The sequence below is a fragment of the Phoca vitulina genome, unplaced genomic scaffold (genome assembly GCF_004348235.1).
Source record: "Phoca vitulina isolate PV1807 unplaced genomic scaffold, GSC_HSeal_1.0 scaffold40, whole genome shotgun sequence".
In the NCBI taxonomy this organism is placed as follows: Eukaryota; Metazoa; Chordata; class Mammalia; order Carnivora; family Phocidae; genus Phoca; species Phoca vitulina.
This window is the reverse complement of record NW_022589743.1, coordinates 16,398,979-16,468,062: the sequence shown is the minus strand read 5'-3', so window position 1 is coordinate 16,468,062 and position 69,084 is coordinate 16,398,979. Positions and strand designations below refer to the sequence as shown.

General features: G+C 50.0%; 4 protein-coding genes across 6 annotated transcripts in view; 2 read left to right on the top strand and 2 right to left on the bottom strand.

Moving 5' to 3' along the window:
• Window positions 1-723, bottom strand: part of RAD51D (RAD51 paralog D) — a 20,168-nt gene extending 19,445 nt beyond the window's left edge. The window contains exons 1-2 of one of the 2 annotated variants that reach the window (XM_032429001.1): window positions 476-723; window positions 47-141 (exon numbers count right to left, since the gene is read on the bottom strand). In XM_032429001.1, coding sequence (XP_032284892.1) covers window positions 47-141; window positions 476-557 — 177 coding nt within the window. In that variant the 5' untranslated portion in view covers window positions 558-723. The remainder of the gene's footprint in view (window positions 1-46; window positions 142-475) is intronic. The other variant, XM_032429002.1, reaches the window with a different exon arrangement.
• A 1,463-nt stretch (window positions 724-2,186) lies between these two features.
• Window positions 2,187-10,481, top strand: FNDC8 (fibronectin type III domain containing 8). Its single transcript, XM_032429314.1, has 4 exons — window positions 2,187-2,395; window positions 7,695-8,064; window positions 9,507-9,743; window positions 10,329-10,481. Exons 1-4 carry the CDS (start codon window positions 2,187-2,189, stop codon window positions 10,479-10,481), a joined length of 969 nt encoding a protein of 322 aa, XP_032285205.1.
• A 1,604-nt stretch (window positions 10,482-12,085) lies between these two features.
• NLE1 (notchless homolog 1) lies at window positions 12,086-20,938 on the bottom strand. Of its 2 annotated transcripts, none has more exons than XM_032428766.1 (13): window positions 20,905-20,938; window positions 20,637-20,786; window positions 19,229-19,446; window positions 18,569-18,648; window positions 17,681-17,757; window positions 17,411-17,508; window positions 16,904-17,096; window positions 16,293-16,428; window positions 16,095-16,141; window positions 14,642-14,844; window positions 13,244-13,403; window positions 13,060-13,130; window positions 12,086-12,435 (listed from the first exon to the last, which is right to left on the bottom strand). In XM_032428766.1, the coding sequence occupies exons 1-13, from the start codon at window positions 20,920-20,922 to the stop codon at window positions 12,423-12,425; spliced, it is 1,464 nt and encodes a 487-aa protein (XP_032284657.1). In that variant the 5' UTR covers window positions 20,923-20,938; the 3' UTR covers window positions 12,086-12,422. The 2 variants fall into 2 exon arrangements, 1 of the variants encoding a protein (XP_032284657.1); XR_004302333.1 differs by having other exon boundaries at window positions 12,093-12,435; window positions 14,646-14,844.
• A 3,476-nt stretch (window positions 20,939-24,414) lies between these two features.
• Window positions 24,415-54,434, top strand: UNC45B (unc-45 myosin chaperone B). Its single transcript, XM_032429011.1, has 20 exons — window positions 24,415-24,501; window positions 25,116-25,283; window positions 25,833-25,869; window positions 27,039-27,214; window positions 28,748-28,837; window positions 31,732-31,899; window positions 32,439-32,607; window positions 35,196-35,366; window positions 37,823-37,994; window positions 40,377-40,677; window positions 41,826-41,920; window positions 42,090-42,231; window positions 43,004-43,144; window positions 45,676-45,803; window positions 46,681-46,747; window positions 47,496-47,609; window positions 47,987-48,102; window positions 48,967-49,084; window positions 51,309-51,464; window positions 54,174-54,434. The coding sequence occupies exons 1-20, from the start codon at window positions 24,472-24,474 to the stop codon at window positions 54,432-54,434; spliced, it is 2,820 nt and encodes a 939-aa protein (XP_032284902.1). The 5' UTR covers window positions 24,415-24,471.
• The last annotated feature ends 14,650 nt before the right edge of the window (window positions 54,435-69,084 follow it).

Genomic DNA, 69,084 nt, shown 5'->3' with positions numbered 1-69,084 from the left:
GGGAACCCTCTGCTCCGTTGGCTCAGGGGTGAGCATTCAGACTCACCCAGGTTTGGAGCGTGGAGATGGGGCGGCTCACCTTGTAAGACAAGCCACATTTCTGGGCCACGTCCTCCAGGTCTGCGGAAACCAGGTCCACCACTGAAAACAAAACCCACGTGGTTGATTAGTAGGGAGGGAGGCCCGGGCTTTCCACACTTGGCTTCTCCTCTACCTAAAGCGGGGTGACGGTTCTACCTCGGGGCAGGCAGTCTCAGGCGGCCCAGGTAAAAGCACAGAGCCGCAGGGCCTGGCGAGGCGCCATGGCGCCCGGCGCCCGGTAGGGGTTCTGCCCTCCCCGCGGGGCTCGGCGGGCCCCACTCCCGCCTTCCCGAGCCTCTACAGAGCGCGGAAGGGACGGCCCCTCCGGGGTCCGCCGGTGCGGGGGGGCGCCGAGTGCGCGCTGTGCCCAGCTGGGTGGCGCGCACGCGGTCACCTGTCTTGATCCCGCGGCTCCTCAGTTGCCCGACCGTGTCGTGGGTGAGGCCCGGGCACAGCCCGGCCCTGAGCACGCCCATGTTCCCCGGGAGCCGCGGGGGCGCCGGCCTCCGGACTGCTCATCTCGCGGGCATCCGCCGGGCTCTCCGCTCACGCCCGGCGGCACCCCTTTCCGGAAGGGACGCAGGCGGCGGCGCGGAGGGCGTGGCCCCCGCCGGGTCCCTGCGCCGCGGCCCAGCCGCTCGCGCCTCGCCGCGCTTCCGCCTTCCAGGCGCCAGGGACGGGCCTGCAGCGCCATCTGCTGGCCGCGCGGCGACAGGGAGGTTGGGGCGGAGCCGCGCGCGCGCGGGCCGGAGCCACGCCACGCCCCCGCGCCCTTTCGGGCGGGCGCCCCCAGCGCTCGGCTCCCGGCCCAGCACGGCCGGCACGCGGCGCCCGCACCCGCCTCCACCCGCCTCCCCGGGCGCGCGCGGAGACCGTGCTGCGCCCGCTTCTGTTCTAGACGCTGGGCGGCGGAGTTCGACCAGACGGAGCGTCCGTGAGCTCAGGCGCCTACCCGTTAGTGACGAGGATAGCGAAGAGGAATCAAAGATACCGGGTAATTACAGTTTGGATGGCAGGTGTTAAGAAGCAGCAGAGCGCAGAGAGGGCATCTGCGTCTCTATTTTTGAAGGAAAAAAAAACATTATTTTTTTGGATGAATAGCAACAACAAAAGCCCTGCTGATGTGGAACATAAAAAATATGATTTGGCATTTTTAGATGTCCCTTTGCTTTGCCTCGTCCTCTGGAAGACATAGCACAACTTTACAGGGATACCTCCTCACAATCCAGTGAGACCGGTGCTGGTTTTGTCCCCATTTCACAGAGGCGAAAACTGAGGCTCGGCCAGGTGAAGTCACTTGCCAGAGGTTACACAACCTGTAGGTGCAGAGCCGGACAAATCCACATCTGAGTGCAAAGTCAGTGCTGTTTCAATAGCCTCTCTTCCTCCTGTCCGAGTTGTGTGTAGGTTTTCCTCTGGTAAGATGGTTTCCTTGCGAACAGAAAAATGTCTGGCCCATATTTGTATTCCTCTGTGGCACCCACCATTGTCACTCAACACATGAAGACACTTGTGGTGAGGATGTGGCACATTTAGAGTTCTAGCCATAAAACCTGGCTATATGTGGGCTGTGAGCCCCATGAGCCATCTGGACTTTCCCTGTGCCTACCGACATAGTGGGGATTTGCTGCCTAGGATTTCTGGGTATAGAGCCTCAGCATCCTAGAGACAAAGTCGCCCATTCCCAGAGACCCATTTCAGTCCCGCTTGTTTCCCAGGGACCCTGCCACCTCCCACCGCACCCAGGAGCCTTCTCTCACCACCCTGCTCCTCCTTCCCAGAGCAGCTCCGAAAGGAACAGGTGGTAAGCATTTTGAGATCTTCAGAGAGAGGCAGGGCTGTTGTAACCACAGAGCATTAGAACTGGAAGGGGCCCAAGGGGTGATGTAGTCTGTGCCTTGTACCCCACTCCTGCCATTGGCCCTGGGTAGCAGCAGCTTCAGATCAAGGGGGAGGCTGGCCCCTAATTGTTACACTCAGTGATGATTATGAAGTCAGCCCATTGCACCCCCATCCCACGCTAACTAAGGGTGGGTCCACCGCCCCCAGTTTCTCTCTGCTTCCTGTCAGCTGCGTAGTGACGGCTGTGGTCCCAAACAAACGAGATGGCATCAGAGACACTATGTAAAGTGGGAGATGGGGAGGAGGCCATGCTGCAGAAGGAAACCCTCAACGTTCTGAATGCACTTGATCAAATGTCGAAGCCCTTTCCAAACCCCAAGTCTATGAACAGGACCGTCACTACCAAAGGACTCCCACTTTCCGCAAGGGGCAGTTTGGTTAACTTCTTGCAGGAAGATACCATCAATCTACTGTAAGACACAGTCTGGTCCTTTCCTCCTTTCTAAGGCCAGAGTGGAGGGGCGGGGAGAGGGGCTTGAAGAAGCAATGAGGCTTCCTTGGCCTGTCACAACCCATCCCTGGACTCCCCGGGAAGAGCACGTGTGTAGGTTGCACTACGGCATCCTGATCCCAAATCAGTTCTTGGAGGCTTGGAGGCCTTCTGCTCCAGAAGGCCTGGTTTTCGTCAGAGCTTTGTGGACAGTACTTCTCCTCCTGCTTAGTCCAGCTGTGGTCCTCACCAGTCCCACACACCCCCATTCAGACACCCCATTCCACTCCCCGATGGTGCCTCTTCCTCATTCCTCCCTTTCGCTGTCTTTACTGCCTGATTAGGTCCCCCCAATAGTCTGCCTGCCTTCAGCCTGAAGTTTACTGTTCTTCCTTATGATTTTGGGTTCTCTTTAGCTCATTCCACAAAACTCTGAGCACCTGCCGAGTGTCTGGCCCAATGTCAAGTTCTGGGAATGCAGAGCTGAAAAACAAACCCCCTGCCTTCACATAACTCTCTGCCTGGGGTGTGTGTGTGTGTGTGTGTGTGTGTGTGTGTGTGTGTGTGTGTGTGTGTTGGGGGATGTTAGGTGAGAAGCAAGAATAATACGACATGGTCTGTACTACGACAAGACACCTTGAGGAACCAGAGGGGGCTGTCAATGTCTTGAAATTCTTAATAATTTTGAAGAAGGGGCCCCCACAAACTATGTAGCTGGTCTTGATTACTTGAAAGGGATATGGCGTCCAGTTCCTAAGGGACCTGTAAGTAAGCAGGGATGGCTGAAGTGACAGATGCTTGTAGGAAATGTCATGGTAGGAAAATATTGGGCTAGGAGGCCAAGTTCAAATCCAAGTTCTACCACTTAGAGATATGACTGTAGACAAGTTAATTAAGATCAGGGACCTTCAGTACCTCATTTGCGAAATGGGGCTAACACCCATCCAGCAGGGCTGTCAGGAAGATCATAAAAAATTTTTGTCAAACATATAGCTCAATGCTTAGCTGCTTTCTGTGCCCATTTCAGCACTCCTGTTTTGTGGGGGGTTTTTTGTGTGTGTTTTTTAAAATATTTATTTATTTATTTGTTATTTATTTATTTATTTTAGAGAGAGGACACACATGAGTTGGGGAGGGGTAGAGGGAGAAAGAGAATCTCAAGCAGACTCCCCACTGAGCAGGGAGACCGACCCAGGGCTCGGCTCGATCCCACGACCACGAAATCATGACCTGAGCTGAAATCAAGAGTTGGGTGATGGACATTAAGGAGGCCACGTAATGTAACGAGCACTGGGTATTATACAAGACTGACAAATCACTGAACTCTACCTCTGAAACTAATAATATGCTATATGTTAATTAATTGAATTTAAATTAAAAAAAAAAGAGTCAGATGCTTAACTGACTGAGCCACCCAGCCGCCCCAGCACTGCTGTTCTGAATAAGTGAATGTAAAATAGATTCATGGGACGCCTGCCTGGCTCAGTCAGTAGAGCATGAGACTCTTGATCTTGGGTTGTGAGTTCAAGCCTCACATTGGGTGTAGAGATTGGTTTAAATTTTTTTTTTTAATCTTCAAAAAAATAAATAAAATAGAAATTCATTAGGACAACCTGAAGTATAAATGATGTTAATACTCAGACTCTTCAGCCTACAAAAGACCCTTGATGAGGGAGTCATCTATGCCATGTTTACCAAAGGCTAGCCTAGGAGCTTTGGGCTGATCAGGATTTCTCAGGGGGCAGTCTTTGGGGCTGGAGCTCAAGAAAAATTTGGCCCATCCATCAGCCATGAAGCCCATCCATCAACCATGAAGCAGGCCTGGAGTGAGGGATCCGGGGTTGTGTATTGGTTGTTGGATCTGGCCAGAGCAGCCGGGGGTTGGGGGGGCAGAATGGGGTAGGAAGCAGAGGAGAGGAGCCAGAATGTTCCAGAGGCAGGTGGGAGCTGTGTAGCATGGGACCCAGGAGATCTGGGTTCTAGTTCCAACTCTGCCTTCAATTCACCATGTGACCTTGGTCAAGGTGCTTGGTCCCTAAAGGCCCAGTGACTGTTCTTGCTATACCACTACTCTTCAAACTATGGGTTGTGATCCATTAATGCCTTAGGAACTCATTCTAGTTAATGGAGACCAGCGTTATAAAAATGAAATAAAAGAATAGAAAATCCAGGGGTGCCTGGCTGGCTCAGTCAGAAGAGTATGTGACTCTCTGATCTTGGGGTTGTGAGTTCGAGCCCCACATTGGGTGTAGAGATTATTTAAATAAATAAAACTTTAAAAAAATTCCAGAGCACATCACACATAGAGTAAGTACTGGTTTGTGAAATGTGTTTTAGGTTTTTTTTTTTTTTAAGATTTTATTTATTTATTTTAGAGCTAGAGATAGGGATAGAGAGAGAGATCGCACATGAGTGGGGGGAGGAGTGGAAGGAGAGGGACAAGCAGACTCCACTCTGAGCACAGAGCCCAATGTGGGGCTCGATCCCATGACCCTGAGATCATGATCTGAGCTGAAATCAAGAGTCAGCCACTTAACCGACTGAGCCACCCAGGCGTCCCGTGTTTTAGTTTTATGTGTATGTTTCAGTATACTAGGTAATATGTGTTTATTTTGGGTCAAGGTAAAAAAAAGATTTGAAAGCCAAACTTTTTAGATTCTGTACTTTATCAGTAAATAAAATAAAATAAATAAATAAAATAAGGAAACACATACAAGGTTTTTCTTTGTAATAGCCAAGAATTGGTAAAAATACAAATATCCATGTAATGAAAAATGTACAACAGTTAAAATGACTGAACCAAAGCTACATGTGTCAGTACAAACAGTGTTGGAGCACATGGCTGGCTCAGTCGGCAGAGTGTGCGACTCTTGGTCTCAGGGTTGTGGGTTCGAGCCCCATGTTGAGTGCAGAGATTACTTAAAAATAAAGTCTTTTTAAAAAATAAAAGTAAATAAACCAATGGGGAATAAAACAAAACAAAACAAAACAAAACGAGCTGCTGGTGAATATGTATTGGATGATACCATTTATTTATGTGAAGTTTTAAAATATGCAAAATAATAGTCGATGTTGCTTAAGGATAGCAGACATCGCTCACAAATCTATAAAGACGCATGTATAATGATACACACAAAATCTGAAATGTGCTGTACTGGTTACCTTGGAGTAGGAGGATGCGAAGTGAGATGGGGGACAGAAGTGTCCAGCGGGCTTTAGCTATACTGGTGAGGCTGCAGTTCTGAAATTGGATGGTGGCTAAGTGGAAGCTTAATATATCATTCTTTATTTTCTCACTTTATCATATATTCATTTCATTTTTTTTCCAGTTTTATTGAGATACACTTGGCATATAACATCATATCAGTGTAAGGTGTACAACATGATTTGGTAGGTGTGTAGTGAAGTGGTTGCCCCAATAAGTTCTGTTTCCATCCGTCACCACACATGGTTACAGATTTGCCTCTTGCGATAAGAACTTTTAAGATTCGCTCTCTTAGCAAGTTTCAAATAGACAATATAGTATTTTTTTTTGAAGATTTTATTTATTTGACAGAGAGAGAGCGAGCACAAGCAGGGGGAGCGACAGGCAGAGGGAGAGGGAGAAGCAGACCCCCCGCTGAGCAGGGAGCCCGATGCGGGGCTCAATCCCAGGACCCTGAGATCATGACCTGAGCCGAAGGCAGACACTTATCTGGCTGAGCCACCCAGGCGCCGGACAGTATAGTTATCATACTGTATAGTATGTCCCCGCTAATGTATTATTCTTTTTTTTATAAGGTTTTTTTTTTTTTTTAAGATTTTTATTTATTTGACAGAGACACAGCGAGAGAGGGAACACAAGCAGGGGGAGTGGGAGAGGGAGAAGCAGGCTTCCCGCTGAGCAGGGAGCCTGATGTGGGGCTGGATCCCAGGACGCTGGGATCATGACCTGAGCCGAAGGCAGACGCTTAACGACTGAGCCACCCAGTCGCCCCTAATGTATTATTCTTTTTTTTTTTTTTAATATTTTATTTATTTATTTGAGAGAAAGAGAGAGAGACAGAGAAACAGCATGAGAGGGGAGAGGGTCAGAGAGAGAAGCGGGCTCCCCGCTGATGTGGGACTCGATCCCAGGACTCCGGGATCATGACCTGAGCCGAAGGCAGTTGCTTAACCAACTGAGCCACCCAGGCACCCATGTATTATTCTTGATTATCTTGTGTATGTCTAAAATATCTCATAGTTTAACAAAATTTGGATGGAAGGAAAAGTTTTTATTTTTATTTTTTTTAAAGATTTTATTTATTTATTTGACAGAGAGAGACACAGCGAGAGCAGGAGCACAAGCAGAGGGAGTGGGAGAGGGAGAAGCAGGCTTCCTGCCGAGCAGGAAGCCCGATGCGGGGCTCGATCCCAGGACCCTGGGACCACGACCCAAGTCGAAGGCAGACGCCTAACCATCTGAGCCACCCAGGCGCCCCTGAAGGAAAAGTTTTTAAGCATGTACCCCAATATGTGTAAATCTATGTGTATTATTGGTAATTTTACATGATACATATTAATATTGTTAAATGTTAGAAAATCTAAGTAAATTAGTAATTACTGTTAAACAGTAGAAGTAAATATGAGTAAAGCTTAATTATTTTTCTTTTAGATACTTTTAGATATTTTTCCATACCTTGCTAGACTGGCTGGGCATTCCCCCAAGAGTATTTGCACCCCACTTTGGAAGGAGGATTTAAGCTGTGAGCAGTGTTTCTCAAATTGTGGTTCTCCGAATACATGCCTCTGAATTGTCTAAAGATCTTTTTTTTTTTTTTTTTTTTGACATGTCTAAAGATCTTATTAAAGATTCTTTAGCAGCGGTGCCTGGGTGGCTCAGATGGTTAAACGTCTGCCTTCGGCTCAGGTCATGATCTCCACGTCCTGGGATCCAGCCCCATGTCAGGCTCCCTGCTCAGTAGGGAGTCTGCTTCTCCCTCTCCCTCTGCCTCTCCCCCTGCTTCTGCTCTCTTTCTCTCTCTCAAATGAATACATAATATTAATTAAAAAAAAAAGATACTTTAGCAGCTTTCCCAGTCCCATCCCAAAGTAGGGCAGGGACCAGGAATCTGCATTTTTCAGTAAGTGCCCTGGTGGGTTTGATGCCCTGCTACAGGGTGCTAAGGATGTTCTGAGCTCTTCAGAAGCAGCTGGGGATTCTGGCGAGTCAGGCACAAGGCCTGCCTTCGGAGAGCTTCCCGGCTGTGCGGGCCGGGTGGTCTCCCTCAGCAGGCTCCCCTGTCTCCCTCCCACTCAGGAAGCCGATGCCAGTGGAGGACTCTGAATGCAGTTCTGACGACACCAGCATCTCCCCCATCTCATCCACCTTGCTGAATCCCATCAAACTGGCTGTGACCCAGCCGAACAGCAGCTTCTTCGCAGGGATGCTGGAGAGCGAGCTGAATAAACTCAGCTTCTCCTCGGTGGGCAAGGATACAGAAAAGAGGGACCTGGCCCTCTGCCCCCACCAGTCGAAGTCCCAAATCACCCCTGGGGGCCTGCTGGACCTTGACAACCCTGAGCTGGACACAGACACCTCCTCGACCCCCTCAGAGTCCTCTGTGGTCATGGACGTGCCGGAGGCACCCTTCATCTGTGAACACACCGTCAGCGATTCCACGGCTGTGGTACGTTTCCCTCTTGGTGCATTCAGCGCAGGCTCCCTGGCCGCCCCCGTGTGCCAGGCACTGAGCTGAGCTCCATAGGGAGTGTGAAGACACCTACCACCTGCATCCTGACCTCAAGCTCCTGGCTCAGGAGAGAGGCCCTGTCTGTAAGGAACTCCAGTGCTAGCTGGAAATGGGTGTGGTGCTGTAGGAAGAGTTCAGACCGAGTGCCACGGGGATCTCAGAGGGAAAGAAACATTACTTCCAGGTGCAGGAGTAAGCTTGGTGGCTTTGGTTAACATTTGAGCTGGGATACAGAGGTAGGATGTAAACATCCAGGGATGGGAGAACGGCATTCCAGGGAGGGGCTGATATGAGCAACGTGTGGGAAAATGTGGGAGCAAACAGCCAGGTCCCAATCCAGGGCTTCTTGAACTTTTCTGTGCCTATGGATCCAATCATCTTGTTAAAAATGAGATTCCTGGGCCTCATCCCTAGAGATTCTGATTCAGTAGGTCTGGGTGGGGCCTGAGAATTTGCACTGCTAACGTTCCCAGATGGTGCCGATGGCCCGTGGACCCCATGTTGAATAGCACTTGTCTAGAGTCCAGGACAGGGAAGAGAGGGGCGAAGTTAGTCCAGAGGCATTTTTCAGAGGTCCTACAACGTTAGGCTACTATACAGATTTTTCCGTAAGCGGTAGAGAACAGCTTTTGCAAAGCTTTATATCCAACGGTGGATGCAACTTGAGCTGTATTTTAGGAAGATAAATCTGGAAGTCTCAGATGAGCAGTGTCTCTCAAAGTGTGGTTCTCAGACCACCAACAGCATCAGCATCATATGGCAGCATGTTTGCAATTTAAATTCTTGTCCCCTCCACCTCGGGCCTACTGAATCAGAAACTGTGGGGGCCAGCAATCTATTTTATCAAGTCCTCTAGGGTATTCTGATACACACCCAAGTTTGAGAACCACTGGCCTAGAAGGAGGGGAAACTGGGAATGGAGACCAGACAGGAGGCAGCAGGGCCAAGAATCTGCAGTGTTGTAAAAACTCCCTGAGCTCCTTAGCCAGGCTCGGCAACCACCATCGTAGCCCGAAGTGTGTGGGCTCTGGAGCTACTGTTTTGAACTTTGGCTCTGGCACTCTGTGTGACCCCAGGCCAGCCACTCGCCCTCTCTGAACCTGTACCCTCATCTGCAATGAGCAAGGTGGACAAGATGATCTCTAAGGGCCCTCTCAACTAGTCTAGAAGAAATACGGGATGGGGGTACACTCTGAGGTGGGTGGGCTGCCCAGGGAACCTTATACCTTGGAAGCCTTACACCTTCCATCAGCCCTGCCTCAACCCCGGGAGGAGCAGGGGATGGGAGTGGGGCCCTCAGACCCACGGCTGGGGGTGGGAGGGAGGGGAGGACAGCCTGGAGCAGGTCTGAGGAAGCCTGGGGGGCTCTCTTCCTCTAGATTTCCTGGACTTATGCCCTGGGCAAGCAGCAGGTCAGTTTCTACCAGGTCCTGTTGCAGGAGGTGGCCAAGACAAATGACAATGAGCCACCCAAGGCAAAGAATCGCCCATGGATCTTCAACAAGATCTTGGGCACCACCGTCAAGCTGATGGAACTGAAGCCTAACATGACTTACTGCCTCACCGTCCGTGCAGCCAACACAGCTGGGGTGGGGAAGTGGTGCAAGCCCTACAAAGTGAGCCCTGGGAGAGGAGAGCCCGTGGGGGCGGGGGGTGGTTGGGGAGCGGCAGGGAGAGAGGTCTGAGCCAGGGGTTTTGGAGGCTGGGGACACCCTGATGCCCCCACGGCTCTTCTTCCTGCTGGCTGTCTTTCTGCCTGGGAGCATGAGCATGAATTCCAGGATGCTTTCTTCTGGGAGTTGAAGGATTAAGCCCCTGTGGGGCCCACTGGGGAATGCAAACTCATCTATTCACCAGCATCTCTGTAATGTCCAGCTTCCAATGCCGTTAGCTTTGGGATTCTTCAACTCAGTACTAAGAATTGTGAGCAGGCCAGGGAGTGAAGGGCATTGAGGGAACACAGGGAAGAGGCAAAAGGGGGACAAAGAAGGGAAGGGAGGTGGGCAGGGGCGTGGGGGGAGGCCTGAGGACAGATAGCTCTGGGGTTGGAAACCTCACACAACAGGGAAGGCATGGGTTCGTACCTGTTTCGGGTGCCCATGAGTAGGTGGTAAGGCTATCCAAGACCCCACCTGACCAACAAAGAGCTGAGCTAGGGTCAGGTCTGGGAAGGAATTCTGAGGGGTTGTGTTTTATTTCAGTTTGCAACCGTGGCCGCTGACTTGAACAGCTTCCCTGAGAACAACCCCATCCAGATCACTGTGCAGCGCAAGGAACCCCAGAGGAAAACCGTGTCCCTAGGGCTGGAGGACATGCGGAAGCTCGAAGATCTGGAATACCTATTTCCCTACTAAGGAGGGCCCCAGGAAGCCCCTCACCTACCTTCAGCTTTAGCCCAGGGCTCTCAGGAACCAGAATCATGAGATGGGACCACCAGCACCATGCCAGGAACTGCTGACTAGCCCGCCCAGGGGCTGGTGGTGGTGGTCCCCAAACTCCACCCCTGGGTTGGGGCCAAGGCTAGGAGCTCTACTCACCTGGAGATGCCAGAGTCCAGGTCAGGTCTGCCACTGCCCACAGCTGCTAGGCATCCCCCTCCCCAGATTTGGGCTGGGTCCAGATCCCTCATTAAAGCACTGCAGGTCACCTAGCACCCCGACTTCTGTTTCATGCCAACAGCGGGGCGGGCTGCCATCCACCTTCCTAGCTTCTGCCGGGGCGGGGAGTCCAGGTTGGGGGGTAGGGGCCATGAAACACAAGTGTGGCCGGGCAATGGGATCCTATCCCCACCTACTGCTGGGCTCTGCCAACATCATCGCTGTCTCCATGCGAGGAAGAAATGTTACTCAAAGACCAGGAAAGACAGCAATGCTGGACAGAGGTGGTGGCAGCCTGTAGCTTGTCAACATGATTCGAGCTCTGGAAGGACAGGGTGCGAAGTGCACAGGTTGGGGGTGCGGTCTGATTTCCTCCTGGTTTTTCCTGGATGTGAGGGCACGGACAAACCGTTTAAGCTCCCCGGGCTGGTTCAGGGATGCGAGAACCCTACAAGCATGACTGCAGGGTTACCGTGAGGCTCACGGGAGTGCACGGCAGAACAAGTACCCGTGCAGGGTAGGCACTCGGCAGTCGGCGCACCCCCTTTGCCCTTCGTGCAGCCTCAGTGCAGAGACGTGCGAGGTGGAGACTGAGAAGCGGAGCGTGAGTGCAGGGTGGGGGGAGGGACAAGAGGTTAGAAACGCCATGGCCCTGGGCGGTCCGTACAAGGACAGTTTAGAATCCACCCTGAGCAGATCACCTGAGCATTGAAACAGGAGAAAGTGTTGGCAGGATGCTTGGAAGGCAAGATCTTGGTCGAGGGTCTGAGGACATCCGGTAGAGATTCCCTTCATTCCATGAAAGCCGTCCTGGGCCAAAGAACCATTTTCCCCTGTCACGCCACACCCCCTGCTGCTGCAGCTCTCACCCTTGCACGCTCCGGGACAGCCAGGACAGCTGTCGCCTTCCGCTCTGTACCCCGAGAGCGCAGCACAGTGCTCGCCGCACCGCGGGACCTCGGGAGATGTGCCATGTGGGAGAGGCGCGGAGGAGAGCAGCCCTCGAGCAGCCCTGGCCCACACAGCTCCCTGCCGTGACGGAGGTGGTCTGATCCGTGCTGTCCTAGCCGTACGCTAGCGTCGCAGGACCGCATTCCTAGCCGTCCAGGGAAACAGAGACAGCGCACGTGGCTGGCGTCCACCACACTGGACAGCGCAGGCTCAGGTTTTCCTCTGGCCACTCTCCTGGGCTTCAGCCGGTCTCCCCGGCCTCTCCCTCGTAGGCACGGGGGAAAGAGATAAAAGGCAACTTCGGGGTCAGCAGGGTTTTGGTGCAGTCCAGAGGGAAGGGTTAGACAAACTGACTTAGCATAGTCCTCCAGTGAGCCTTGGGATTCTAGGACAAGGAACAACAACCCGAACACACAAAACAGAAGTGATTTATTTGGTCACAGAATCTCGGGTCTGACGCTGAGTAAAAAGAACACTTAGGAAAGGAGAAGGGGCGGCAGCAGGGCTCCAGTCATTGCCTGGCCCCCCACCACCAGCGAGGTACAGAGTGATGGCCAATGGCTGAGCTCACTGGTAGTCCCCTGTGACCTCTGCTCTCCTGCTCTGGGGAGGGACCCCACTGGGGGCTGTCCAAGGGCAGCAGGCCATGCTCATTTGCAGGGTCACCACCCTGGCCTTGGGTCTGTGTCAGGGCAGGCGGCTGGCAGCGGCAGGTCCAGGTGGGGGTCCCAAAGAACTTGGGGTTTCTCATCTCCTCCATCTGTGCAGAAGGGGAGGGAACAGCATGGGGATCCCATCTTGGGAAAGGGAGGCTGCCATATCATCCCAGGAGCCCACGACGGGGGAGAGCTTGTGGTTCACTCAGTCATCAAGAGCCTGGCTACCATCTCTGCTCTAACTACCCAAACTCAGGCGAGACGCCTGCTGCCTGCCCCAGCCAAGACCTCATCCCAGGGCCTGGCTGCTCGGATGCCCACCGGGGGCATCTAATGGCAAACAACGACTATTCTTTACAAGTACACACGCTTCAGCTTCCCAAGTGTGTTCACCTCCTATCTTGGAACGTCCCGTCTACCGAGGCTTGGTAACCCCCAGGAGGCAGGTGAAGCACGCTCTCTAAGACTGCGCAGTGAAAGCCAGAGCCAGGACTGGAACGGAGAACCATACTGCCTCTTGCTGGAGGGCCCCTGGGCTCGCCCCCTGGAGAGCACCGTCAGGGTCTCCCATATTCCCTGTAATTCCACAGCCCTCCCTTTTAACTACTGAGAGAACCTGACACCACACACTGTCTTCGGCCCCTGGAGAGCGCTTGGAATTCTCCACCCGAAGGGAAAGGTGCAAAGAGTGACCGACTTAACGGCAGGGGAGCCAAGCACACACTCACATCCGGAGGCATTTGTCCTTGCCACCACTTGCCACCCTCTGGCCATCTGGACTCCAGTCGACAGCATACACCTAACCCGAGGTGGGGGTTGGGGGAGGCAGGTCAGTGAGGAGGGTGGAGGGCGGGAGGGCCAGGCTTCAAGCCCACCACCCGCCCACCTCTGCTCACAAGGGTCCAGCCATACCTCATCTGCGTGGCCTGGCAGGTCCGCGGCCAGCTTCTGGGCCTTCACATCCCACACCTTCAGTGTGCTGTCGCTGCTGCCGCTGACCAGAAGCCGGCTATCGGCTGACCACGCGATCTGGTACACAGCAGCCACATGGCCACGCAGGGAAGCCAGGTACCTGAGCCAGGAAAAGGTGATGATGGGTATTAGATCTTCAAACATGTCTGAAGGGGGCCCCTACGCCCATAGCAGTGGTTCTCAACCTTAGCTGCCCATGAGAATTACCAGGGAACGTTTACAAAATCTCACTGCCTAGCCCCTACCCCAGTGTGATCATTACCAAGGTCATAACGATTTTATAAAACTTTTCCAAATGATGGGGCGCCTGGGTGGCTCAGTCGTTAAGCGTCTGCCTTCAGCTCGGGTCATGATCCCGGGGTCCTGGGATCGAGCCCCACATCGGGCTCCCTGCTCGGTGGGAAGCCTGCTTCTTCCTCTCCCACTCCCCCTGCTTGTGTTCCCTCTCTCGCTGTCTCTCTCTCTGTCAAATAAATAAATAAAATCTTTTAAAGAAAAAAAAAAAAACTTTTCCAAATGAGCTGCTTCTAGGGTGCCTCTTGCCAGGCCTCTGTACCTGGACAACTTTGTATGACTTAGAATCCAACGGAGCCATCTGCTTAGCCCATCTGTCTGATACCCCCCTAGCACAAGGTGCCTGCTGGCAGGTGGCATGGAGTAAGAGGGGGCCAGGCCCACCTGGAACTTTCAGAGCAATACAGATCAGCTACGTCTTTTGGACAAGATTAGGCCTCTCTGGGACTCTGTTTCCTATCTTGAAAAAGAAGGGCTGCCATGTGGCCCCAGCAAGGGTCTCCCTCATCCCTGTTCTCTTCTTTCCCGTGCCTCTGCCTCTCCTGTGACCTCATTAACCTCAAGGCCACGGTGCCTCATTACACCAGTGCTTCTCAGACTTTAACGGGAGCAGAATCACCTGGTGACCTTATGCAAATGCAGATTCTGAGATTCACAAGGTCAGGGTGGGGCCCGAGGTTCTGCATTGCTATCGAGCTCCCAGATGCTGCTGCAGCTGCCGGTGTGTAGACCACACTTTGAGGAGGGCCAGGAAATAATTACACCTCAAACCTATACTTCTGCCACATGCCTGGCCATCTTAAGATCATTTCTCTCCTTTGATATGAAAGGAGCTAGCATTTCAGTGCCCAAATATTGCCAGTCCTAAATATACCGTCTCACTTAACCCTGGTAATGAAGCTGAGAGGTAAGGTCTGCATATTACAAAAGAGGAAACAAAGCCTCAGAAAGTCTAGATGCTTGTGAAGGCCACACAGCCAGGAAGTGGCAGAGCCAAGCTCCTTCCAGAGGACTAGGGCCCTTCCTCTCCACGCCCTCACTCACCTACCCGTCCTGCCGTCCCACAGTTTGACGGACTTGTCGAAGGAGGCACTGGCGACAATGCGGGAGTCAGGGGAGAAGAGCACCTGGTTGATGAGGGCCTGGTGTCCCGTCATCCGTGCAAGGGGCTTCTTGTCCTCTGCTGGGGACCACAGGAATAAGGTGAAGTCGTCTGAGCCAGACACCAGCCTCTCTGGGCCCTGGCCCTAGGAGAGGCAGAAAGCACACCGTGTTGGACGTGGCCTCAGACAGGAGAGCCCGACCTCGGCAGCAAACACACCACTGATTACCCCACACCAGCACAGAGGCCAGCACTAGGAGAAATGAGGCCTGGCCAGCTACCAACTCACATGGGGTCTCTGGCAAGTCACTGCCCCCAAAAGGAAGCTTTATGCACATGGAATGGTTTCTAATCATTGTACACAATTACAAGAAAAAGCAAGGTACAGAATAGTGTGTTAAAAAAGGGAAGCACTGGGGCGCCTGGATGGTTCAGTTGGTTAAGCGTTCGACTCTTGATTTCGGCTCAGGTCATGATCTCAGGGTCGTAGAATCGAGCCCTGGGATGGGTCTGTGCTGGGCGTGGAGCCTGCTTAAGATTCTCTCTCTCCTCTGCAAACCACCCCCTTCCCTCTCTCTCTCAAAAGAAAAAAGGATTTTATATGTGGGTTTGTATGCATGTGTATGTATGAAGTCTCTGGAAGGAAACACAGGATACTAGTAGCACAGGGTGCTTCCAGAAGGAATGGAAGGGCAACAGGGATGCGAGACTTTTTCACTATCTACCTTTTTGTGTTCTTTGATCCTTGGACCACATAAATGTGTTACTTTTTTTTTTTTTTTTTTAAGATTTATTCATTTATTTATGAGAGAGCACAAGAGGGGGGAAGGTCAGAGGGAGAAGCAGGCTTCCTGCTGAGCAGGGAGCCCGATGAGGGACTCGATCCCGGGACTCCGGGATCATGACCTGAACCGAAGGCAGTTGCTTAACTGACTGAGCCACCCAGGTGCCCTTAAATGTGTTACTTTAAATAAAATAAAAAAGAGGGGCAGTGGGCTGAGTTGGTTGAGCGTCCAACTCTCGGTTTCAGCTCAGGTCATGACCTCGGGGTTATGAGATCAAGCCCCGTGTCAGGCTCCATGTTCAGCAAGACTACCTGAGATTCTCTCTCTCTCCCTCTCCACTCCTCCCCCTGCTCATGCTTGCACTCTCTCTCTCAAATAAATCTTAAAAAAAAAAATAAAGAGAAAATGCAATAAATAGATAAGCAAATAAATGAAACAAAATGATTAAAATGATCCCTATGTGTTAAGATTTTAGGAGTGTAAACTAGGATTATCACAAAGAACTTTCTGGAAAAGGAAAGGGGGGAGGGGCCTGGGTATCTGCAGTGTTTCAGGGACCAGTGGGGGACGAGTACAGAGCTGGGCATGCTGGCGGCTGGCATATACTCACCCGCACCAGATTGTATCGCCTCAGAGCCCCGTCCTTCAGCTCCTGCACTGTGGCCGGGTACCGGAGGGGAGAGGGGGAGATGAGGAGGCCGATTAGAAAATCCCACGCCAACAGCAAACACCCCGGCCCAGGTCCGAATCTCGCACATTAAGCCAGAGAAGCGGCTCCTTCCCAGGCAGCCCTCTCCCGCCCACTCACAGGCCCCTTGGAGGTCTTGGGCGTTAACCGAGGCCTCGGCTGGCTCAAAGGCGCCTGTACGCAGGGCGTAGTCCGTGCTGAGTGCCATGGTATTCACCCAGTGGCCGTGGCCTTGCAGAGTCCGGCACAGCACACCCTAGGGCAGAGGGAGTCAGGTGAGACACACTCCCACCCCACTCTCCACCCTAGGGAACCAGTACCCCCAGGTTAGCCCCAGAGGACAGTGATGCGGGACTCGGAATCAGGACCCTCGTTCATTGTGATCTTAATCGAATCACCCCTCTGGGCTCAAGTCTCTCCTCATGTCTAAAATGAGCATGTTTCATGGGAAGGAAGTGAAGTCTGTGGGAATACATGGGCTCCAGTCAAGTAACTCTGGGGTACAGCAGGTTCCATAAAGCTAACAGGCTTCCTAGAGTAGGAACGTCCGGCCTGTGCTAATGAACACTGCAACCTCCACTATCATGCAGCACCAACCACGGGACCCACCGTTCCCGAAGCGCCTCCCCGACCTGGATCCCAGGACCTACTGGCCAACCTGCCTTCCAGCCCCAGCATCCCGTGGCCTGAGATTCCCCCAGGCTTGGGTTCTGGACCCTCCCGGCTCTTACATCATGAGCCCTCCAGACTTTGATGGTGCGGTCCTGGGAGGCAGAGTAGAGAAGCCCGTCCCCTCCCCACCGGAGACAGGTGACTGACTGCGTGTGCCCGGTGAGGATGCGCTCACAGCGGCCCGCAGTCGTATCCCAGACCCGCACGCTGCCATCCTTGGAGCTGCTGGCCACATAGCGGCACGCCGGGTTCCTGGAGAGGGGGAGATGTGACCTCACTTCCGACCTGGCAATGCCCACAGCACGTCCCCATGCTCAGCTCAAGGGCCAGGGACAATGACACGAAGGCTTCCTGACCCCAAGATCAAGCTGCATTGCAAGGCAGCTCTCAGGCCCCATGATGAGCAGCCCCCTCTCAAGCAGCAACACACACTTGGAAGACTTGCCCCACTGCCTGCCATACCATGCCTGTTGGTCAGGCTGGCCATCTCGCCCCCTCAGCAGGGGAGAGGACAGTTTTGAGCCCCTAGCTCCTCATTCCCCCGCAGCTCCGTCAGTGTCACTTACGCATGGAGGGGCTCCCAGCTCAGGCCTGTGATCCACTTGCTGTGGCCAGCCAGGGCCCTGCCCACCTGCTTCCCTGTGCCTGGGTCCCACAGGAGAATCTGAAGGACAGAAGCTTACTCAATAACCCTCCCCGAACTGTCCCTGGGCCACCACAGGTCCCCGCCCACTGGCCCCAACCCATCCTTCCCTAAAGACCCCAGAACCTGATCTGACCCAACTCCTAGGAAGGGAGCCCAGAGTCCCTGCCTAGTTACCCTGACCACCACCTACCTGGCCATTCTTGCAGCCTGAGGCCAGCTTCTTGCCGTCTGGGGACCAGGATATGCTAAGCACCCAGTGTCTGTGTCCTAGAAAAGCAGGGGAGGGAGAAAGGAGGGAGCACATCTGTCTTTATTCCCAGTGCCTAGCAGTGCCTGGCACTTCTCAACTAGTCCCTGAATAAATGAGCAGTCGAACCAAAGGAGAGATGAGGCTTTCTAGGCAAAGGGACACTCTACCCCAAGTGCTAAAGCCATGCATCCTGCTGCACAGATAATACTTCTACTTTCTAATAATTCCTTACACGATACATGGTATAAAGCGTTTGCACACGTCCCTTATAATTCTCATAATAGCTCTAAAGTATGGAGCAAGAACGATTCCCAATTTTTCAGATGATAAAACTGAAGCTTGGGGAGCACGCCCTACATACACGAGATCACCCGGCCGGAAGCATCAGCACCAGCTGGGAACTTGACATGCACATTCTCAGGCCGCATCTCAGAACTAAGGAGGTCAAAACTCTAGGGGTGAGGCCCAGCAATCTGTATGTTAACAAGCCTCCCAGGTGATTCTGATGCATGGTCAAGTGCTCAAGTTTGAGAACCACTGTGGTCGAGGCTGGATTTAAGTCAGGTTCTCCTTGCTACCAGCCATCAAAATCCAGATTCTCCTTGCTATCAGCCGTCAGCACAACCCACAACCCCACACTGAACTCTCTGGTCCAGTTTGTATGTAGCCTGCTCAAAGGTGCGGTCTCTACCTAGAAACAGGCCGCTGCTAACTGGCCATGAAGGGGCTGAATCGGCTCTGGACCTCCTCAGGAACTAAAGGGCTGAGTAAATGACTGCACAACCGCCACTGGGTTAAGTTCCCCTACAGAGCTAAGTGCATACTGACCCTGGCATGTGAAATGTGGTGTCTCGGTGCTGAGATCCCAGAAGCGCACAGTGGTGTCTCCGGATCCACTGGCCAGGTACCTGGGGAAGAAGAGAGGCCACCTGACCTCTGCAGTGGGGCCAAGGGGTCGGGCCTACACCAGAACACTGCACATGTGCGTTTCTGCCACCTATTCAATTGTCTTCTGGGCATAGAATCTGGGGCTGGGCTTTTCTCTCTCCTCTGAGGAGAAATGTAACACTGATCCCATCTGGGAGAAGACCCCAGGCAGCCATTTCTCTCCTCTTCCTTTTCTAAAAGGAATGGCCACAGCTATTACCAGGATTGAAGCTGCTCATTATCCTCGTACGATTGCAAAACGCAAAGAAACTCCGTTTCACAGATGATGAATTAAGTCAGAAAGTGACTTGTCAGGGTCACACAGCTAGGGAGCTCGCAGCTCAGCTCTCCTGAGATCAAGTCCAGGAAGGATTCTTCCAAGGTGGGTGTCCTTCAAGACCAAACCCCACCAGGGAAGTCCCTAACCTGCAATTTGTGCCCAGAGCTCAGGTCTATGATAGGCAGCCTGAGGTCCTTTGATTGTAACTTGGGGTACCCTCCCCACCCCAGCAAGAGGCTGTACTCCCACACTCCACTCCACAATTCTGCAGTTGTCCTTACTTTCCTGTGGGGCTGAAAGCCACAGAAATGACCGCCTCGCTGTGACCTTCCAAAGAGCTGGTGCAGCGGGTCACAGCACGGACCCTGAAGATGGCCTGTGGCTGGTAGATGATGTCAAGGACCTTCTCTGTCTCCACTGCCTGTGACTCCAGCGTCTTCCCCAGTGACGAGATGATCTCGGCATCGTGGACATAGAAAGCCAGTGGCAAGGGATCCTCCTGGAGGGCAATGGCAAAGGGCAACTCCTCCATCAAAGGATAGGCAGGAGCACTCCCCACTGAGCTGTGGGCAGGTGAAGCTTTATTCTTTTCAGCCACTGTTTGGGATACCCCCCACCATGCCCACTGAGCAAGACCTTTTTTATCCTCAAAGAGTAACTGCAGGACACTTACATAGTACTTTAAAATCCTTTATCTGCATCTCACAACAACCCTGGGAGGTAGGCATCAATACTCCCACTTGACAGATGAGAAAACTGAGGCTCAGAGCAGCTACAAGTAATTAGCCCAATGTCCTATTGCTAATGACTAAGTGCTTCAGAAAGAAAATTAAAGTCCTGAATTAGTGTTCATATACAGAATTATGCAGTGTTTTCTAAACCACCACACCATGCCCTACAATGTATAAGCAGCATCCAAAAAACTGGTTGAAAATGCAGACTCTGGGGGCACCTGGGTGGCTCAGTCGGTGAAGCGTCTGCCTTCGGCTCAGGTCATGATCCCGGGGTCCTGGGATGGAGCCCCACCTCAGGCTCCCTGCTCAGCGGGGAGCCTGCTTCTCCCTCTGCCCCTCTCCCTGCTTGTGCGCTCTTTCTCTCAAATAAATATAAATAAAATCTTAAAAAAAAAAAAAGAAAGAAAGAAAGAAAGAAAAGAAAATGCAGACTCTGTTTCACTCCCAGAGTCTTGGTGTAGTAAATCTGGGGTGGGGTCCAGGTACTGTGTTTTTAAGCCCAGGTACTGTGTTTTTAAGCCCCTAGGCCCACCAGAGGGCAGCATTTTGATAAACCTGGCTTAGAAGAGCAAGGGTTTTTAATCTGACATTTGAGTTCCAATTCCAAATCTACCACCTACTGCGTAGCACCGTACAAATCACTGAATAGGCTCTGGGCCGCCCTGTAAGATGGGGATATTAACGCGGAGCTGTGTCGAGGAATTTGACGATGCACCCAATGCGTTCAAAATGCGGTCTCTCTCCCCAGATGGACCCTGAAGGCGCGCAAAGCGCGGTCACGCTGATTAGATCTCCTGACTCTTCCCCCGAAGTAGGTGGCCCTACCACGGACAAGCCGCCAGGGTGGTTCACCCACTGTCGCTGAGCAGTGGGACCCCCGAACCCCAGACCTCGGGTCTCCCGATCCCCTGCGGGCCGGACCAGGGCAGGGCCGCCCGCCCGGGCCGCCGCTCACCTGGGCCAGCAGCGCGTTGCACACGAGCTGCAGCTTGTCCGGGGTGATGTCCACGGGCACGTCGAACGGGGAGCCCAGCAGCTGCCCGCCCTCATCCTGGAACTGCACTAGCAGCCGTTGCACGTCGCGCGCCGCCGCCTCGTCCTGCGCCTACAAGCGCGTCGGGGGCTCAGCCACGCCGCCCGACCGGAAAGTCCCCACTGCCGCCTCCCTCTGGCCTCGGGGACCCGGGACCCGAGCGCCCCCGCCCGCACTCACGCACACCCACCGCCGCCGCCGCCGCCATCCCGCGTCCCCACGTGGAGGAGAAAGACTCCGGCGGGACGGAGCGCCGCCCCCGGGGTCGGGCAGCGCGGCAGGCCGCGACATCGCCCTCTGGTGTGGCGGAGGGGAAGTGTCACGTCGTGCGCGGTCCGGCGTGGCGGTGGGCGCCTGTGGTACCCCCCTCCTTGAACAGGTGGCCGTCGCCCCATTCAGTCCCTTCCAGTGCCGTGCAGGATACGAACGGCCTTTTGTCTCTGTAAAACAGGGATTCTTGTCCCACTTCATAGATGGGGAAATCGAGGCTCTGAGCGGTTTATTGATTTTCCCCAAACTCAAGAGACAGGAAATGGCGGAAGACTGAATTGGCTTGGTTCTGGGCAGCAGCAGCCTTGCAGGGGCGGCTTACAAAACCAGAGCTTGTTGGCTTGAAGGCGGAAATTATTATTTTTTTAAATGGATCAAATCAATTCATAATTCTTGAGTGCAAAAGCAAAACGTGTCTACAGTTTTCAACACTGTAAAGCAATAGCAACTATGATGGGAATGATAGCAACGTGTTAGGCGTTGTTCCGAGTGCTTTACCCATGTAACTCATTTAATCCTCACAAAAACCCTTCTGGCCCCACATTACAGATGAGGAGCTGAGGCAGAGACTGGCTAACATGAGGGCTTTTACCAGAAACCTGGGATCTTCCTTGGAGCTCTGCCCACACCCCGGGGGTCTCAAGCTCTGTCAGTATGGCCACCTTAACCTGTCCCGAATCTGTCTCCCCATCTCCTCTCTCACACTCTGGCCTGAGTCACCGTGATTGCATACAACAGCCTCTTCACTCGCCTCCCTGTTTCCACTCTTGCATCTTCCTGAGCATCCTCCACACTGCAACCAGGGTGATGTTTTCAAACAAAAGATCAGGTGTGTCACTGTCCACCCTAAAACCCTACAGTGGCTCCCATTATAAGCAGGACAAAGGTCAAACTCCTTATGATGCTCCACTCAACCTTTCTTACCTGTCCAGCCACTCCTCTCTCTTTAAGATCGAATTCTTCTGGCTTTTTCTTAGTTCTTCCAAGGCATGAACCTTCTTGCATCAGTGCCTTTGTACTTGCAGATTTCTTTGTCTGGAACTCTTATGGATTGAATTGTATCCCCCCCTCCCCAAATTCGTAGGTTGAAGCCCTAACCCCAGGGTCGCTGTATTTGGAGATAGAGCCTATATGGGAGTAATAAAGACTAAATGAGGTCATAAGAGTGCAGCCCTAGTCCGATAGGATTGGTGTCCCTATAAGAGATATCTCTTACATCTCTCCCGCTCTGTCTCTTTTCCCCTCTCTCTCTGCCCCACGCCTCCTCCTCACACAGAAAAGAGGCCATGTGAAGACAGTGAAAATGTGGCCATCTACAAGCCAGGAAGAGAAGCCTCACCAGAAACTAATGTTGATGGCACCTTTATCTTAAACTTCTAGACTCCAGAACTGTGAAAAAATACGCTTATTTTTCAAAAATTTCACTTATTCCAGCCATTCCGCCTGTGGTGTTTTCTTACAGCAGCCCAAGCAGACGAAGACAGGAACAATTCCTCATTCTTCAGGTCTTGCCTGAAATATGCATGCATTCGTTCAGCAAATGTCTCTGCCAGACATTGTTCTAGGAACTCTACATGTATTAACTCATGTAATCATTTACTCAGGAAACCTTCTCTGAAACAATTCTGTTTCCCCATTATGTGTTTTTTCAAAATATCCTGGTATTCTTTGTATTTAGAAATCACAGATCCATGGAATGATTTCATCCATTCATTCAATAGATATTGTTGAGCCCTTGTGTACACACTTTGATAGCCACTTGAAATATGTAAGTGAACAAAATAGACACAAATTCTTGTCCTCACAAGTGGTCTTGGCTTCCACTGTCATTCACACTTCCTGGTACATAGTAGATGCTTAAGAATTGGTTGGGGTGTGAATTACTGAATCAGGATTTTTTTTTTTTTGTATTGTTTTGTTTTCTAAGATTTTATTTATTTATTTGACACAGAGAGAAAGAGAGAGAGAGCGCACAAGCAGGAGGAGTGGCAGGCAGAGGGGGAGGGAGAAGCAGGCTCCCCGCTGAGCAGGGAACCCGAAGTGGGGCTTGATCCCAGGACCCCAGGATCATGACCCGAGCCAAAGGCAGATGCTTAACCAACTGAGCCACCCAGGTGCCCCTGAATCAGGATTTGAATCTAAGATCCCTTGGACCTAAAGTCAGAGAACTTGAGTTTTCTGCCAGTGGCAGGATCCTTTATCACATGACTTCAATGCTACAGAGAGCTTGCCCCATAAAGGGGCTCAAGGTTTAGGACACCATGATGGCAGGGAATCCCTCTCTACATTCATTCATGTATTTATTCAGTCAATAAACATGCATCAGACAAATATGCATCAGGGTTGAGCCTTGGGTCCAGAGGCGTAGTAGAAATCTCCTAGGTCATAGCTGTGTCCAAGGTTACAGAGCGAGGAGCAGAATCCAGTGTGGGTGACCCACCTATGTTTTTCTTCAGTGCACTTCTCTGCCCTGGTCAGGTAGGTTTGAGGATATATGCGGGGAGGGGCCAAAATGGCGGTAAGTGAAGCAAAGCATCAGCATGGAGACACTATTCATTCATCCATTCATTCATTGAGGAGACCCGCATTGGGCACTGACTCTGACAGGCTCTGTGCCAGGCTGAGGGGTTGGGGGGGTGACAGCCAAACTGCATGAGATGCTGTCCTTTGTTCTTGCCCCCTGGGAGGGAGCTCACGACCCAGGTTTGGAGACACTGGAAGGCGAGAGAGTTCTGAGTCCAAGTAGGACTGACTCAAATTCGTCTCAGGAACCCTCAGTCAGGTGGGGAGAAACAAGTCCTGCCCCAGGGGAGACCTGCTCTGGTGGTGAAAACAGTTTTTGTCCCAGGAAGATCCCCTTCCGAGACTCAGCTTTCCAGGAGAGTTCTGAGGTGGATTGGGGGTGGGGGTACAGTCCTTGGGCTCAGGGAATTCCTAGACTGACCCAGCTCCATTCAAGGAGAAGACTGTAGTCTAGTGCGGGATATGCAGAGCCCATCGTCCGGGAGCTCCCAGTCTTCTGGGAGAGGTAGACTGAATGCCTCCACTCCATACAGATGGTGGATGCAGGAGAAGGCGTGCACACTGAAACGAAGCACCCACTTGCACTTAACCGAGTTTGCAAGCCTCTCTGTCTTTCTGAAAAGGAAGGACCTTTTCAGCAATGAGTGCCGGAGGGGTTAAGGGACTTGTGGGCAAGTGGAAGAGGGGAAGGAACTCTCCTCCCCCCTTCCATCCCTCCTCCCTCCAGAAGGGCATTTCTGGAAGTGTCCAGTTGGTCCTGGACCTGGGCAGCTGCTCTGTCTAAGTCTGCCAGGCCCTCAGCTGTCACTCCGCTCCCAAAATAGCAGTGGTTGGGGGAGGGAGAGGAGGTTGTTTATCTGGGATGGACGGGGACAAGGGGCATTATAGCTGTGCGTAGGGAGGGGGTCTCTCTCCTTTCTGGATCTTTCTCTCACTCTTTGTGGTATGAGTGCCTGAGTCCAGGATGGCCCCTGAACAGGACGCTGGGGCAGAGGTTAGTCAGTGCTCCCACATGGTAATGACTGTCCAGTCTGGGGAGGGGAGGGCCCTGAGTATCAATGACAGACTCCAGGGGCACCTGCCCCTGTGGCCAAATATGGTCTGGAGCCCCTGGCAGGGGTGATAAAGCCTCTTGGGTGGGGGAGGGGACAGACTAAGGCTTGGTGTCCGGGGGTTCACGAGGGAGCTCAGCAGAGCAGCATCACAGGACGACAGACCAGGAGCACTGTCCTCTAAGCAAGTGAGCCCCCCTGGGGGGTGCCCCAGACTGGGGAGGGAGAAGGGGGACAGAGAAGAACTTGTAAGGCTTGCAGTGAGAATTCAGGCCTTTGGTGCGTGGGGTGGCTTCACCTGTCCTGCTGGGAGGGACGGAGAGGGAGGCACAGGGACTCTGAGACTCCCTCAACCATGCTATTCTCCAAGCAAATGCTATCAAGTCCTCCCAGGGGGGATGGATTCGGGGGTGATGGGGGTGGGTCTTTTCCAGGCAGAACCCTCACCTTCCATCCTGGTCGGAGGAGACCCTGGGGCTCCAGACCTCAGGCCAGGAGTCCAGCTCCGGGTCTGGAGTGAGGGGCCGGCCAGACGGAGCTGCTCCTGTCCCGACAGATGGCGGAGGCCGAAGCAGTGCAGCTGAAGGAGGAAGGGAACAGGCATTTCCAGCTCCAGGACTACAAGGCTGCAACGAAAAGCTATAGCCAGGCCCTGAAGCTGACCAAGGATAAGGCGCTGCTGGCCACGCTCTATCGGAACCGGGCAGCCTGTGGCCTAAAAACGGTCTGGAGCGGGCAGGGCGGGAGGCTGAGGGCCAGGGCTGGGAGGCAGGGGTATGGAGGCAGCCCCCCAGCCTGATGGGCATTGTCCATTGTTCCAGCCCTCTCTCCCGGACCCCTCAGGTTGGAGCAGGGCACCTCCCACTGCTTTCCTGGACCCACTGCCTGACCCACTCCTCCCGGAGACAGAAATTCCTCCAGTTGGCAGTCAACCTAATGGGCACTGGCATCACGCCAGGGGTTTTTAAATGTTATTTCGAGGCATCTTACTAACAGCCCAGTTAGCTACTGTTACGTGCCCATATCGCAGATGACAAACTCAGGGCTCAGAGGGCTCCATAACCTGCCAAGATCTCCCAGGTAATTAGCAGCAGAGCCCAGATTCAGACCCAAGATTGCTTAATGCCAGAGCTCATCCACTCCTCCATGCCCAGCGAATGAGGGGCCCGCCCTTGGGCCCCCGACAGCCAGCAACTCCCCAGCAAACCCTCTCTGGCTGCCTCCGCGTTGGGCCCACCTTAACCCTGGTTCCTTCTTCTTCCCCCTTTCTCAGGAGAGCTACGTTCAGGCGGCTTCAGATGCCTCTAGAGGTGAGCGCCCCTCCCCCAAACTCCACCCCCACCCCCAGCATCCCTGTTTTGTCTAAGAAGCTCTTTATCAATTGAAGGAATTACAGATCGTGTAAATGTCATCCTAGGCATTGTAGGCGGGCTTCAGATGTCCAGAGAGGCCATCCCTAAATTTTTGCATTTTTGCAACTCGCATTATATGTTAAATCATAGGTCAAGGGAGATACTTTTGTTAAAAGATGTTTCCGAAAATCCTTATGTCATGGTAATGCACAACCTCCTCTGTTGTAAATTAGGGTATGGTCCTCCTGCGGCCCCAGGACCAGGGCATCATCCAGTTCACTCTGTGGGATCGGGCTCCCTGAGGGGAGGAGGGAGGCAATAGCCCAGTCCACAGGGACCAGGGAGAAATGAACATTAAAATCAACAACAACAACAACAACAACAAAAACCTTTAAACTTAACTTTAGCTTCAACTTAGGCTTAAACTTCAGTCATGCCGGCTTAAGTGCATCATCAAAATGGGAAGACTTCTCTTGGCTGCAGGTGTTGTGTTCTGATCTGATTACTATTCTTTTAGGAGGAAGAGAGATAGTCTGAAGTGAGTTCAGAAGGGAGGGAAGCAGCTGGAGAGGGGCCTGGAAATACAACCTCTGACGAGCAGTTGAGGGATGTGGCAATATTTAGCTCAGGGAAGGCAATTCCCAGGTGGGATGGAGAGCTGCCTTCAAATACCTAAAAGGCTGTCACAAGGAGGAAGGATTGGATTTCAACTCAGGGGTTCCAGGGCTGAACTTAGGACAAAAGGACAAATTCACAGGGAGATGTATTTCAGGTAGGAAGAGGGAAGGGCTTTCTTGATGGAGCTGCTTGGCTGCCTTGAGAAGGAGGGAGCTCCCCATTGCTGGAGGTATGCAAGTACCCGTTGGATGAGCACTTGGCTGGGATCATGACGTAGAAGAGACTGAAGCATCAGGGGCTAGATGAGATGGCCCTTAAGCTCCCTTCTGACCTTGAGACTATGATTCTTACTGCGTCCCTGACAAAGGGGAGCCTTGGGCCAGATAGTCCACATGGGTGGATAATCTCCACTGAAGACACAGAAGCCCTGCAACTGGGGACAGTGGCAGGGAAGGGAGGATGGTGGTCTGCAGCCCAGGCCCCTGAGGCGGCCCTGTCTCCTTCGTTAGCTATTGACATCAACTCCTCGGACATCAAGGCTCTATATCGGCGATGCCAGGCACTGGAGCACCTGGGGAAGCTGGACCAGGCCTTCAAGGACGTGCAGCGCTGTGCCACCCTCGAGCCACGAAACCAAAACTTCCAGGACACGCTGAGGAGGCTCAACACCAGCATCCAAGAGAAGGTGAGCTGGACTCCTTCCCGCAAGCCTTGGCCGGCCTCCCCCCACTCCTAGTAGGGACAAGTTAGGGAAGCAGGCCATCAGGGGAGGTTTAACCCTATCTCTCCACTCTTGGTTGGAGTGAACACCTGGCACAGGCAGGTGTCATAGAAGAGCCAAGCAGATGCACGCATCCACCCATCTTTGAATGATCAGAGATGCTTGTTTGAGGGAGCAAGCCAGCCAGGACCAGAACATGGCTCTCTTAAATTTCAGGTGGAGATTTTTTTTTTTTTAATTTTATTATGTTATGTTAGTCACCATACAATACATCATTAGTTTCTGATGTAGTGATCCACTATCCATTGTTTTCGTATAACACCCAGTGCTCCATGCAGTACGTGCCCTCCTTAATACCCATCACCGGGCTAACCAATCCCCCCTCCCCCCTCCCCTCTGAAACCCTGTTTGTTTCTCGGGTCCATAGTCTCTCATGGTTCATCTCTCCCTCCAATTCCGCCCCCCCCCGCCATTTTTCCCTTCCTCAGGTGAAGATTTAAAAAAAAAAATTGTAACTTAATATATATGTAACATGATCTTCCTCTCTTTCTAGGAGGACAAAGACAGTATTGAGGAGAGGGTATTGCTGAATGATAGAGAGTCAGGAGCCAGGAGGAACAGGAAATCTTTTCTAGGAAAATGGAGTGGGGTGGGGAGAACTTGGATCAGAGGTGAGGACTCCTGCATCCTAGTCCTGGCTTAGGTACTAATTTTCTCAGGGATCCCTTGGGGTGTCAGCTCCTCCTCTGTAAGCGCAGGAGGGTAACAGATCACTAAGTTCCTTGCTCCGAGACTCAGTAACTCCTCTGTGCCTAGGGCAGCCCATGCCACCAGCACACTGTCCGGAGTGCAGACTCGGGGGCTGTGTAAACAAACCAAGGAGTGACCCAAGACGAGGTGGCCAACGAGAGACCCCCCCTAGGAGGAAATGAGCCTGGGATGGAAATAGGCAGGGCTGTGGACCAGCAGAACAAAAGAGTAGGAAGTACAGAAGGAGCTGACAAATGGGGGGTGATGCTCAGTTGGGTCATTTTATGGTAGATTCAGAGCACAGGATTTGGGGCTGGGGGTGTGAGGGATGAGACATTCAAACATAACGGTTTTAATTTGTGTGAAGAGATGCTTCAAAACTGCTTCAGATTTATGATCCTAGACACCTAGTTCTGTTTTAGCCCATGTGTAAGTATATAATAGCTAATTATTAACTAGACTGCAAAATTGGGGTGATGATCTGTAGCCTTCCAAGACTTGTGATGACCCAGTGGGATAGCGAACTTAACTAGACTGTCAGCCTTGTGGGGCAAGGACTTGATTTTGTTCACCACTCTACTCCCAGCATCTGCAACAGTGTCTGGCACGTAAGAGTTGTTCAGCAAATGTTTGTTGAATGAATGAGTGACAGCGTAGGGGCCCCGAGGAGATACCCTAATATTTACTGAGCCACCTGGAATGTGGACCCCTGCCTGCCTCCTTCCCCACTCCCTCCTCTCTCCTCAGCTCCGTGTGCAGTTCTCCACGGACTCCAGGGTACAGAAGATGTTCGAGATCCTCCTGGACGAAAACAGTGAAGCTGACAAGCTGGAGAAGGTGCGTGCTGGGCAACCGGCCGGCCAGCAGAGGGCGCACGCGGGGCACCCACCCCCATAACTGCTTCCGCTGCAGGCCTGGCCCCTATCTCTGGACAGTGACTCCCGGACTGCTTGGGGGGGGGGGGGGGGAGGAGGGCGTCCTCTCGGAAGAAGTGAACAAAAATAGGCCAAAGTTTAAGCACTTTGGAAAATTCCCTAATTCTGGCTATAAAGTCCAGGACTAGAGTGAGACTGAGGAGGAGTCATGTGGCAGGGTTGGAGTCTTTATTTAAATTTTTGATATTTTGTTCACCATGGATTTTTTTTTTTTGCGTTGCATTGCATTGATTTTGATATTTTAAAATATTGCATTAGATATTATTTATCTTGATTGCTGAGGTTTTTTATGTCCCTGTAAATTTTGCACCCAAGGCAAGTGCCTCACTTGCCATACCGTGGTTTCCACCCTGAGAACGTTAAAAATGGCATGTTAAAATAATGTTCTATTTCATTATAAATTATTGCAAAAATTCATCCTGAACATGAAAATATTTGCTCATGATACCATCCTCTTAGCCAAATTTGTTGCCTTTTTTTTTTTTAATGTTCCCTTCTGGTCTTTCTTCAGAGGAAACAAATTGAACATCTGAATGTTTTGTTTTGTTTTGTTTAAAGATTTTATTTATTCATTTGACAGAGAGAGACACAGCAAGAAAGGGAACACAAGCAGGGGGAGTGGAAGAGGGAGAAGCAGGCCTCCCGCAGAACAGGGAGCCCGATGCAGGGCTCGATCCCAGGACCCTGGGATCATGACCTGAGCCGAAGGCAGCTGCTTATCGACTGAGCCACCCAGGCGCCCTGAACATCTGAATGTTTTGTATTTATAAGAATTTGACAGACAATGCCTGAGGAATTTTTGTTAGTCAATAAGTCTATATAATATGCAAATACCTTTTATAACAAACTGTTGTGAGGACTTAGTGAGTTGTTATTGATAAATGTACCTGGACAAGTACAAAGCCCTTGACTGGTAGAGTGATGATGGTTCTGGTGGCGCTTGTCTGGGATTCTCTCACCCATCTCCTCCCCAGCATTCCACTCCTCTGTTTGCTTACCTTCTCCTGCCTCATGAGTTCTTCCCCCAACCCCAGCTTCTCAGGTCCTGCTGAGGCCTCCTCTCCTGATCTGGGGCCCTTTAAGGTATATGTATCCTCAAGGCTTTAGAGTGGGAAGACATTGGGGAACTTTCTAGCTCAACTGCCTAATTTTGGAATCTGGGATCCAGAGAGGTGCCATGACTTGCCCAAGTTCACACAGCTAGCACATCGCAGAATCAGTACTCACACAGAACTTTCAAGACCCATCTCCTGCTCTCTCTGCCCACCACCTTCCACCTTCCTGAGAACCCCTGTAACTTCAGATTGTCCTGAACAGATAAACAAACAAACCCCAAATGCCAAAACCATATTCAAGGGAAAATTTTAAAGGAAAAGAATTCTCCATGTGCAAACACTTCACTTCTGTTAAAAGATAAACCAAGGCATATTAATAATTTTGAGTTTATTTGGACAAAATCTATTCAAATGGGGTAGCAACCAAACAGGAAGTGGTTAGGAGCTCTCCACCCACAAGAGCTGGGGGAAAGACTTATAGAAAAGAGGTAGAAACGAAGCAACCAGATTATTTGATTGGCTATAGCTTAAGCAGTTACATTACTTGGGGGGCGTCTGGGTGGCTCAGTCGTTAAGCGTCTGCCTTCGGCTCAGGTCATGATTCCAGGTCCTGGGATCGAGCCCCACATCAGGCTCCCTGCTCGGCGGGAAGCCTGCTTCTCCCTCTCCCACTCCCCCTGCTGTATTCCCTCTCTCGCTGTGTCTCTCTCTGTCAAATAAATAAATAAAATCTTAAAAAAAAAAAAAAAAGCAGTTACGTTACTTGGAAAAGCCTAGTTGGCTGTAATAGTTGTTCTTACGTTTAGACTTTTTTTAATTTTTAAATTTTTAAAAAAGGTTTTATTTATTTATTTGAGAGAGAGAGAGTGAGAATGAGCAGGGGGAGGGAGAAGCAGGCTCCCCGCTGAGCAGGGAGCCGGACATGGGGCTTAATTCCAGGACCCTGGGATCATGACCGTGCAGAAGGCAGACACCGACTGAGCCACCCAGGCGCCCTTAAGTTTTGATTTCTTAATTCTGAGACATTATAGGCTTAGGTTTGTGTTTGCTTACATTAGCTGCTAGGGCATTAAAGCCACTCGCTCTAAGGGCCTCCTTGTTTAATTAATTTAACACTTCAATACATTTTTTTAGTCCTTATCCATAAGCATATATACACAGTTTTGTTTTAATGTAAGTGCAATCAGAGTGAACCTACTATTTGGATTCTGCTTACCAGTGCTTTTCTTTTTCTTTTTTTCCAATTTGCTGGGTCATCTTTTTATTTATGACTTCAGTGGCTATACACTATTTTGTCCAGTTTGCCTTTATGCAAGTTACTTTGTTTCTTCTTTTGAATCATATTCTTAGGCTACATCTCCAGGGGTTTGATTACAGGGAAAGAATCCAGTATAAAGATGTTTTGAAAATCCAGTCCTGGTGCCTGGGTGGCTCAGTCAGTTGAGCATCTGCCTTCAGCTCCGGTCATGATCCTGGGGTCCTGGGATAGAGCCCCACAGTCATCCGTCTCCCTGCTCATCGGGGAGCCTGCTTCTCTCTCTGCCCCTCTGCTCCTGCTTGCGCTCTCTCTCTTTCTCTCTCTCTCTCTTGCTGGCTCTCTCTCAAATAAATAAATAAATAAAATCTTAAAAAAACAAAGAAAAGAAAATCCAGTCCTTACACCAGCCCCTGCATCGGCCCCTGGCCAAGACTTTGGGACCCCCACCTCCTCCATGACCCTCATTGTGTCCTCCCCCCTCAGGCTGCCAACAACCTCATCGTCCTAGGGCGTGAAGAAGCAGGGGCTGAGATGATCTTCCAAAACAACGGAGTGGGCCTGCTGCTGCAGCTCATGGACACCAAGAGGCCCGAGCTGGTGCTGGCCGCCGTGCGGACCCTGTCGGGCTTGTGCAGTGGCCACCGAGCGAGGGTGAGGGTGACATGTGGGCGGGGAGCGGCCAGCATAAATAGACCCTGATACAAAGTCTAAGGTGTCCCCCCCCATCCTTGATTGTATGGTTCTGGATTCAACGGAGATTGATCCTCTGCATTTCCCTTTGAGCTGGAAATGCCTTTATGCAAAGATAAGGTTATTGAAAGTGGTTTATGAGGCAGAGCTGAATGCAAAGGCTATGGTGGTTGGCATTTATCATACTAAATCTCCCAAACCCAGTGTGTATCGTACACTTGGAGCACATCTCAATGCGGACTCACCACATTGCACGTGCTCAATGGCTCCCAGGTGGCAGGTGGCTCCCATGTCGGACAGCCCAGCTTTCAGCTTCTGGAAAGAGCCATGGCTTGTGTCACAGGTCTTCCCAGACCTTGGGCCCCACGAGGCACTGGCTGCCTGGGCTTATTTCCCTCCTGCACGGGCAGGGTGGGGATGGTCGTCCCCTACTTCCTCACCTGCACGGCAGCTGGAAGAGAGGGGCAGGCAGCTGATGGTGGGTCTTGCTGGGGGTTTAGGCCACGGTGATTCTCCATGCAGTCCGGATAGACAGAATCTGTGGCCTCATGGCCGTGGAGAACGAGGAGATGTCTCTGGCCGTCTGCAACCTGCTCCAGGCCATCATTGACTCTCTGTCAGGGGAGGACAAACGAGAACATCGAGGCAAGGACGAAGCCCTGGTTCTAGGTAGGAGGCGGTCTTCCGTGTTTGTCAAAGGGGTGGGGGCCAGGGAGAGTCAGTTTCCTCCTCTGATGGCTCAGTCCCTGTATGTGGAGGTGGCCTGGTTTTATTTTTATATTTATTTTCTAATAATAAAAGTAATAGAGTCATAGCAGCATCATTTTCAATAACTTAAAAGTGGAGGTGGGGCGCCCGGGTCACTCAGTCAGTTAGGCATCTGTCTTCAGCTCGGGTCATGATCCCAGGGTCCTGGGATCAAGCCCCAAGTCGGGTTCCCTTGCTCCGAGGGGAGCCTGCTTCTTCCTCTCCCTCTGCCTGCCGCTCCCCCTGCTTGTGCGCTCTCTCTCTCTCTGTCAAATAAATAAATAAAAATCTTTAAAAAAATAAAAATAAAAGTGGAGACAACTCAAGTGTCCACGCCGGGGTGAATGGATAGATAAAATGTGGTCTATACACACAATGGAATAATATTCCGCCTTCAAGAGGAAGGATATTCTGACACAGGCTACAACGTGAATGAACCTTGAGGACATTATGTGGAATGCAGTAAGCCAGTGATAAAAAGATCAGTGCTGCTTGATTCTACTTATATGAGGTATCTAGAGTAGTCCAAATCATGGAGACAGAAAGTAGGATGGTGGTCACTGAGGCTAGGAGAAGAGGAAATGAGTGGTTTAGTTTTGGTTTTTACAGGATAACAAAGTTCTGGAGATGGATGGTGATGATGGCAGCAAACAATGTGAATGTTCTTAATGCCACTCAGCTAGACACTTACAAATGTTTAAAATGAGGGGCGCCTGGGTGGCTCAGTTGGGCTCCCTGCTCAGCGGGGAGTCTGCTTCTCCCTCTCCCTCTGCCCCTCACTCCCACACCTCCTTGTGTTCTCTCTCTGTCAAATAAATAAATAAAATCTTTAAAAAAATGGTTAAAATGATAAATTTTATTCATGTATGTTTTAGCACAACTAGAAAAAAGTAACAGAGACTTCTTGGAAAAATTTGGAATATTTTAGAAATATGTAAAGATGAAAAAAAAAAACCTTACCTGTAACCCCCCCTCCAGATAATTATTATCACTGCCATATGTGTCTTTCCAGTCTTTTTTTTTTTTTTTTAAGATTTTATTTATTTCCTTAACAGAGAGAGAGAGAGCACAAGCAGGGAGAACGGCAGGCAGAGGGAGAGGGAGAAGCAGGCTCCCTGCAGAGCAGAGAGCCCCGCTAGGGGCTGGATCCCAGGGCTCTGAGATCATGACTTGAGCGAAGGCTGACACTTGACCGGCTGAGCCACCCAGCTGCCCCCTAGGTTCTTGATGTGGTTTTGACTTACTGTCGTAATGGTCAGCGAGTCATTCTTCTCCTGCCTGAACCACTGGGGGGTCCGACACGGCCTCACTCCTACAGCTGGTGGTGAACAGGACATGTCGGCCAGGACACCCTGGGTTTTCTCTCTGTGGCCTCTCTAGAGGGCAGCTTGGGTGTCTGTCAAGCATGGTGGCTGCATTCTCAATGGACCAGCCCCAACGTGCAAGTGCTTTTAAGCTCCTGGGAGTGCTGTAAGTCCCATGACCAACCTGGGGCCAGAGTGGAAGGGCGGACCCTGAAAGGGGTGGTTCTGCTGGCAGCCACAGCGTCCTTGGGAAGTAGAGAGCTGCTGGACATCTCTGCTAAAGAATTCTTCTAAATACTGATTTCAAATCCATCTCTTTGTAGCTTCCATCCCCCTCTGAGCCCAGTTCTGCCGTCTGGAGCCTCACAGAATAAGTCAGTTCTCTCACCCTTGTGACCCACCCTTATCCGGAAACAAACTATCAAGTCCACGGATGACTTTCCTTGTCCAGTTAGAGATAGCCTCAACCTTCATCCTTCATTTATATGACATTTTTGGGAGATCTTTCCTTTTCCGCCTGCCTGCCTGCCTCCCTCCCTCATTGCCTACCTGCTTGCTTCCCTGCCTCTCTGCTTCCCTCCTTGCCTGCCTCCCTGCCTGACTCCCTGCCTCTCCCCATGCCCACCTGCCTCCCTGCCTGCCTTTGGCTCCAACCTTAGAATGAGAGCAAAATTACCTAAGATGTAGAGAAGTCAGACAGGGCAGAAGCAGGAAAAAGCATTTACCTTTTAATCCCTCAGTGGGCAGGGAAGATGTGGCATCCCATCTGAGGCTTGAATTCAGGCCCCCGGCATGCCTGGATCTTCAGGGAGTAAGATATCTGTAAGGAGTATGAATTTCTTTTCTGGAAAACATTTTGTTAAATCAGTTTATTAAAAGCTACATGAAGTGCCTGTGGCTCCCTGCCAGTCATGCCTAGGAATAAGGAACTTTCTAAGAACCAGAGCTGTTCAAGTACGCGTGAGCTGTGGTAGAAGTCAGGGCGCAGTGCAGAGTGGCTGGAGGGCCACTTGGGGGTATTGTCTAGGGATTTCTCTCCCCTTTTGGGGGGTGAGATGGGCAATACTATACCTCCTGGGAAATTCCAACATCCAGGAAGCAGTGGATTCCGTATTTCCAGAGTCGTTCTGGAAGCCTCTGCCATTGCTGGTCCTATAGATCTGAGACTCCCTCCTCTCTCTTTACCCCTGTCGTCTCCTTCCTCAGACACCAAGAAGGACCTGAAGCAGATCACCAGCCACCTGCTCGACATGCTGGTCAGTAAGAAGGTGTCTGGCCAGGGCAGGGATCAGGCCCTGAACCTGCTCAATAAGAATGTCCCTAGGAAGGACCTCGCCATTCACGACAACTCACGTACCATCTATGTGGTGGATAACGGTGAGGAGGCGGGAGGGTCGGGGGCTCACTCCAGCCTTTTGAGTGGGCACCGGGGTCTCTGGCGCTGAGCAGAAAACAGAAGAGGTGTGGCCCTTGCCTGGGACAAGGCATTAGCAGTTAGGAACCACCAGGGGCTGGTGAAGATACAGATCAAGGCGCAGCTCTGAATTCAGGGCCTGAACACACCCAGAAAATGTCCAAACACACTGAAAAACACCTGGGCAGAGCTACCTCACCATGGGGGGCCATGCCAAAGACAAACAGGACTCCCCCAGCCATGGGGTAATGTTCCTGAAGTCTTGGTGTTGGCAAAATACTCCACGGCCTTCTAGAAGGGAGAAACGGCATTAAGTGTCCTATATATAAAGCACAGGAATGAGGTTCTAGCAGATAGTCCCTATCTATCTGGTCAGCTCCAGGGTGTTACACCTCTCCCAAATCAACTTTAATTGTTCGGGAGTCATATCCATGGCTTTATAATCTACTGTGATGAACTCCACAGGTTTAATAGCGCATAGATCATCCTTTGTTCTAAAGGCTCAGATTAGCTTTACCCCTTTGAAATGGATCTTCTTTTGATATTGCACTTCCTTGTTTGGTTTTCACAGGTCTCAGCAAAGTGTACAGTAACAGATTACTCTAGCTTATAAACCTCCTCCCTCAGCACCTCCCCTCCCCTCCCCAGTCCTGGTCTTCTCTGCATGTATTTCAAAGGGGGAACCACAGAACTCTTTCTCTCTTCACTAGGACTGAGGTCCAACCACACAGTTAAGGGCAAGGGCAGGTGGGGAGCAATATTTGTTACTCGAGGCACCAAAATAAAGAGCTCTTGGGTAAAAATAATGTGGACTCACGAATCCTGTTACACTAGTAAAAAGCTGCCTTTTTACTAGTGTAAAAAGTACATTGGGAGTACATTGTATGAGCTGGTCTGGGAGACTTGCACTGGGGAGCCATCAGAACACCAGCGTCAGGTGAGCTTTTGGGTTCAGGGAGGGGCGGTGATGGATGAGGACAAGGGCCAGAGTGTTCTAGCAGAAGAGGAATGAGATGCTCAAGGCAAGGGTGGGAATGGAAGGGCAGCGTGGGGGCTGAGGTTGGGGAGGTGGTGGCTGGTAGAGCAGGTGCATTCAGTGGCTCTCTCTGAGAGCTAGGCTGGGGAGTTTGGGTTGGTTCATCAACCCCCTTCCATGACTCCCCAGCCCTGCCAGTGCTTCTGTGGGGTGGTAAAGTATGCATGACAGAAAACATACTGCTGAGCACTTTTAATTGCCTCCTAGCGTCCAGAGTTTCATGCCTCCCAGCATCTACCTTGAGTGCTCTTCCTCCCCACTTACCTGCGCCAGCTAAGGTCAGACCAACTCGTAGCCACTCCTAAAACCTGGCTCTGAAGTCAAGCTTTCAGTTGTCCCAGAGGCAGCATGACATAACGGTTAATATCATGGGCTTTGAAGTCAGGCATGGCTGGGACGGTGTCCTTGCTGTGTCACTTACCAGCTGCGTGATCTTGGGCAACTTACTTGACTTCTCCGTGTCTTGGTTTTTCTGCTCTGAAAAAAAAACGGGAATAATGATTTTTAACCAGGGGTTTTTTGTTAGGATTAAACGAGGTAACGTGTATAAAGCTCTTGGCACATAGTAAGTGCTCAGAATCACTTACAGCTCTTAACTTTGTTGGAGCAAATTACCCCATCTGTGGTGTCATAACTCTGTCCTTATCACACCTTCTGTCCTTATCATAGGTTATTGTAATCTTTATATGACTGTTCCTTATTGCATTGTGAGCATTTTGAGGAGAGGATTACATCCTTAATTTCAGTATTTGCTACCTAAAAGGTGCTAATTTATTTATTCACGTATTCGTTCATTTATTCAACAGGTATGTAATGATTGGATTAGCCTAATGGGTAATAGGAAGTCAGTGAAGATTCTTCAATAGAAGAGAGGAGAAGCGGTAGTAATAACAAATAGCAAATGTAGCGTTTACTAAATAAATAATAAATGTTCATTGAGTGATGATGACATGTCTAGATTGGCCCCAGGTGGCTTCCATACATGATCTCATTGAGTCCTCAAACGCTCTGCTGTAGGTAGAATATGGTTCCCATTTTACAGAAATGAGGCCTGAGGAAGAGAGAATATCAGATAGTATTTGAGGAAGGTTATACATCAACCCACAGAATGTCAGCACTTGTACAGCCCCCTGAGATCAACTTGTCTTAATTTTGTAAATGTGAAAATAGAAGCCCAGCCACAGTGGGAGGTGAATTGCTCACCTAGGGGCAGAGTCAGGTGTAGAATGTGGGTCTCCTGGTCCCATGCCAGTGTCCTTCACTCTGGATAAGCCGTGTGCTGCCTAAAGGCACACTGGAGAGAAGCTGGTGTTAAGACAACCGAACAAGATGGTGTGTTTGTGAGGACAGACCCCAGCAGATCTGCCATCATCTGTCCTGCAGGCCTGAGGAAGATCCTGAAGGTGGTGGGGCAGGTTCCAGATTTGCCATCCTGCCTGCCTCTGACCGACAACACCCGCATGCTGGCCTCTATCCTCATCAACAAGCTCTACGATGACCTTCGCTGTGACCCAGAGCGCGACCACTTCCGCAAGATCTGTGAGGAGTACATCACGTGAGTCTCATGGGATCACTCTCTGTGTTAGTTATCGATGTCACCCCCAAATTTAGCAGCTTGAAGTAATAGTAACCATTCATTCTTTCACAATACGACAGCAGTTTGGGAGTGGCTAGGCTGCCTGGATCTGGCTTTGGGGCTCTCAGGAACTTACAGGCACATGTCGGCCTGGGCTGCCGTCATCTGAAGGCTTGACTGGGGCTGGAAGTTCTGCTTCCAAGATGGCGCGCTCTACTGGCTGGTTGTTGACAGGAGGGCTCCGTTCCTCCTGGTGTGGACCCGTCCATGGTTGCTTGAGTATCATTACCGTGTGGTAGCTGGCTTCCCCAGAGTGAGCGGATCAGAGAGAACGAGGCAGAAGTGGCAATGTCTTCTATAACCTAGCTCCGGAAGTCACACAGATCACTTCCACCACATTCTCTTTGTGAGAGGTGAGCCACGAGCATGGTCTACATTTCAGAGGAGAGAGTTAGGCTCTACCTTTTGCACGGAGGAGCGTCAAAATATTTTTGGACTTATTTTAAACCTATCACAAGCGCCTGCAGTTGAAAGAACAAATTTCAGCTTATCCAAGACGGAGACCTGGCGCTGTCGAGATTTTAAGCACTCTGCGGCCTCGCAGAGCCTAGACAGCAGACTGGGACCCTCAACAGTGGCCTTCTGGTCTCTGCACTGCCACTGTGCCATCGCTGTGACTCAGATGCTCCGAGTCTCTTTTTTCTTTATGTGTCCCCTTCCTTCTCCTCTCACTGCTACACCATCTTTTAACCCTTTATTCCAATGATCCTCATGCTTGTCAATTATTCAGACTTCTGGGACCCCCCCCCCCTTGACTCAGTAGTCTGGGCTGTGGCTCAGGAAGCTACAAGTTTAAAAAGTATCCCAGGTGAGTCTTGGGAGGGTGGAGACACTCTGCTTTTCCTTTCTCCCTTCCAGGAGTTGGCAAACTTTTCCTCTAAAGGACCAGAGTAAATATTTTACATTTGGTGGGATGTGCAGCCCTCTGTTGCATATTAAACAAAACAAAACAAAACAAAAAACAAACAAAAAAACCCTTTAAACTGTAAAAACCATTCTCAGCCTCCCAAATTTGGCCAAGCAGCCAAAGTTTGTCAGCTCCTGTTCCAACCCGTAGCTTCCGTCCCTGCCTGGATCAGTCACTGAGCCTGAGCGGCTGGGGTCACCTCCTGCAGCAGAGGTGCCTGAGGTGGGCCCTGCCCAAGGGTGTGAGCCACCCTGCTTCACCAGGCACTGCGGCAGGGGCTGGGGCGGGTGGAAGGAGCCGAGAAGGCAGCCCCTGACCGATTATGAAAGGCTCTGGCTTCCCTGGCACGGAGTGGGCATCGGAACTGGAGGGGCTCTCTGAGCTTCCAAAGCCGACCCTCTCCCCCACAGGGACTTGTCCAGGTCACCCAGCCTGCCAGCAGCAGATGCGGGATCACAGCCCAGATCTCCCAGTCTGGCTCGGTGTGGCCTTCTCCTGCCCAGACTACGCCGCCTTCTTTCTTCCCATTCATCACACTATGCACTTCTGGTCCCTCACATCAGACCGACCTGGGCAGATCATGGGAAGATCAGAAGACTTGTCATCTCTGACATCCCCACATGGAGATTCTCCCATAGAGTAGAGAGAGTCGATTCCAAAAGCAAGGCAGACCTTTCATTTGCTAGTGGGGGGGGCGGGTGCTGAGACCAGACAGGGGAGCAAGCAGCTCAGGCTACTGCATGACTAGGTCACACTGCAGAGTGATGCCGTGTGCCGGGCACCACGGTACCCTTCCGTGTTGGTGTGGCTGCAGTACTGTCCCGCTAGACATCCCAGCTGCTGGGAAGCCCGTGCACTGACAGCCCTCCCCTGTAACCTCTCTTGGGGACCTCCCTCAGCTGGAGACAGTCCCCAGGGCGGCCAGCATCCAATGACGCATCCCTACCCCCAGCTGGAAACAACTCTGGAATGTGTCCCCGCTGTAGCACTCATCACAGGCTGAGGCTTTATGCTGACTGAGTTGCAGCCCAACGTGTCCCTCTGCCCAGTCTTGCTTCCTTCCCTTCTCCAACGTGAGCTGATCCCAAGAGTTCTCCCTCAAAAACTTCCTACATGTCAATCCCCATCCATCTGAGTGTGCTTCTTGGGGACACAGCCCATGGCATGTCTGTTATATCACTTATCCTCACCGTAACTCTGATAAGTAGTAGTACTATACCATCAGTTTCTAGATCAAGAAGCTGAGGCTCAGAGAGGTTCAGTGAATTGCCCAAGGTCACACAGCACATGAGTGGTGGATCCGGGATGTGAATTCAAGTCTGTCTGCCCCCAAATCCCACACTCTTCCCCCCCACCTCAGCCAGTTCTCTTGACCACCTTGCCCTCTGTTTTAGGGGCAAGTTTGACCCCCAAGACATGGACAAGAACGTGATTGCCATTCAGACGGTGTCAGGGATCCTGCAAGGCCCCTTTGACCTGGGCAATCAGCTGTTAGGACTAAAAGGTGTGATGGAGCTGATGGTAGCGCTGTGCAGCTCGGAGCGCGAGGTAGACCAGCTGGTGGCCGTGGAGGCCCTCATCCACGCGTCCACCAAGCTTAACCGCGCCACCTTCATCATCACCAATGGCGTGTCACTGCTCAAAGAGATCTACAAGACCACCAGAAGCGAGAAGATCAAGATCCGCACACTGGTGGTGAGTGTTGGCACCAGATACGGTGCAGGGCACCAGGGACGCCAGGATGAACGGGGCGTGGCCCCTATCTGGGAGAAGTCCGCGCTGTAGGGGGCACTCGGACCCCCCCCCCCCGGGCCCCTGCAGAGCAGGGTGAAAGCAGGAGGCTCTGAGAACGGAGATGCAGAATGGCGGGCCCTTACTGTATAATCCCGGGGACATTTGCCTCCATGCTTTTGAACAACACTAACCCTGAGGAGCTTCTGTCCAACCAGTATTTTCAAAGCAAACTCTAAAAAGTCAGTTTGTGTCCTTAATCAGTTTCTGGATGGCACAGTTCACCTGTTTCAATGTTTCCGATTTCATTTTACAGAAAGTCTTTCCATGGGTCTTTTATGTTGCTTGTATACCATTACAGTGACAACTTGAGCCACTGATGTGTTTTCCTGTTTATATCAATTTTTAAAGGACTAATTATAGCTTCTGCCATCATGAGTTTTCTCTTATGGAAGGCACGTTTTCCTAATATGAGTGCAATTCTCCTGGGTAAAATTCTGCACATCTAAATTCGTTACCCACAAGGTCTGATTTCTGTGCCAGTTTTTGTACGAGAATAACCTTCACCGTTGCAGTTTCAGATAAGATGAGTATTGTCTTGTGCTTTTTCTTCAAAACACTAAACATCAGTGGGGTCCAAATGGCGATAGAAAGGGGCAGGGTGCAAAAGTCCAGCTTCGTGGGACGCCTGGGTGGCTCAGATGTTTAAGTGTCTGCCTTCAGCTCAGGTCATGATCCCAGGGTCCTGGGATCGAGCCCCGCATCGGGCTCGCTGCTCAGCGGGGAGCCTGCTTCTCCCTCTCCCTCTGCCTGCCACTCCCCCTGCTTGTGCTCTCTCTCTCTCTCTCTCTCTCTGACAAATAAATAAATAAAATCTTGAAGAAAAAAAAAGTCCAGCTTCGTGAGCATCTACCCTGTCTTAGAAGCTGAGCTCGGGGAAGGCATCTTGGAAGAGGTGACCCCTGAGCGGGGTTTTGTAGTAGGCATAGAGGTTTGTCCAAGCAAAGGTAAAGGGGCAAAGTGTTCCAGCCACAGGGACCTGTTTGAGCAAGGCCTTTTGTCCCCAAGTGTGTCTGACTCTACAAGCCTCTCCCTCTCCCCCGCCCCCCCAGGGACTCTGTAAGCTTGGCTCCGCGGGAGGCACGGACTACGGCCTCAGGCAATTTGCTGAAGGGTCCACAGAGAAGCTGGCCAAACAGTGTCGCAAGTAAGGGGGTCCTACTTCCTCAAGCCCGCCACCTCCTCTCTGGGATGTGCTCCAGAGGACACCACATTGTGAAAGGCCCCCCACCTACTACCCACTACCCTGAAATGGCTTCATCTCTTGACCTGAGCCCCAGCACCCTTGCCCAGTGCTCTTCCTCCCCAACTTCCAGGTGGCTGTGCAATGCATCCATAGATACTCGGACCCGGCGATGGGCAGTGGAGGGCCTGGCCTACCTCACGCTAGATGCTGACGTGAAAGACGACTTTGTCCAGGACATCCCTGCCCTGCAGGCCATGTTTGAGCTGGCCAAGGCAAGTGTGGCCCTGACCTCTGGCCTCAGGAAAGGTCTCCTGGGTTCAGGCTCACAGGGTCCTCTGCTGAACCTGGGAAATGAGACTCCTGTGTCTTCATCCCGGCTCTGGCCCTCCTACCCGTGTAAACCAGATTGGTTATTTCCCCCTGTCTGGCCCTTATTTTACCTGACCATAAAATGGGCTCATGACTCTTCATGGCTTCCAGGCAGTGGGAAGATGAATAAGAGGATGGTATTTTTTCCTGGGACCCTCAGGAAGTGAGGTGTTGAGGGACTGAGAGGCAGTGCTTAGCCCTTTCTGGGTCCCTTCCTCCTTCCCAGCGCCTCCTAGACTCCTTTCCTCCTCTGCTGGGCTAATGCCCTGGCTCTTTTCCACCACCAAAGGGAGGAGAGGAGGGAGGGAGTTTCCGCGGGGGCCAGACCAGAGGTGTCCAGTCCCTACCCCACCCCCACCAAAGCGTGCTGGCCTGGGCTTTTGAAAGAGGCACAGAGTAAGCTGCACACTCAGGGGGTCCCCACCCATGCTCTCAGGGGTGCTGTTGCAGGTGCAGGAGAAACTTCTGCCCACCCTGCATGAGCAGAGCCAGCTCCCAGTTCCTCCTCCCTCCTCCCTCTCCTGCCACCTGCTCTTCTCCAAGCTGGGCTGCATCAGCCACACTCCTCCCAAACCAACTCACCGGCCCGGCCAGGGAGCCGTCCCGGAAGCAGAGATGTTTTCTAAAGTTTCCTTTCTGCCTTTCTCCTCCTGCCCCCCCACCCCGTAACTCCAGACTGCTGATAAGACCATCCTGTACTCAGTGGCCACCACCCTGGTGAACTGCACCAACAGCTACGATGTCAAGGAGGTCATCCCTGAGCTGGTGCAGCTCGCCAAGTTCTCCAAGCAGCACGTGCCCGAGGAGCACCCTAAGGTAGGGCTAGGGATGACGCTGGAGGGGTCCCTGCCACCAGGCTGCCAGAGAGGTGAACGGAAAGGTAGTGATGTCTGGGTGCTCTGTGTGTGTGTGTGTGTGTGTGTGTGTGTGTGTGTGTGTGCGCGCGCTTGGGAGGACTTGCAATAGCACACAGAAAAATTGAAGAGGATCATGGATACATTTCCCCCACTAAGTGGTGCTCATTCCCCCCCAGTTTTAATGTTTACGTGGGGTGGGGGGTGAAGATCCAGCCATTTGTAGTCTGAAAATCAAATGGAGCCTTGATGAACGTTTATGTTGTTAGTTTCATGGACCTCAGACAGTGTATTTCATGTTTCCAACACTTACGGAAATTTTGTTTCCTGGGATATCTAGATTTGGGGCTATGGGTACTAAGTAGGAATAATGAGAGGGGGAGAGATGCCGGTCAGCAGTAGCCCAGATGTCACAAACCCCCTTGGGGCCCTCCCCAGGGATCCCCTGAACTCAAGGGTATGCTTTGTATGTGGTTTAAATATGAATGTATATGCATTGTGTTTCCAGCCTGTAAAAGACTTAGATTTGTTTAAATGGTCAACGTAATATAACCACATTGCAAAACAAACAAGAAGGTGGACAGCAGAGAAAAGAAAATGACTACTCATAATGACATCATCTCCCCTTGACCACTATCAGCATCTTGGTATATTATATTACCTACCAGAGGCTGTTTTTCTCTGTGCATCTTTTTTCTTTTCATAGTTATAATCAGAATGTTGTTATTATTTTGTGCCCAATTTTGGGAAAACACTTTAGGTGTTTTCCATATTGCTATGCCATTATTTTTTTTTAAAGTTTTTATTTAAATTCCAGTTAGCCTATAGTGTAATATTAGTTTCAGGTGTAGAATTTAATCAGAGGGAGAAGCAGACTCCCCGCTGAGCAGGGAGCCCTATGCGGGACTCGATCTCGGCACTCCGGGATCATGCCCTGAGCCAAAGGCAGTCGCTCAACCAACTGAGCCACCCAGGTGTCCCTGCTTTTTTTTTTTTTTTTTTTTATCAGAATCAGTTTTTAAAGCTGCATAGCGGCTCAGGTCATGATCCTGGAGTCCCTGGATCGAGTCCCGCATCGGGCTCCCTGCTCGGCAGGGAGTCTGCTTCTCCCTCTGACCCTCCCCCCTCTTGTGCTTTCTCTCTCTCTCTCTCTCTCTCAAATAAATAAATTTAAAAAAATAAAATCTTAAAAACTGACTCCTAGAACGACATAGCAGGTGGCAGGGATTAAGGAGGGCACTTGTCGTGATGAGCACCGGGTGATGTATGGAAGTGCTGAATCACTAAATTCTATCTGAAAGAGACAAGGGAACAGATTATCTTCTCAGAGCCTCCAGAAGGAACCAGCCCTACTGACACCTTGACTTTGGCCCAATGGGACTGATTTTAGATTTCTGACCTGGAAATATGTCAGCACTGGAAGTTTTAGAACTGGAAGATAATAAGTTGGGAAGTGGTTCTGCTGCTGTAAAGTTCAAATGTGGCTTCTAGAGATTGCACATGACGGCCAGCGTCTTCCCAGCCACTTCAAAAATTATCTGTAGAGACTGTTCAACCCTGGGGCAGACTTTGGATTTCCAGCACAACCCAATCCATTGTTATGTCAACTTTATCTGCTCCCTATCCCCTCTCCCTCCTGCCTAATCCCCCAACTCCCCCATCCAACTCCTCCCCTCCCCCCACCAATAAAAAGCCAACCTTTTGCAAAAAAAGGAATATTTGGGTTATCTAGGGTTTTGGATGATCTCTTTGATTTCACTTCTCTGTGAATGAAGATCTTTGGGATGATTTTCTTGCCACACCAGCTGCTCAGGCTCTGTACTGGGAGTGGGGGAGGGGGCAAGGAAGAGGAGAACATGCCAGAAACCCCCTTGGCTGTTGTTTGGGCAAAGGGAATCTGGAAGAGTATATCAGTTTCTAATTGCTGTGGTAACAAATTGCCACAAATGTAATGGCCTAAAACGACACAAACTTATTATCTTCCAGTTCTAAAACTTCCAGTGCTGACATATTTCCAGGTCAGAAATCTAAAATCAGTCCCATTGGGCCAAAGTCAAGGTGTCAGTAGGGCTGGTTCCTTCTGGAGGCTCTGAGAAGATAATCTGTTCCCTTGTCTCTTTCAGCTTCTAGAAGCCACCTTCCTTGGCTAGTGACCTTAAATCACTCCAGCTTCTTGCTTCTGTTGCTACACCTTCTATTAACTCTGACCCTCCTGCGTCCCTCTTGTTGAGACCCTCGTGATTATATTGGGCCTACCCAGATAATCCAGGATTATCTCCCTGTCTCAAGATCCTTTGATTTAATCCTATCTACAAAGTCCTTTTTTTGCTGTGTGAGGTACCGGCCACAGGTTCTGGGGATTAGGACGTGGACATCTTTGGGGGCCATTATTCAGCCTGCCACTAGCAGTCAGAAATGCACCACCTTTAGTTCCCATATAGTTTGGCCTGGTGCCCTGGCTCCTTCCCCACTGCCACCCTTTCGTCTCCCCAGGACAAGAAGGACTTTATAGACATGCGTGTGAAGCGGCTTCTGAAGGCTGGGGTCACCTCCGCGCTGACCTGCATGGTGAAAGCGGACAGTGCCATCCTCACCGACCAGACCAAAGAGCTGCTGGCCAGGTGGGGCTGCAGCGGGCCAGGGCTGGGGTCTGAGGGGTCTGGGGGGGAGGCTGGGCAGGGATAGAGGTGGCAGGGGTGTAAATGAGTGAATGAGTCATTGGGGGGCCTGGAGAGGAGACAGAAGGGGATCAACATCGAAAAGTGACGTGGCAGGGCAGGGATCACAGGTGGACATTTGCATTGGGTGGAAAGAGGTCACTGTCCATCCTGGTTACCTGTTTGCCAGGCCCTGTGTGGCACCTGCTCTTCCAGACAAAAGGCACAGTTTCTGTGCAGTGTGATGAGGAGGCAGACAGGCTCCCAGTTACGGTACAGTGGGGGAAACAGAGGGTTGGTTGGAGCACAAGCCAGACTGGAGGTAGGTGGGAGGGCAAACCAGGAAGGCTTCCTGGAGGATGTGACAACTCAGTGGAACCATGAAGGGAGACACAGAGTCACCGAAATGCCAGGGAGGAATGGTTCTGGGCAGAAGGGACAGCATCTACAGACGCTGAGGACAGAGGGAGAAGGAGTGAATGAGATGGGGTTCTCCTACAGTATGTCTGAAGTATGGGGTGCACAGGAAGGTACTAGTAAGACCGGAGAGGGGGACAAGGGCCAGATCATGGAGGTCCTGGGGTGCATCCAGGTTGAAGATTTTCTCCTGGTTGATGGGCAGCAAGGAGCCATTTGTTGTCTCCCCAAATAGGGAGTGAGTGGCTCTTTGCAGCCTCACTTGGCTTCACTTTCTCCCCAGCTCCTTATATCCATGGCAGTATCTGGCCAAGGTGGCTAATGCCGGGGGCAGCACTTTCTAGGGCTTCACCAGGTCTGACTGGCTGGCCTGCGGATGCCTGGGAAGGGTGCACATTATGTGTCCTTCATCCTCGCCCTACAGGGTATTCCTGGCACTCTGCGATAACCCTAAAGACCGAGGAACCATTGTGGCTCAAGGTGGTGGCAAGGTAATTGGTGGGATAAGGTTTGCCATCCTAGAAGGTGATCCATGGGGAGGAGTGTGTGTGTGTGTGTGTGTGTGTGTGTGTGTGCAAGTACACGCATGCTCTTTGCCTGGCCCAAGAATAATGTACCCTGTGCCCCAACCCAACCTCCTGGAATACTGTCCTGTCTGTGCTCATGGCCCCAAACTGTCTTCTGCCTGATTTTATGGTGTGGAATCCCAGTTATCCTCCTTGCTATTGGAAGGAAGCCCGGTACAGATGCACAGACCGTCGTGGACTTCACTGTAGAAGATTGGTCTTTGCATTCTTGCTTGTCCCCTTTTTAGCTGCAGAACTTTGGGCAAATTACTCAATCTCCCCGAGCCAGTTTCATCTGTAAAATGGGGGGAAAATTGCACAATCACTCTGCAGAATGTCACAAGGATTACAGAAAATACACTTAAAGTTTTGGTTCATAGTAGCCACTCAGGAAGTGGCTGCTGTGATGATTAGATTTGACTTAAGTCAGGGGGTCAACACAGATCCATTTGTTTCTCCAAAAACCAGCAGTGTGGATGGGTGGCGGAGAGTGTAGGTGAAGACATCGAAGTGTGCCGGGAAGCAAGGGAGTGAATCCCTGATTCTGTATTTAATCGTTCTCTGTGATGCTCAAGCCCTGCTTGTACCGCAGAGGCGGACAGCTGGAAAGGGCGGGTGGGAAGAGAGGCCTTCGATGTCCATGACGGAGGAGTGACCGTGCCTTCTCTTGCAGGCGCTGATTCCCCTGGCCTTGGAGGGCACGGATGTGGGCAAGGTGAAGGCCGCCCACGCTCTGGCAAAGATTGCCGCCGTCTCTAATCCAGACATCGCCTTCCCGGGGGAACGGGTGGGTGCCAGGTGCCAGGGTGGGTGGGATGGGGCAATGGGAGGAGTCTCCTCTGCTCCCAGGGACCTTTCCCCTTGTCGCCCTACCCCCGGCCTGGGAGGGGGCATGGTGCCATCACAGAGAGGGCAGTGAACTGGAGGTGCCTGGACTCCAGGCTTGGCTCTGCTTCTGACTTAATAGGACTGTCCTCTTAGAAACTGGGGTTATCGCATCTGCAAAGTAAGGGAAACAGTCCTGCCTCTCAGGGTCATTATGAAAGCTGCATCAGACAGTGGGTGGACAAGCATTTTGGAAATTCTAAAGCGGGGCACCTATAAATGGTAGGGTCTGGGGGCATATGGTCTCTGCCCGACTCACTTCTTGACCCTTCCACACAGGTGTATGAGGTGGTGCGGCCTCTCGTGAGTCTCCTGGACACACAGAGGGATGGGCTCCAGAACTACGAGGCTCTCCTGGGCCTCACGAATCTGTCTGGGCGGAGTGACAAACTCCGGTGAGTGAGGTGGGGAGGGAGGGAGCGGGGGTGGAGAGAGGCACCCCAGAAACTTCATATGTAGTGTGTGTGCTTTCCTCTGAGGACGGGATCGAAGGCAGGGGGTAGACACTTGCAGTGGAAGGGATTTGAGTTAGCCCATAGTGAACGTATGAAGGCAAAGGAGATCATAAAGACACTTCTTTCTGACTAAAGTAGTAAAAAAGATACCCAATGGATGGGTGGGGGTTCCTTCCTGGGAGCAAGGGGATGGGGGAGAGAATTAGGTTATGATTCTTTCAGTTGCAAGGAGCAGAAAACTCAACTGCAACTGGTTTAAGCATAAAAGGCATTTAATGACCCATGGAAATAAAAGTCTGGGGTGACGAGATGCGGGTGCGGCTAGATGCAGGCGTTACAAAGCTCCTCCACTTCCCTGTTTCTTTGCTTCTCTACTTTCCCTACTACTCCCCACTTTCCTACTTCTGTCCACTTCTCCTGCCTGTGTTGTCTTCATTCTCAAATGGGCTCTTCCCCTCTGTCACGATCACAAGGGTCACTCCGGACCTCACATCTTCTTGGCTTCATGTCCAGCAGGAGAGAAAGAGTTTCTCTTCTGCAGCAAAAAAACCGAAGAATCTAGCCTGGTGACATGTTCATCCCACAGCCCATGGCTATGACCAGGATGCTATGCTGTCATTTAGTTTATGCCCATTGGTGCCCTTCCTGGAACTGGGGGGCGGGATCAATGTCATCCAAACCATGTTGGCCGAGGATGTGGGAGGGAACCACCAGTAGGGCGGAATGGCCCTTGGGTGGCCAGAAACTCCAAATGATCACTACGGAGGACTCAGTGGCCTCCCTTCCCTACTTCTCACACCCTAGGCAGAAGATCTTTAAGGAGAGGGCCTTGCCTGACATTGAGAACTACATGTTCGAGAATCATGACCAGCTGCGGCAGGCGGCCACTGAATGCATGTGCAATATGGTGGTGAACAAGGAGGTGAGGTGGGCTCGGGATGGGGGCGGGCTCAGGATGGGGGTGGGGAGTGATCTTGGCATGAAGAGTCAAGCCACACAGCAGGGCCTGGCATGAGATTGAGGGTTACAGTGGTATTAAGGTAGCATTTTGCCAGAGAACGCAGGAACCCCTGTATTTCTCCTGGAGTGCAGCCCCCTTCCCTGTAGGGACCCTGAGAAGAATATATGTACCAAGGAGACAAGGAAAACACACAAAATAGTATTGTTCCTAGCTAAGGGTTTAACCCCTAGCTTGAGCTGGGTGAGATGGAAGGTACCATTTCCCTAAGTTACTTATGTCTGAATAATCTTGTAGCAGAGAAGGATATAAGACCAGGGCCTCTTAGAGGCCAAAAGAGGCTAGACCACTTACATTTTATCGAAGCTCCCCATACATAACAAAATGAAGAAAAGCAAACACAGATACAAAAATTTTAGGATATTTTAAATGTTAACATTTAATGAACTATTGCTGTTCCCATGGAAACTGCAATGCACTATAACTGTGTTCTTCACAGAGTAATTATAGGATTTATATACATAAAATGAATTCAGAACATGCCAATAGCTTCACGGTCCAGTAATGGGGAGAAATTATAACCATATGGTGAATGAATGTCTTCTTCTTTCCGTCCTGCCAGAGTAATGCTATGCCTGTAGGTATAACCTCATCAGGGGCAACAATAGGGCCAAATCTGAGGCCCTTCATGAACATGAGGCCCAGGCTAAGTGGCCCTTTTGGGCCCTCATATAGGGCTTACTGGGAGACCCGTTCTCTTTGCTCTCAATTCTTACCTCAAGGTCTTGGATCTTCCCACTGGTATAGAATGAAAACCCAACCCGTGAAAGCCTGTTGAAGTAAAATAAATCAAATCAAATCAAATCAATCAATCAATCAATCAATCTAAACAGGATCCACCGGGGAGCTGGCCTGAGGCTGGCCTGGGGGGCTGGCAGCCTCATGGGAGAAGAGAGTATATCCAAAGAAAGAGGAGGGGAGGGACGATGGGAAGGGGAGACAGGCTTCCTCTGGGAACATCAGCTGCTACAACAACCCAAATCAAAATAAAGCGGTCCCAACAGGATAGAAATTCATTTCTCACTCACATCACTTCTTGCTCACGTTTGGATCCAGTGGCTTTCTTCTAAGCAATGACTTGGATCCAGGCTTCTTCGACCATCAAGAACTATCCGCAACCCCCCACCCTAAAAAAGAACTGTCTCCCTCTCTGCCACTCTGGGAGTGGTCTCCACTTGAATGAGGAGAGAGACCACAGGAAAGGCCCCTATAGTTCTCCGCCATGGTAGCCTGGAAGCGACACCTATCACTTCCTCTCACATTCCATGATGAGAACTAGTTTATGGCCACATCTACATGTGAGAGGAGGGGGATGTAGTCCTTTGGGGGTATCTGCTTCCCAGTCACCACTGTGCCCCATGCACTGACCATCTGTCATCCTCTTGCCTCTGAGGACCACTGCTCCAGCTTCAGGGAGATGCAGGGGGAGGGTCATAACCTGGGCAGCCGTGACCGACCTTTGACCCTTTTAGAGCTCCACTTCTAGGAAACCTGACCCAACAAAATGCCCTTAAATGTGACCAACCAGATTTTACTGTGGAGCAGGTGGTGGTGGTGGTGGTGGGGATCAGTGAACTCTGAGACATATGAGGGCCCTGGGCCCTAGGAGGCTCTACTCCTGACTTTAGGGTCCGTGGGAAGCTCGTCCTTCTCCTGTTGAATGGTACAGCAGTTCTCCCTCTGTCCCCTGCTCTTGCCCAACCCCTGCACCTTCAGGGACTGCAAAGTCATTTTATGGCAGACCCTGAAGGCCCATCTGTTGTGGGAGAAGCATACCAGGCTTCCCCAAAGAGAAGTGAAACATGGCTCTTTGGGCAACATCTACCATTCATGGGTGTGTGCCTGCCCTTTCCCCTGGTGTGGGTAGCTGAATGCAAACAGAAGTGGTGGCACATGCCGTATGGAGAACCCCTAAACTCTCTTTAACTTTGTACCTGGAGAGTTTATAGCCCCTTTATCCAGCTAATCAGAGGAGACTTCCTGGGGGAGGTGGCGTGGGCGAGCTGCTCAAAGGAAAGCTCCAAAGAATCTTGGGTCAGAGAACATGGCTTCAGGTGCCTCTTTCCCTCTCCAGGCTGGCAGGTGGGGGAATTTTTCTCTGAGCCACGTACCCGCCTCGCTCCCATAGGTACAGGAGAGGTTCCTGGCTGATGGGAATGACCGGCTGAAGCTGGTGGTGCTGCTCTGCGGGGAGGATGATGACAAGGTGCAGAATGCGGCCGCAGGGGCGCTGGCCATGCTGACGGCAGCACATAAGAAACTGTGCCTCAAGATGACCCAAGTGGTGAGAGCGGGTCCTGGGGGCAGGAAGGGGACTGCCTTGTGTGATCCTCTGCGGGGAGACCAGCCTCCGTGCTAACACTTCCCAGGTCCCTGGGTATCTGTTCCTCCCACCTTAGAAGGAGGGTCTACACCGTGTGGCCTCTTACATCCATTGTGGGGACTTCCCACATGAGCTAACTCGGGTCCCTCCCACTGTAGTTTCACCCAGTGATTTTGGTGGTGCTTATAGCTCAGTACTTCAGAATGATAACAAGGAGGACCACACTAACACTAGCTACTGCTATGGCACCCCCGAGCTCCCCAAGAAGACCATGGACTTGGTGGGGGTACCGTAGGGAGCTTGTGGCTTGGCAAAGAGATGGCAGGTCCTCTTATGTGAACATGATGCTCAGATCCTTTGGTGGGACTGTGGCCGTCTCAGCAAAGTGGTATATGTGCAATCACGAACATGGCAGTGCAAAATGAAAATGTCTTCATTTCACTGAACTGAACTTAGTTTGTGGGCATCAACTCCACTGAAGACAAAAAATGTAAGCATCTCAATTCAAATGTACTCAAGTCTGCTTTAAAGGCAGGCTCTTATTTATTTTTTTTAAAGATTTATTTATTTTAGAGAGAGTGAGCGCACATGGCGGGGGGAGGGAGGGAGAGAGAGAGAACCTCAAGCAGACTCCCCACTGAGCAGGGAGCCCAAGGCGGGGCTCTGTCTCATGACCCTGAGATCATGACCTGAGATGAAATCAAGAGTCGGACGCTTAACCCACTGAGCCACGCAGGTTCCCCTGGCAGGCTCTTTTAGGTAGTCAGTTTAAGGGGTGCGTGTGTGTGTGTGTGTGTGTGTGTGTGTGTGTTTGCACACACGCCTTCTCTGAGTTGCACAGGTGCTTATGCTGTTTGGCACCAGAGAAGGGTCTCTCTGCCAGATGTAGCTCTTCCTGGTTGGTCCTTGGGTTTTAGCATTGCCCCCTAAGGCAAGTTTCTCAAAACTGTAAGGTGTGTGAGTCACCTGGAGGGCTGGTTAAAATACTTCCCTAGCTATTCTGAATCAGTAGATTAGGTGGGGTGCTTCTGGCCTGGAGACCACACTTTGAAACCCCCGCCCTACAATGGCCTCTGCTGAAGTAACTGGTCACACAACTTCAATCAAGACTCCCACCAGGCGCTTTGTGACTCACCCACTTCCTGGGCTTTAGGTGATGCTCTAAACGTTTACATTTATTAAGTTATTCCATCCTCCCAACAACCCTGGGTGGTGGGTATGGTTATTATTATCCCTATTGACAGGAGAGGAAAACTGAGTGCAGAAAAGTAACTAGCTCAAGGCCACACTGCCAGGTAGTTGAGAAGGGATTGGAATCCTTCAGGATTGCTGACCGTCTCCTGGCCACTTCTTTCTTTTCTTCCTCAGGGGCTCTGAAATCTTGGCTAGATATCTGTGCCTGGGAGCAATGGCACGGGACTTGTTATATTACCCATCAACATTAAACCTTTCCCTGAACCCTACCACAGCTAGATAGATTTTAATTTCCTTTTCTTGTGGTAGGAGGCTTGGTGCAGATTTGAGAAAATCTGCTTAGAAGCCAAAAAGCCAATAATTTGTCTTTTCTTCCCCTCTGTGCCTGTCTCCCCATTTGAGAGGGGTCCATGTAGGAAGCTGTCCCTGTTGACAAATGGAGGGTGAGGTAACAGGTCCCGTGCAAAGGGGGAATCCTTGGATTAGTGGCTAAAATCATCATCTCTGTCCACTTCTCTTTGTTGAGCTCTTACTATGCTCCAGCCCCTGTGCTAAGCTCTGTCCATGCACCGTATCACTAAATCATCACAATGTGAAGAAGTAGGTATACCAGATGACGGAAGGGCTCCTGAGACTTGGAGAGGTTAAAAAACTGATCTAAGGTCATATTTGGTAAGTGACTATAACCTAGGACCTGAAATGGTCTCTCTGACTCCAAAACCCATACCAATAACTATTCTTCTCTGCCGCTCATGTGTGTCTGTTGAATGCTGTAAAGTCAAGCCTCCTGGTTCTATTGTTAGCTCCAACTCTGTCTCTTGGAGTGATCAGATGGTCTAGAGTCCTGCCTTCCACATTCACAGTAGTTGGGCTGCTTCACAACTGGGAATGGAGAAGAGGGATGGAGGAGGGATGGAGGAGAGGCTGTACTCCAGACTCCAGTGTTAATTCCAGTTGCAGTCAGGACTGGTGGAGCGCAAGCCCAGGCATGCCTGGAGCTCATGTCTCTAAGGGCACTTGGGTAGGCAGAAGCAGGCATTGCCTATGTGCCCAGGGTTAGAATCCTCCTTTCTGAACACCCTCCATCCCTATTCCAATCAGGCATGCAGTGGGCCTGTCCCTTTGCTTCTCCAGATCCTTAAAAAATAAATGGACAGGTGGGTGTTTATTCTCTACTGTTTTCACGTGTATGATCATAGCTGAGTTACTTCCCCTTCCTAGACCTCAGTTCCTCCACTTATAATATGAAAGGCATTGGATTATGTCAAGTTCCTTCTAGTTTTTGGGTTCCCACCCTGGCTCTGGTAAGGAGGTGGGCATCTGTGAGCTAGTCCCAATGGGCTCAGATAGGCGTATGCTGAGTCCCATGCACATAACCAGATACGTTCTTGCCTTCTATTTATCTTGTCCCAAATGTCCCATCGCTGTCCCTCCACTGATTTCTCTAATCCTTCTTTATCCACCTCTGCCCTCCAGACAACTCAGTGGTTGGAGATCCTCCAGCGGCTTTGCCTGCACGACCAGCTGTCAGTCCAACACCGGGGCCTAGTCATTGCCTATAACCTGCTGGCAGCCGACGCTGAGCTGGCCAAGAAGCTGGTGGAGAGTGAGCTGCTGGAGATCCTGACTGTTGTGGGCAAACAAGAGCCAGATGAGAAGAAGGCGGCAGTGGTGCAGACAGCCCGGGAATGTCTCATCAAGTGCATGGATTATGGCTTCATTAAACCAGTGTCTTAGACAGGGGCCCACAGGGCTGCTGGGGCTGGTCCTGTAGTATGAAGAGTCCTAAGCTGGGAACTCAAGGGGTGTCATTTCAGCGGGGGATCTTAGCAGTGACAATGAAGTCTCCATATAAAAGAAAGACTTGAGTGTTCCCTGAGTTGTCGACCTTCCCCTTGGCCCTAGGACAGTTTGGATGTTTCATTGGCTCTCTTGCTGTCTCCTTACATCTATCATGTTCCAGAAATTCCTAGAATAATTTTCATCTGTGATTCGGAATACAAGTTGGATAATTCTTTCGGTACCCATTCCAAAGGCCAGGATAATGGGCTGAATTCTTTGTTTTTGGAAAATGGATTGTGTGGTAAGATAAGACCTAATAGGTGTGTGAATAAAAAAGTTAGTGCTATTGTATCTGGATGTTGAGCTGTGCTGGTTTTCATAGAGAACACTTTTTGTGATTGTTCTCTAAATGGAAGTAACCCCAATGTCTATAGAGAATGGATACATTGGCATTAATGAAATTGCAATTTCCCCTAAGACATGGCGGTCATCTGGCTTCAGTGTGTTTAGGGCTTAAGGCTTCTGGGCAGGAAAGCAGGCAGTGGTGAAAAGAAGAAACTTCTGTATGCCAAGGTTGCAAGGCAGATTGGCAGGAGGGCACCCGTGAGAGCAGCATTTGGAGTCGGGGTTGGACTAAACCGGCCCAGAGCCCCCACCATGTGTGTGGTCCCAGAGCCCGCACTATGTGCGTACTCTGCAGGAGGCACCGGGTCAATCAGCTCTGTGGGCAGCCTGCTCCCGAGCCCTTCCCGCCTTCGCCTTCTTGGGCCTGTGCCCAAGGAAATACTTGCTCATTTTTGTTTTCCCTGAACCCCAACACCAGTGCCTTTCACCATCTATTGCCGAATCCCAGCTTCCTGGAGGGGCTAGGAAACTCTGCCTTTGACACATCTGCTTTAAGAATTTGAGCAATAACGGGCGCCTGGGGGCTCAGTCCTTCAAGCAGGTGACTTCGGCTCAGGTCATGATCTTAGGGTCCTGGGATCGAGTCCTGTATCAGGCTCCTGGCTCAGTGGGGAGACTGCTTCTCCCCCTGCCTGCAGCTCCCCCTGCTTGTGCTCTCTCTCTGACAAATAAGTAAAACCTTTTAAAAAAGAGAATTTAATCAATAAGACAAAAGGGGAAGAGTCAGAGGCTCGATTTCCTACCTCCTCCCCACCGTGCCCACACTCACTTCCTTCCGTGGGTGGGGGACAGGGCACATCCGGGCAAGTCAAAACAGGAACCCATCTGCTGGAAGCTCCCCACCCGGGGCCACCCACCTTAGCCACCACTGTTGTCCTAACAGGTATGGATGCCCAGATTGGGTAGATACTGCTGTTGCTCGGTGCCCCCCACCTCTGTGCCCCCGTAGCTGGGCAGCCTCCCCCAGGGGTACAAGGAGGCTGGAGCGCTCTGGTGCCTCCACGGAGGGGCCTGCGCGGTGGGCGGCAAGTGGGTAGGGAGACTCTCCCAGCAACTTAGCTCAGGGCTTCAAAACCTCGCTTCCCCCCACCCCTGAGGGGTCTAGTGGCTCCCTCCTGATCGCTGTCAGCCGGACGGGGCCGTTGAGGCAGGCGCTGCCCCGCACGCTCCTCTCCTGGCCAGGCAGGGTCGCTTCCTGGCTCCAGACTCTGCAGAGACTTCCCCAGAAAGACCAGCGTGGACGCCTTAAGGCCGGGGTGACCGGGGCCACGGGGTGGGTGGAGAGGGCGCGAAGCCAGCTGCCACCACCTGCGAGCACGGGGAAGCCCAGAGCACACAGAAGGGAGGGGGGCTTCGGGATGATAGAAGAGAGGCAGTGGCAGCCAGGGGTGACAGTGAAGGGCCCTTTGCAGGGACAGGTCCAAGGACGCTCGGTCAGGCGCGAGTCTCCAGAGTTCCTGGACGTCCCTCCTCCCCCACGTTCTGAGAGCAGGGAGACGCCCCGAAGGGGAGTTGCAGGTGCATCTGCGGTGCTACTCACAGACCGAGAGCTTACACAGTAATCTCCGGATTGCATAACCTCTAAAGGGGTTAGAGATAAGGGAAACGCTCCAATACAGTAAAATACCAAGCCACAAGGAGGAAGACACCTCTGTCACCTCCCTTGTCTATGTGGTTCTGCCAGTGGGCACTCTGGCACTGACCTTTGGGGTTCCTAGGTCAGCGGGCTCTTTCCCTCTCAATATTGAAGTCCAAAACTTAATCCATCGAAATACCAAGGTAAGAGATTTCCTCATGGTTCATAGAATCTTTCATAAAATGTGAAAGATTTCAGAGGAAACAGCCACACTATAAGCCAAGGTTCTGGGAGCCGAGTGAAGTAGGTTTGGGTCTCGGGTGCAAACAGGTTCCCGAGATTATATTACAAAGTGTTGTATTCCAGATGATTGCCTTTGACTCACCGCCTTGGAAGACCAGCATCGGGTGTGGTGGGTAGGTGCTGGGCTAGCCCATAAAGCCTGTGTATCCCAGCCCAAAGATCAAGCAGACTCCTGTGGGTACAGTCCCACAGACTGAGGCCTGCCTGAAGAAAGACTTCCTCTCCCATCTATTCGTGGTGGGTGGGGGAGCTAGAAAGGAATCGTCTAGGGCAGAGCCTGAGGGGGGGGGTACTGAAAAGTGGGCTGAGGATATCCCCTGGGGTCTGGGAAGGGAAAGTGCTAGGACCTTCTTTAGGATTGATTGGGCTGCTCATATGAAGTTGGTAGCTATTAAAAAGAAAAAAACCAAAACCCAAAACATGCCTGTGGTACAGATCCCAGGATACCGATGCACCCAGCCGAAAAGTGTATTTCCTGTGACATTCTGCCTTCCACCAAGTTTGGGGATTTTGTACCAACAAATTGTAAGTGTGCTCAGGCTTTAGCAACGGTTGATGAATAAGTCGTAACTATCCACGGCTACCGGTTACACTGAGCTTACATATTTCTGTACAACAAAGGAGTGTTGTAAATAAACTCTTAACATTAAAAAGAAAAAAGGTAATAGAGGTCACGGGAAGGGATGGGGGAGAAGCCACTGACGCTGAGCTGGTGTCACCTGCGGCTGGGAGGGCAGAGCATATGCTGGTTGGCCCCAGGGGAACTGATTCCGCCTGGTGGCATGGGGGTGGGGTGAGGGTTCCCAGCGCCCAAACAGTAGGGAAGGTCAGCCCCCTAGCTTGACAGCAGTTCTGGGGTTAGAAATGTTAATTTAAATGAAACACAGAACTCCCAAACTCTTCAGAAACTAAGCAGAAGCAGAGGTTTTATTATCTTCATGCATATGGGAGACAGGGAAGATCTCTCCTTCTTTCTCCTGGCTTGAAAAAGCAACTTTGCAAGTGGATAGCGCATCCAGGAAAACAGGCGTCGATTTAAATGTTGTCAGAGTTGCACATCATTTCGTTAAACAACATATCCGGAGAGCGGACTTTTTAGCAGTTCGGGATTTGCTTTCTTGGGACGCAGCAACAGTCTCTGAAATCCGGGTGTTTATACAATTCTCCTTTGCTGGAAATAGCATTTGGAAAGACAGCTCTACCAAGCCTCCTTGTCTGCAGCTATAAAGGGACATTATCTGTTTATTTTACACTCAGAAAACTACACTCATGGTACTTTTCAGGGCCAAGCACTGCAATTTCACTAGTTGCTTTGAAGAACACAAATGCCAGATCCCCAAAACTCAAAACTTAGAATATGCAAGAGGGTCAGAATGGCACTGTTATTATTATTATTTGGACTGTCAAGTGTGTGGCCTTTTACATTCAATAATATGGGACTATAAAACACAGATTATAGAGAGACCCAGTTTATATGGAAAAAAGCACTCCATAATAGCAGACATGTTGCCTACTACTTTCCAGATAGTTATATTATAATAAGAATATTTATAAATTTAAAAAATCAGAGTTGCATATGCACATGGCTAGTTGATCAAATAGTTCTGCAAGGCTTTAGTATACAATCAGCAGTTTCCTGCCTGCCCGCTTTCCTGCTCCCCAAAGGTGAACACTTTGATATTTCTTTTGGTAGATACCTCCGTTTCCAAACAGTGCAGTTTTCAGTTTTGTATACATATCATCTATTTGTCTATGAAAGATTTTGTTCATTTACCTTCCCTCCCTAGCTTCCTGTCCCCACATCCTGCCAAAATCACCATTTGGGGTTAGAAAAATATTCAGCATTTGCCTTGTTACGACTCTCTAGTCACAGCTGGGCTAGGTGATATACTACGACTGCATTTTACTTCCCGTACAATTTTCTGCTTTGCTCAGAATTTACAATCATCTTACTTTTTGTCTAGTTTTCTATGTATGTGACACGAACTTATCTCCAAATCCTCTGCCTCAAATGAGAAAACGTTTTGTTTTTGTTGTTAATCACATTAAGTGTCAATACATTAAAGTATACCATCCATTAACATCAATTCAAATTTCCTGTCTTCAGGACATATTCCCCTTGAGCCCTCTGCCCTTGCATCCTGACTGGGGACCCTTTAGGGCCACTCCCTGGCTGTCACTCCCCGGGCTCTCCCTTCACACGTATCCAGGGGCTTTTTTTATCTGTTTGTTTTCTTTTTGCTTTTCCCCAGGGTTCGATTCTTGTATTCTGGACTGAACTGCTTGCAGCTGTATATTGTGGGAACGGGTCCAGGGCAATGCTTGGGGGGCACCAAAGTTTCCCTGATTCACAGGAAACACGGCACAGGGTTTTATAACTGTTATGAGGATTGGTGTAGCTTTCCTCTTTTCTTTTTTTTTTTTAAATAAAGATTTTATTTATTTATTTGCCAGAGAGAGAGAGAGAGAGAGAGGGCACAAGTAGGGGGAGCAGCAGGTAGAGGGAGAAGCAGGTTCCCCGCTGAGCAAGGAGCCTGATGCGGGACTCGATCCCAGGACTCTGGGATCATGACCTGAGCCGAAAGCAGACGCTTAACCGACTGAGCCACCCAGGTGTCCCAGCTTTCCTCTTTTTGAAGCTGAATATTGGTGGCAGCAGGGCGGTTTGTCTTCCACAGATGTTATTCAGCCCTGAAGAGTGATTGTAAAGATGAGGTGGCTCTTGGCAATGGTTGCTGTCAACCCAGAGATAGGGAAACTCCTGAAACCCACCTCTGCCGCCCGTCTGGCTGTTCGAACAGCTGGTGATGGAGTTTCCTCCTCAAGGTCTATAAGCCGCTCGCTCAACGCAGAGAACTTCCCATTTGGTGGTTGTGCCAAAACTCACAGTTGCACGTTCTCTCTTCTGGGGTCCTCACGTCTCCTGCACTCGGCAGCCCTTAGCCCTTCCTCACCAACGCTGAGGTCTGCTGGTGTACCTACCGGCATTTCTTTTCTCATTCTCACTTTTGGACAATTTTCAAGAAGAGAGCAGAGATGTCTTTGTGGCGGGATCTTAGAGTTGCCTCTTCAATGAGCAGCAAAAAGAAATGTTAAAAAATCTGCTGCAAAAAAAAAAAAGACCAGATAGCATACATCACTATGCTAACAGTTTGTAGGTGATAAAATCTATGTTTCCTCCTCTTGTTTTTCCAGAATTAAAAAAAAAAAAAAAAAAGAACATTGACAGTGTAGGTTTAGCAGTGGGAGAAAGTAAACTGGAAAATGTAGGACACCGAATGTTAAAAACCTTTTGATTTTGAACTAATTTAGACCAAAAAGAGTTGTAAAATAGTACCAAGCTCCTTAGGTCTCTCACTCTGTTTCCCCTAATATGAACATCATAAAATCATAGTAGAATGAGTAAGAATAGGACATGAACATCGGTACACTATTATTAATTAAATTATAGACATTATTGAAATTTCACCAATTTTTCCACTAATATCCTGGTGGATATATGTGTGTGTGTGTGTGAAGGAAAGGAAAAAGGCGGGGGGGAAGATGGTGCCTGGGTGGCTTAGTTGGTTAAGCATCTGACTCTTCATCTTAGCTCAGGTCTTGAGCTCAGGGTCCTGAGTTCAAGCCTGGTGTTGGCCTCCATGCGGGTTTGGAGCCTACTAAAAAAAAAAAAGGAAAAAGTGGGACTGTGGAGGGGAGTGGTTTGTTCTCCACCTGGGACTCATATTATCTGGATGATCCTTTTTTTTTTTTAAGATTTTATTTATTTGACAGAGAGAGGCACAGCGAGAGAGGGAACACAAGCAGGGGGAGTGGGAGAGGGAGAAGCAGACTTCCTGCAGAGCAGGGAGCCCGATGCGGGGCTCAATCCCAGGACCCTGGGATCATGATATGAGCCGAAGGCAGACAGACGCTAACAACTAAGCCACCCAGGTGCCCCTGTTGTTTTTCTTATAGTAGTTACCCTAATGGATGTGAAGTGAGACCTCATTGTGGTTGTGATTTGCATTTCTCTGATAATTAGTGATACTGAACATCTTTTCATATGCTTGTCGGTAATTTGTATGTCATGCAAATAAAATGCTTTGCCCATTTTTGAACCGGGTTATTTGATTTTCTGGTGGCTGAGTTGTAGACATTTCCTGTACGTTCTAGATATTAACCCCTTATCAGATCTATGATCTGCAAACATTTCCTCCCGTTCTGCAACCTGCTTTTTCACTCTGGTGATTGTATCCTCTGATGTTTTCAAGTTTGTTGCAGTCCCATGTGTCCATCTTTGCTTCTGTTTCTGTCCTGTTCATTTTATTCCCTAAATATCTCCCACATCCATGCAAGTCTCTTCCTCTCCACAGCATCTCCTCTAGCCCAGACCACCATCTCACAATTGCATGGTTGCAACCTAGCTTCCTGTGCCTTCAGTCTTCCTTCCCCACATCTTTCCCCAACCCTGAGTTAATAATATGACACTTAAAAACCTTGAAACCTCCATAAAAACCTTCTTACCTAAAAACCTTTATAAAGGCATAAACCATGGCCTTCAGGACCTGTTGATCTGAAAAACAGGTGAACTTAAATCAAGGATAGAGAACTCCATCTTGAAGAAATGAATTATTTTTACATTTATGTTCTCTGAATACTGTTAGATCTCTGATGACAGAATCAGGCTTGGCTTATAGTAGCTAGTCAATAGATTCCTGTTGAAGGACTTGAGTGAATGAGAACATGTTTGTTGAACATTCCTAAGATTGTTGTCATTAGGTCAGCAATTATGTACTGAATTGTTATGTGCAGAGCCCTGTGCTGGGATACAAAGTTTCTGTTCCCAAGAACCTCACAGTCTGTTCAACAAATATTCAGTGAGCACCTACTACGTGCCAGGTGCTGTGGCATTGATGGGAATACAGTGTTGTACAATATAGACATGATACTTGGCCTCATGGAGCTTTTGATTGAGTACGGAAGACACCCATAAAAGCAATGATGTAAATAATGATTCAATCAGAGTTGTTATAAGGACTATGAATGAAAAGCACAGGAATCTATGAGAACATAGGGTTAGGGACAGTGGAGGTAGAGAGGGGCAGGGTGAGGGAATAAGATATATACACAGATACTAGTATAGCCAAAAAATGTGCTCTGTTCCACGAGAAGCTCAAGCAAAGCACTAACGGGACTGAGAGAAAAGAGAATCCTACTGACCAGAGAAATGTGTTTACTATTCAAAGGAACCATGCTTTAATAGGGAATTTCTGGGCAGACAGCAAAGGCAGTAGTCTAGGCAAGGAAGGGGATGCATGTTTGCCAAACGTTCTCTAAATTCTCCAGGCGTGAAGGGGCTTCTCAGAAATGCAGAATCTCAGGCCTATCTCCAAAACTACTTAATCAGAATCTACATTATAAACAAGATCCCTAGGTGATTCATACAGACTTTACAGATACCAGAATAAATGAAGACATCCTGTCAGGAGGACTGTAACACATTTTGCACCCCCACCAAGAGGAAATCCTGCAGTTGAGCACTAGACCACCGAGGTAATTTAGTCTTTAATGGGTACAGCGCAACCAGGAAGTGTATTGGCTAAGTAAAGTCAGTTACCTTATTACTATTATTTTTTGTATGTGCTTCCCTTTTAAAAATTTATTTTCAAATGAGTATACCTTATTTTTAGACTAGTTTTAAGTTAATGGCAAGATTGAGCAGAAAATACAGAGTTCCCATATACCTCCCATCACCACGCACACACAGCCTCTCCCACTGTGGACATCCCACGCCACAGTGCACCTTTATCACAACTGACGAACCTACACATACACATCATTACCACCCAAAGTCCACAGTGTACATCAGGGTTCTCTCTCGGTGTCCTAGCGTGCATGGGTCTGGACAAATGTATAATGACCTGTGTCTACCATTGTGGTATCATACAGAGTAGTTTCACTGCCCTAGGAATCTTCTGGGGTCATTTCTCTATCTTTAACAGGTACAGCACATGCAGGAAGTCATTCTTTCCGTCAAGTCTGTTTCTATTTCAGAGACAATTCAAAAGCTTCTCCAGCTGTTGCAGGGACTGTCCTTGTTTTGTTTTGTTTCAAAACCTCAGAATAGGGGCGCCTGGCTGGCTCAGTGTGGGGAGCGTGTGACTCTTGATCTCGGGGTCATGAGTCTAAGCCTATTTAAAAAAAAAGAGCTTACTAAAAATAACAATAATAAACACTAAATGCAAAATAATTTATATATATTTAAAAACCAACAAACCTCAGAATAAAAGGAAGTATGTGAGCTCAGAGCAGAGAAAGGGCCAGGGAAGGGAGAACCCACTTCAGACTCAACTTCTTGTGTCCCCCATAAGCCTGGTCCTCTTTGCTCGTTGACTTCCTCCCACTGGTGTTTCAAATTTGATACTACCTTGGACTTAGTTTCTTCTCCTTGAAACAATTCATAATTAAAAGCCCCAGACACCTTTAATCCGATCTTAGATCTAATCTAGTTCATTTGCTTTGGCTTTTTAAAAATCATTTTAGGGGCGCCTGGGTGGCTCAGTCGTTAAGCGTCTGCCTTCGGCTCAGGTCATGATCCCAGGGTCCTGGGATCGAGGCCCGCATCGGGCTCCCTGCTCGGCGGGAAGCCTGCTTCTCCCTCTCCCACTCCCCCTGCTTGTGTTCCCTCTCTCGCTGTGTCTTTCTCTGTCAAATAAATAAATAAAATCTTTAAAAAAAATTAAAATTAAAATTAAAAAAATTTTAAAAATTAAAATCATTTTAAAAATGAAGACTTCCCTGCTGAGTGGAATCACCTTATAACGTATTTTCTACAAATGCTCATTACATGCTCTGAGAGGCGAGTCTGTGCTGTTTACACTGAAGAGAGTGAAACTCAAAGAAGTCAAATAACTTCCCCAGGGCTTCAGTGCCTGAAACAGTCTGACTCCAAGGATCCTGGTCTTTCCACTGCCCCAAGCTCTTTAGTGCTTACAGATCCCATTTTAAAGAGCTCCTAGGGAGACCTGCAAACCATATTGGCTGAAGACACTAACTGCCATAATGTCTTTCTTTCCTTTGCAGAGAGAACGTTGTGGTAGACAACCTATCAGCCCCAAATGCTATCTAGCCATTCTAGGGCAGAACAACTCTGATGGTTAGTTACAAGTAGATTTAAGAGAATACAAATAATACACAACTCAAGGCCTCAAGCAGGAAACTAATATACATTGTTTATGTTGATTAATAATATTCTGAACCAATTTTCTACTAAAACCTCTACTGCAACAGACCATTAAAACTTATTTACAAAGTTCCCATTGTAGCTGAGTCTAATTCCAGCTCAACTGTTTTTAAAATTTCAGCATGAGGATGAGCTCACACAATACCAAAATTCATCTAGTTTATACTTTAAAATCAAGGGAATATATAGTTCACAACTCTCTGAGACAACAGTAACCAGTATTTTTCCCCACTAAAAAAAGGAATAAAATTGATGTAGTCCTGACTTGAAGCATCTCTCTACCTTCATGGAAACATACAATGACTAGAAAATAATGTTTTTATTTATTTATTTATTTATTTATTTATTTTGAGAGAGAGAGAGCAAGCAGTGGGAGGGGCAGAGGCAGAGAGAGAGAGACTCTCAAGCAGACTGCATGCTGAGCTCGGAGCCGCATGTGGGGCTGGATCCCATGACCCTGAGATCATGACCTGAGCCAATCAAGAGTGGGACGCTTAACCAGTTGAGCAACCTAGGCGCCCCTTCTAAATTATTTTAAAGCAAATCCTAGTCAGCATTTCATTTTACTTATAAATGTTTCAGCATATATCTCTATCAGGTAAAGACCTTTAAAAATGTATAAGCACCATGCCATTATCACATTTAACAAAATCGCGAATCATTTCTTATTATAATCTAATACCCAGTCAGTCACAGTCCAAGTTCCCTGATTGTCAGAAGTTTTTGTTTCATTGGTTTTTTGTTTTTTTACATTTTTATGTTTGGTTTTTACATTTTGTTGTTGAAATCGGGGTCCAAACAAGGTCCACACCTTGCATTTATTTATTTTTATTTATTTATTTATTTTATTTGTCAGAGAGCACAAGCAGGGGGAGCAACAGAGGGAGAGAGAGAAGCAGACTCCCCGCTGAGCAGGTAGCCTGATGCGGGACTTGATCCCAGGCCCCTGGGATCATGACCTGAGCCGAAGGCGGACACTTAACCGACTGAGCCACCCAGGCGTCCCCACACCTTGCATTTAGTTGATAGGTAACTTAAGTCTGTCTTAATCTATAGCATGAGCCGTCCCTTTCCTCCCCAGTTATTTGTTAAAAAATCCAGTTCATTTATCCCATTGAACTTCTCACATTCATGGTTCAGTTGATTGCCTCTTTGTGGTGCCATTTGATTTTTCCCCCATGCCGTGTTTTGTCTAAAATGGCAATTAGAGGATTGAACATTTCGGTTCAATGACGTGTGTGTGTGTGTGTGTGTGTGTGTGTGTGTGTGTGTGTGTGTGTTGGCAGGAAAAGGTGATTTGCCAGAATACCTCATAGGTGGTGTTGCATATTTGCTACTGTACATAATGTCTGATTATAACATTCAGATTGGTGAGCAGGTTGGGTCTCACTGGGCCAAAATCAAGGTGTAAACAGGACTGCCTTCCTTTCTGGAGGTCTAGGGCAGAATCTGTTTTCTGGCTTTTCCAGCTCCCAGAGGCTGCCAGCATTCCCTGACTCATGACCCCCTTCCATCTTCAAAACCAGCAGTGGCTGGTCAAGTCTCTCTCACCTTGCACACCGCTCTGACACTGACTCTTCTGTTTCCTTCTTCCATACCGAAGGCCCCTTGTGATTACAGTGAGCCCACTCAGATGATCCAGGATAATCTCTTTATTTTAAGGTCAGTTGATTAGCAACCTTAATTATCTCTGTAATCTTAATTGCCCATGCCTTGTAACAACATCTCTCACAGGTTCTAGGGATTAGGCTGTGGGCATCTTTGGGAGGCCATTATTCTGCCTCCCACACTCATTCTCAGTGATCTAAAGATCTGAGGGAGGGTACAGAGAGAATATTCTGAGCCACTTTCCTATACCTGAAAAAGCAAGTAGAGCATTGGACACAAACCAACTGGGCTCCTTCAGGGAGAGCATAATCACCCACTGGGTGACAACCTCAGGATGCTCTTGGATCTCAGTGTTGGTGCTGCGGGCTGGAGAACTGAGATTCTCCCCACCATCTTCTCTCATGTGTGTGATTTGTATAAACACTTGTAAAGGATGCCTCATCCCTCCTCTGAATAAATTTGTTGCGGTGAGGTTTCACCCCTCTTTGTCAAATGGCAAACATTGTTCTTAAAAAATCATAAGAATGTTTATGTAAGATTTATTTATTTTTATTTTTTTTTAAAGATTTTATTTATTTATTTATAGGACAGAGAGAGACACAGCGAGAGAGGGAACACAAGCAGGGGAAGTGGGAGAGGGAGAAGCAGGCTTCCCGCCAAGCAGGGAGCCCAATGTGGGGCTCGATCCCAGGACCCTGGGATCATGACCTGAGCCGAAGGCAGGCGCTTAACGACTGAGCCACCCAGGCGCCCCAAGATTTATTTTTTAAATCTGTTTTTATTGAGGGGCGCCTGGTCGGTGCAGTCAGTTGAGCGGCTGACAGCTGACTCTTGATTTTTGCTTCAGGTCATGATTTCAGGGTTGTGAGATAGAGCCCCGCATTGGGCTTGGCACTCAGCTCAGACAGAGTCTGTTTAAGACTGACTCTCTCTCTCTCTCTCTCTGCGCCTGGGTGGCTGTCAGTTAAGTGTCTGCCTTCAGCTCAGGTCATGATCCCAGGGTCCTGGGATGGAGCCCCGCATTGGGCTCCCTGCTCAGCTGGGAGTCTGCTTCTCCCTCTGCCCCTCCCCCCTCTCATGCTCTCTCTCTCTCTCTCACTCTCTCTCTCAAATAAATAAATAAAATCTTAAAAAAAAAGATTCTCTCCTTCTGCCCCTCCCCCTAAAATAAATAAATAAATCTTAAAAGTTTTTTTAAAAATCTGTTGTTACTGCAAAAAGTAAAAAAAGAAGAAGATGGAAATGGGTTCTTGCCTGAAAAGTGAATACTATAAACAAGTTACTCAGGTTTGAAAGAAAGACTGTGGCAGCACTGATAAGGCTCTATGCTAAAACTATGGCTCTCAGTCGCCTAGGAAAAGTCTGACCAGCCACAATGTCACTGAGCATGGAGCTCAGCGTCAGTCTCCCCGGGTCTCTCATGGGGAGATGAATTGGGTTTTCTATGGACCGAGACCTACAGACCATGGCATGCAGCCTCCAACCTGACTGTGACTTCAGCCTCACATGCTGGCAGTTGTCACCCACACACGGCAGTGATTCTCTTTAATACAGCATTTCTCTTTCCATGAGACACTGCCTGAACCTTCCAAGGTGTTACGTCCCTTTATTTATTTATTTATTTATTTATTTATTTATTTTTTAAAAGATTTTATTTATTTGAGAGAGAGAGGGAGAGTGCACGAGAGAGCACAAGCAGGGGGAGCAGCAGAAGGAGAGGGAGAAGCAGGCTTCCCCCTGAGCGGGGAGCCCGATGCGGGGCTCGATCCCAGGACCCTGGGATCATGACCTGAGCCGAAGGCAGACACTTAACCGACTGAGCCACCCAGGTGCCTTGTGATATGTCTCTTTAATCTCTTCTAAGGTGATATGTCCCTTCTCTTTAGCTTGCTCCCTGCTTAGCTTGTTGAAGGAAAAAAGATGTAAAGATTGCATTAACCTTGTGTGTGTGTGTGTGTGACCAATAGTGGCTCTTGGCATTTCCTACTTTTGGACAGAGCAAACCCAAGAGTTTTACTTTTAATCTTGAGTAAATACGAAGAATAAATCACTTTCTGCCCCTTACTTACCTCCTATCCTAGACAAACAAAGAGATAAAGATGAAAACTTAGTAGAGGGACAACATTTCACCAAAGCACTACTCCCCTTTTCCAGGCCTTCCAGAATCTCAAGATCAGGAAGGGGGAATGGGAGAGTAGGGCTGGGACCAGAAATGAAGATGTAATGCTATGGTAATTATGACCCCAAAGTGGGTGGAAGCTGAGGTCTTTTCTAGAAAAAGTTGAGGAGACCTGGATAATTTGAGGACCAAAGGGGATGGATAGAAAAGTGAGAAGGAAAGACCCAGTTCATACAGCAGTGAAATGAAAGGTCTAGATACATGGGTAAAATTTAGAAAAAATCTAGGTAAATCTTTAAAACAAAACATTAAGGAGTTGGAAGCAAGTTCTCCCAACTACATACAATAGGATACTGTTTACATATGGCTCAAGTGTATGGAAATGTGTGAAACTCATGTATGAGCGACATCTACATATGTCATAAAAGTATACAGAATTCTATGAGGATTGTAACTTAGAATTTAGAAAATTGTATTGGTTATCAGGTGAGTAGGGGACAGGTGGGATGAGGGAATGAGACCAGTGGGATGTACACAAAAGTATTGCTAATGTTTTATCATTTAGCTGGGTGGTGAATACATGGGAGTTCAATGTATCATTATTTTTGTACTTTCCATACACCTCAGATATTTGACAATACATTTAAAAATTAGGGGCGCCTGGGTGGCTCAGTCGGTTAAGTGTCTACCTTCCGCTCAGGTCACGATCCCGGGGTCCTGGGATCAAGTCACAGATCTGCTCAGCCGGGAGTCTGCTTCTCCTTCTCCCTCTGCCCTTCCCCCTGCTCTCAATCTCTCTCTATCTCGCAAATAAATAAATAAAATCTTAAAAAAAAAAAAAAAGCAGGACCCCAGAGATGACCACAGATTGTGTCCTCCAGACCGGTCCCTCCTCTTTGATTTTCTGGTAACTGGCCAGCCTCCTTGTCTCCCTGGCTTGTCCTGGCTCTACAGAGTACCCTGCTGGGAGTGACCGAATCCTTTCTGGGCATAGAGTTGAATGCTCTTGGGCAGCAAGGTAGACTCACCAGAGACCTGTAGTCCTACAATGACTTTCCTCCAGCCCCTTATCTCAAAGCTTCGGACTCTCCCCATGCCCAAAGGGTCTGGTTGGGCCTGATCCCTAACCGGGTCTTGAGAAATGAGCGAAACAGCAAGCGCCCCGGGGGCCAGACTGTGGTAGCCCAGGTCCCCGCCTGACCCAGGCACCATAGGCAGCCCAAGAGACCTCTAGCTCTTGGAGAGAAGGTGGGAGAGTGTTTGCTGGGAGAGCTCATGCGGTCCTTCAGGCTGGATTCGGGAGTTGGAAGTGAAGAGATGGAGAAACAAACATCTACTTGCCAGAATTTTAAGTGGGCGGAGGAAGACA

Coding starts and splice junctions, on each gene's coding strand:
- NLE1 (XM_032428766.1), bottom strand. Junction 18,649..19,228: donor GCTTTCAGCCCCACAGGAAA/GTAAGGACAACT, acceptor CTTCTTCCCCAG/GTACCTGGCCAGTGGATCCG. Junction 17,097..17,410: donor AGCTGGGAGCCCCTCCATGC/GTAAGTGACACT, acceptor CCCCCTCTCCAG/GAACCCGGCGTGCCGCTATG.
- FNDC8 (XM_032429314.1), top strand. CDS start 2,187: ATGGCATCAGAGACACTATGTAAAGTGGGAGATGGGGAGGAGGCCATG. Junction 2,396..7,694: donor GAAGATACCATCAATCTACT/GTAAGACACAGT, acceptor CCTCCCACTCAG/GAAGCCGATGCCAGTGGAGG. Junction 9,744..10,328: donor AGTGGTGCAAGCCCTACAAA/GTGAGCCCTGGG, acceptor GTTTTATTTCAG/TTTGCAACCGTGGCCGCTGA.
- UNC45B (XM_032429011.1), top strand. CDS start 24,472: ATGGCCCCTGAACAGGACGCTGGGGCAGAG. Junction 27,215..28,747: donor ACACCAGCATCCAAGAGAAG/GTGAGCTGGACT, acceptor CTCTCTCCTCAG/CTCCGTGTGCAGTTCTCCAC. Junction 46,748..47,495: donor TGGCTCAAGGTGGTGGCAAG/GTAATTGGTGGG, acceptor CTTCTCTTGCAG/GCGCTGATTCCCCTGGCCTT.